At 35.2% G+C, this 72,089-nt stretch overlaps 3 long non-coding RNA genes across 3 annotated transcripts; all 3 read right to left on the bottom strand.

Annotated features, from left to right (window-relative positions):
• Window positions 1-54,704: 54,704 nt before the first annotated feature.
• LOC118487292 lies at window positions 54,705-55,348 on the bottom strand. The gene is made up of 3 exons (XR_004881231.1): window positions 55,288-55,348; window positions 54,867-54,912; window positions 54,705-54,786 (listed from the first exon to the last, which is right to left on the bottom strand). It is a non-coding gene; the product is annotated as an uncharacterized LOC118487292 (long non-coding RNA).
• Window positions 55,349-60,646: 5,298 nt separating this feature from the next.
• On the bottom strand, window positions 60,647-64,007 carry LOC118487291. Its single transcript, XR_004881230.1, has 3 exons — window positions 63,840-64,007; window positions 62,572-62,655; window positions 60,647-60,876 (listed from the first exon to the last, which is right to left on the bottom strand). It is a non-coding gene; the product is annotated as an uncharacterized LOC118487291 (long non-coding RNA).
• Window positions 64,008-66,813: 2,806 nt separating this feature from the next.
• On the bottom strand, window positions 66,814-70,193 carry LOC118487290. Its single transcript, XR_004881229.1, has 3 exons — window positions 69,871-70,193; window positions 68,603-68,686; window positions 66,814-66,987 (listed from the first exon to the last, which is right to left on the bottom strand). It is a non-coding gene; the product is annotated as an uncharacterized LOC118487290 (long non-coding RNA).
• Between the last annotated feature and the right edge of the window lie 1,896 nt (window positions 70,194-72,089).

Below are 72,089 nucleotides of genomic sequence, written 5' to 3'. Positions count from 1 at the left end.
AAACTGTTGGTATAAATCTGATTCAAGATGCTTTGTGCTCTAGAATGTAATCAGGTCTTAAAACAACTTAAGTTAGGCCGATGTTGGTACTAGCCGAACCAGTAGAAGGATATTTAAGGAACTTGCTTTAAAAGTATGTAGAAATCAGTAAATGATAAAAGGTATGAAATTTATTTGCTTAATCCGTGAATATAGACAATGCTCCTTGTATGAAATCATTGACACTTGATGCTCGATGTTACTCTGATCACATTGTTGATAACTGATGAAAATGATAGATCTCTATTAATTGTTGAAGTTGTGATGCTGGGTTTTTCATAAAGGTACAACTATAGAAGCATAGGGTACAACCTACCTGAAAGTTGTGTGTTTTGAAACTTGCACATTAAATAGTTTCCTTGTCTTTCTACGGTTTGATTTAAGGAATTCGATGATGATTATTTTCCAATTTGTAGTATTGATCGATAATGTTAGCTAATGGTTTAGGAAGTTGATAGAGTTTTTAAGCATGCATATAAAGAACCTGTGATGGTTAGAAAGATGATTGAGTAATATTAAAATAACTTTTTGTCTTATTCTATTTGATCTTCTTTTGGAATTGGTAAATTGAAAAGCAGGATATGAATGGATAGAGAATGTACAAGTTAGAGTTGCCTAGAGTACAATACTTATAGCATGTCTCACACTCATTTGTGCATGGGAAAAACTATAGAGTAGCATCATATGGGGACCACTCACCAACCAACTTAGGATAATTGTACACATGAAACATTGAATTGGTTGCACAAATTCATTATAGATAGGATTACACATTACTAAAAGGCCACACATTAGGTAGGCCAGGTGCATCGCACACTATTATGTCACACATTTTTGAATTTACATGCCATGCTTGTACTATATATATTCAGTTAGAGCGCATTGCACACCGGACTTTGGGTCGCACACCTTTAGTCATGTCGCCTACTCTTTTGGGTTGGATGGCATATTTGGGCCAATCACTTATAGTCAAACACACACACGTATAATGGGCCGAAGTTTGCTAGGCCACACGAATTAAGGTCGCACACTTGGTGTGTGGGTTGTTCTCCTGTGGGCCGCACATTTGTTAACGAACTTACATACCCTTGGATTGCACACACACTCACAACTGAATCACACATTCGTACATCGGGCCACACTGTTACGGGCCACACACTCCGATGAACAATGAATTAAATGCTACGCACTTTTGTGAAACATGAATCGGTGAGGTGGGTTTACTCATGACCCCAAATACACGCTATGTGATTGTTACAATGCATGTTATGGACTGTCGCATTACGTGATTCCTTGTTATGATTTTTGTGACGATATGTGACTTATGTGTACACTACTTACGTGCTGTGAATGTGGAATACGTGTTTTATGAGCATATGAAACTGATTGTCATTGGTAACCACGTAGGGTTTGGTTGACTAACCTTGAACAAGTAACATAACATACCGAGCAAACCAAGGTGAGTTCACTGCACTTTTCTAAGCATGCGTCCCGGTGGTTTGGGACATCTGGTAAACGTTTCTAAAGGGAATACTGGGTAACCTGTTTATTTGGGATGTTGGTTATTGATCACAGTATAAATCATGTAAGACCCCATACATCTACCGTGTTGCTGAAGAAGCAATGAGGTATTTAGTTGATAGCGCTATTAGGATTGGCACCCTCACACCGGGCCGAAAGGACGGGCGTGAACTAATTACCTGGACCTCATGACCAATGCCTAGTTAGAGGCATTGGGGTTGGGCATTCACATCGTGTACATATAAGACCCGTTACATCTATTCAAGGTGGTTTAATACCTTGACCTCATGACCAATGCCTAAATGGAGGCATTGGGGTTGGGCATTCACATCTAGTCGCCACATACGGTAATCGAGTTAATAACAACATCAAATCAAATTGTTGAACTGTTTTATACACGTAACTGATAATTAACTCGGTAATAAAACTTTGAACTCACCAGCGTTGTCTGACACACTTGTTTGCATGCTTGTAGGTCGTTAGCTGATTTGCATTGGAACTTGCTATCTGGAGTAGCTGGAGTCTCATGGGTCGATTGGAGGAATTTATGCTATTGATTTCTTGATACTTTATATTGGTTTTTAAACTATTTAACTTTGTTTAATTTTGCTTCCGCTGAATACTTGGGTTTTCTTTTGAACTTGGATGGTGTTTTATTAATAATCAATAACTTTATTTTAGAAACATGTGTGGGTTCCATGTAGTTAGTGGCTCATTGCTGGTACGTCACACGCCTATCAGGGATACTCCCTAAGTGGTATTTTGGGGGTGTGACATTCATCATCACTGTCATCTTGTTTTTTAACCTGCCTTTTTATCACTTGAACATTTTCATCATCACTGTCATCTTTCGCAGCTTGTATTTTTTTGTTCTCTTTCATTTTACCTGCATAATACGAATTATCATCATCACTATGATCTTTTTCTTTAACAGTTGCTGCTTTATGATTCTTCTTTTTCGCAGCTTGTTTTTCCTTGATCTTTTCAGTTTTTCCTGCAAAAAACAAATTATCATTATCAGATGAAAATTTTCTTGCATAAAATTCAAGTTTTCGAATCTCTTCACTGTCATCATCACTCTCTTCATCTGATGAGTGATCAAAGATTGGTGCTTTTCTTAAAGCCCTTTTTGTTGAAACTGATTCTTCTTCTTCCTTCTTAGGACTGTATTGTTGAGATTCGTAGTAAAAATATGCCGCCATTTCTTCTTCATAATCCATGTTTCGCTTTTAAAATTTCACAAAGTTCAAACGATCTGAGTATTTCGTATGAACTGATAACCTTCAAACGATCTGGGTTTGGTGCGGACTGAACACTTCCAAGCGAACTGGGGGATCTCAAACGAACTGGAATAATGTCAATCTGTACGAACTGGAATAATCTCAATCTGTGCAAAGTGAATGAACTTTCCACGAGACCTGGTTGACCTAAGCAACTTCGCACGACCTGGTTCACCTTTAAACAACCTGGAAATGATATTTCACTTTGTGCGGACTGGTTCAAGCTTCCACACGGACTGGTTCAAACCTCCAAACGTAATAGTTCACTTTGTGCGGACTGATGAACCTTCAAACAAAATGTACTATTCACACGACCTGAACCTCGTGCGAACTGAATTTATAACCCGTGCGAACTGATACAACAATTTCCAATCCGTGCGACCTGGACTGTTCTTTCACACGATCTGAAATATTATGGCTCTTGGGTCGATGAACTTTATTGGGTCAATCAAACACATGCAGCTGACAAAACTTCATTTATTATCACATGCAATCCTTGAGCCGATATTTGACTTTAATATTGATTAGGCCAAGACAATACGTGGACTGAAATATCACGTGAATAAGTCTGAGTATCATGGGCTGCACAATAAAGCTGCTCACATTAAGTATGATTGGGCCGATGTTTATAATGATCAGTTAAAGCACATGGACTTGTCATATATTCTCATGAATATGTTTCAATAATCTTGGGCGAAACACCAATGTAAAATGTTAATTGGACCTTTTGATTTAGTGGACAGAGAATTTACATGCACCGCTGTTTGTTGACAGACAGAATTAACAGTGTTGACTTAATGAAATGAAACAAGTATATCGATGAATCTTTTATAGTACGACATGGAGTCCACTTCGCACGATCTGAGAAACTTATAACCACTTCGTGCGAATTGAACTATGTTTCACACGACCTGGGGAACAATTCGTACGAATTGATGATGATGTCACATGATCGGATATGTTTTTTACAAAATTCATCAAGATTTAGGTCGATTTTAGGTCAGAATTTTTCAAGGATTGATTAAAAGAGAGTTTTGCGTGTTATATCACAAAATCAGTCCATTTTATCTGTAAAATCTTGGTTAATTTGATGAAAACTTGTAAAAGAAGGAGAAGAAATCAGAATTATCGGTGAAAACAAGCTGAAATGGTAAGAACTCTTCATCCTGAACTCTGATACCACTTGTAGGATCGTTGTTACGACCAAATGAGTCGATCAGAAGAGTTCTAGATCAATATGAAAGGCGGAATCAGACGTATCGATGTTGAATCGGCTTGATTTGCACAAAGAATCACTTTAACTATCTCTTGTATTGATTTGATAACGTTTTACAGGCTGGAGATACTTCGGCAGAGCTTCGCTACCGGAATCCGGAATGTTACAAATGAGAACACAATACACATATTTATAGGCCAGCCACTTCCCATGAACCAGACATCCCAGTTCACACGAACTGGCCTTGTCCAGTTCGCACGAACTGGTCAGTTCATGTGGACAGCCTTGTTTTGACCTTTTTCTCGTTTATCTCGTACTACGTGTCTTGTTCTATCTAACCTATTACAAGACTCGATACAAGACGGATTCGAGAGACATATGCACCAACACAAGCACTGATCATTACAACTGCTGACAGACCAAGCACTAATGAAGATTAAAGTACTGAAACTCAATCTACTGATATATCCCCAGCACTGTTAAAGACCAAAGCACTATTCCTCCAAAGAACTGATCATCCTTTGAAGAAAGCACTGATGCTCAACATCAGTGCTTAGGCTATAACAGTGGAATGAAGAATCAGTGTTTATTTATGAAGTGTCTATGTAATCAGTGGTTGTATGTAACAGTCCTTAGAGTTTGTTAGGTGGTTAGATGTAACTTTCATGGTGACGTCAGCCGAAGATGCTCAGTGGTTGGCTCGTATTATAAATAGAACAGTACTCTGTACTGTTCCATTAGCTCTTTCTTCTAAGTCATTTTGTACAAACAATTACTGAGCTCAGGCTGAGGGGGAGTCTTGTGCATGCATGCCTTTGATTTGATTATTGTAATTAAATACAATCATTCAACTCAATGTTAAACATGTTTGTTTAAACTTTTCTTCCATTGATTGTGTATTCAAAGTTTACTTTAATATTCCACTGCAATCTATACCTCTGTTTCATCTTAATTTTAATTCAAGAAGACAATCTAAGAAACTCAGATCCTAACAATTGGTATCAGAGCGAGGACAATCAAATTTGATCTAACAGTCATTTTGACGTAAAAGTTCAGCTCGATTTCATTGATACTTTTGATTGTTCGTGTTTATTTGAAAAACGATGTAAGGGATAATCACATACAAAAGTTGATTATTCAGTATCTGTAAAACATCCAGAATGGCGTCACAATCACAGGACACTAATAACACTGGCACACTCTTCAAACCACCTATGTTGGTCAGATCCGAATACAACATCTGGCAGCATAGGACGGGTCACATCTTAGCTCAACAAAATACATGATGTTGGAAGTCGGTTGCCTTTGGACCAAATGTTCCAATGGTGCCGAGTGCTAAGGATCCAAAAAGTTTTGAACCAAAGAAAATTGAAAACTATACCGATCAGGATTTTCAAAAAATTGAACTAGATGCTAAGTCCTTTAACATAGTAGCATCAGCACTCCCCAATGAAATTTATGTTGCGCTGTTACACTGTAACAGTGCCAAGGAATTGTGGGATGCACTTAAGGAATAGTTTGGTGGTACTGAAGAAGTAATTGAAAACAACAGGGAGGTTTTGAATCAACAGTATGAAACCTTTCATCACACTAAGGGTGAATCATTAACTCAATGTTGTTTGGACGTTTTAACTGTCTCATAAGTGAACTGAAACTTATGATACGTGATCGAATAACGGTGCTCGTTTATTTTTAAGTTTGGGTTTTTACTTAACTTTTAATCCCGAATAGCATACTTTTAATTAAATTTGTGTTTTGCAGGTTTAACTAATTTTAAAGAGCTTTTTGGGAGCTTTACGGGTCACCGGAGCGAAAGCGGACCACCAGGACATCAAACGGATCAACCGAGAGTACAAAATGGAAAAAAACAGAAAATGGGAGTTGGGGAGGTCGTCGGAGACGCCCTTAGGATCGTGTATTGACCCGATTGAGTCGTTCAGAGGCGTTCAACTACGTTTCAGGTGCGGAATAACAAGAAACGGAGGTAGAAACAGCTTGATCTTCACTAAATATGCTGATTTTATTGATCTGACAATGTTTACAGCTCGTTCTTCACACCGGCAACACTTCGGAGTGGAATACAAGGTAATTGATATAGTTTCGCTCAAATGAACCACTATATATAGATATGGTAGTTTCGCTCCAATGGACATATGTCCATATAAGCGAAACCTATCATGTACATATAAGCGAAACTATCAGGTGACAGATAAGTGAAACCTTAACCGAAAGACCCTATGAGCGAAACCAGCTCACTAAACACTATACACATCCTACTTTCTCGTAAAACGTTCCCTGAACTATACAATACGATGTAAGACTCGATACAAGACGAAGTCGACAGATGTAGTGCACCAACAGACTCCCCCTCAGATGTTGATGGAGTTGACTATCGAGTCACAACAATGCTGTGTCTTCACATCTTCAATCTTGAACAGTCTCTGGGCTTTTCTCTCTCTCTGTCTTCAACAACAGACTCCCCTTTGGCATTATCTACTTTAATATTTTCAGACTCCCCTTCTCGATTTGCTGGCATTCCTTTGCTTTTCAGCAATATCTGATACAGGATCGTTGTCTGGTTCTTCATGTTCCAAAATTTAAACCTGGCTATCATCTAGCTTGGGTCTCAGGATTGACCTGGCACAACTTGACCTGCATAGACTCTTCCTCACAGTAAGTTTCCTAAATTTAACAATTTGTAGTGCACCAATCACTCTAAAATAATCAGATGATTCCCTCTCTTAAACATATGCATCAACAATCACTCTCTCTCAAATCACACACATGATGAACCACTTGTTGATTTAAAAACATATTTTGACAATCAAAACACACTCCCCCTCACAACAATGTCATCATGTTTAGCACTTGGAACTTTGAAAATCAGCTTTCCAACATCAGTTGTCGAAAATCTTTTTGATTTTTTCAAAAGCTTATACTAAAACACATACAAAATCTTTTTGGATTTTCTGAAAGAAAGTAAATGACACTACTTATAAAGACAAAGACTGACACCAATTGTAAAACATCAAGATGCAGAAATGAAATATTTATAAACAATATTTTTGTGAGTTCGTGTAAGAGGATCATATCAGTTTCTGAGACATGTCACTAACACCGTTAAGCTGCATTACATTTTAAGCTCTAAACAATTCACCTAGATTGTCAGTATGTTTGTCCACTTAAATTTTCACACAAACTTCAACTGATCCGAGATACGATATTAATGTCTTAATAACTTGAACTTATTCGTGTGTCCTACTACTTGAATATACTCTCGTATCCAGATCCCAATATTCAGTCTTACAGGTGAGTATACCACAGATGATATCTGTCAGGGGTTAGATGCGAGGACCGTGAGAGCTCAGGTCGATACTTCCGTATACACAGAGAGATGCCGGCTTCGACTTTTGGGTGTGTCCCCTTTAGAGGATCTTTTGATTTCAACAGCAGCGACTATTAGTTTTATTGTTTCATCAGCTTGCTGAGGGCGAAGCTATGTTTCAAGCTTTTGCGGAAAGCATTATCCGGGGACTAGGTCAGTACTTCCATACAGCAGAAGTCCCGGGATAATACCCCAGATATCACTGAGCATAAAGACCTAGTATCTCAGAATAAGGGACATTTCAAACAAGATTTCAAGGGTTACCTGTATATCCAAGAAGTTGTTAACCCACAGAACACGCAAGTTTGAATTTTTAGTTTATATCTCGTCACAATCTACTAAATGTGCAAAAACCTACTGACACATCCACAGTAAGATTGTTTATCACATTTATCTTTACATTTCTTTAGCATGTTATGACAGCCTACTGATGTACTATCATTTCCTCTTTTCACAACAAAACTCATTTTTGATTTTATCTTGTTTTTGTATTTTTCAAATTTTCTAATGTTTTTGGATTTTCAGAAATTTTCTACTCCCCCTAAAATTCTAACACATTAAAGAAAAATTTGAAAACTCTCTGAATTCTTAACCCACTTGAACACAAAACTAAAACAAACTGTACAAAACTTGATAATCGATATCGAATCGCATCAAATCGCCATTCACTGTGCATAAACAATCAGATCTCCTCCTTTCAACAAACCATTTTCTCATTTAGATCTCAAAACACTTAAGTTTGTTTTAATCAAAATGATTTTTCCGGAAAATGAGTTTGTGTTTACCACTTGAAGGTTTACCACTTGTAAAATCGGGGTTATGGTTCATCATTTTTTCAGTTTCTATCATGTTAGTAAATCAAATACAACTTAATGTCCCTGATTTACCGTGTTACACTCAAGTAACTTCTGTATCACTTGTAAAAATAACCTCTTGTAAGTATAACAAACAATACCACTTGTAGATATGACCAACAAATACCACTTGTAGGAATGAGTCATCTACATAACCTCTTTACCACTTGTAAGGTTAGACCCAAAAATGCCGATTCCTGCTTCTCAAATACCAACTTGGAAGCTCCGGCATAGTCCTTTCACCTGTAAAATGATGCCGATTCCTGATCCATAATATAAACTTGGGATCTCCGGCGTAGTCCTTTGACTTTATGGGAAACAGACTTCCATCCAAGTCTTCTCAGACTTGATGGCTTTTAATTCTTGCGCTGTGGGGTTGTAAGTTGCCTTTTTAGTTGCATAAAAATCTTTAACCCCCTTTGCTTTCCCATTCAACATTTTCCCAAATATTTTCTTTACGCTTCCATTAAATGTTTTCTCGACATCAAATTCATTTTTCTCTTTGTAAAACTGATTCGAAATATCAACCTTACCCACTTTCTATTTAACTTCTTCAAATTTCAGTGATGGAAATTCATCATTATTTACTGAAATTTTCTCCTTAACTTGTGGCTCTTCTGCCTTTGTGGAACCAGATTCATTGCCGACATTCACATCAATTTTCTTAACAACCCACATTTGGTTGTCTTTTTCTTTCTTTTTGTAAAAATTCCTTTTAGAACACTCACCAACCTCATAAGTTGAATTTTCAAAAACTTTAAGTTTTCCGGTTGGTTGTTCAACATCAACAACCTTTTCTTTTAATTTCCTAGAAACTCCCTGTTTTGTTTTGGCATTTTTCTGACAATTCCATGCAATGTGACCAACTTCATTGCACTTGTAACAGGTTCGAGTTTCCTTTGGATACAACACTTCAGATCCATTCTTTCTCTTCTCAGCAAGAAACTCTTGATTTGATTGTCTCCAGAATGGTTTCTTCTGTTCATCTTCTGAGCTTCCACCTGACACAAATTCTGTTTTTGTTTTAGAACTTTTCTCATTTTTATGATTTTCTGGTGGGATAAATCCTAAACCTTTCTTTTTGTAGCTACAATTTTGGTTATGTTTCTTTTGAAAACTTGAACCAGAATTGTAACCCTTTTTCTTGTTTAAACGTTGTTGAATTCTTGAAGTGTATTTTTTAGGTTTTTCATTAAGATTTAAATCTTTTATTTCAGAAATATTAATTTCTGTCATTTTGAAAACCTTTTTAATCATGTCAAAACGAACACTTCGTATTGGAAATTCTTTGTCATAGTATAATTTGTCTGAATCATTTAAAGTATATGCAACTTCAAATGTTTCATCAGCCAAATTTGTTTTTGATAACAAAAATTCTTTACTATAAGACCGTTTGACCGACGAATTTTGACTGTTGACTGACGAATTTGACCCTCCAGACTCAGACTTTGATTCGGACTCCTCATCAGTATCCAACACCTGATCGACCACCTTTTTGATTAACTCAGACTCATGATCAGTATCGGACGAGGTAAATGTGACGTCAATGTTATCTGGTAAAACGTCAGTTGTGTCGGTTTTTAACTTTATATTGACTGCTTTTGCAAGTTCCCAAATTGGAGGCGGACACTTGTTATAGCTAACAGTCGGTTTCTTACCACTATCTTTCTTTTTCTTCGGCTTCTCATCTTGAAAAGCTTCCATACCTGCAACAGTTGGGTAAATACGATCAATGAGATAATCAGAACTAGAATAACTTTGCAATAAACGTCTAATTCTCTCATTCTCAATCTTTTCGGTCTCCAACTCTTGCTTCCATTTAGCACTCTCTTCGATGTAAAAGTTAATAGCTTTCTGCTTCGTCATTATCACAGCATTCATCATCGTTAGTGCTTGTTCTCTTTCTGAGTTTGTCTTTTGGAGACCAGTTACTGTTTTGTTCAAGGCATCATAAGATTTTTTCACATAATTGAGACTAAACAGCAACTGCTCCTTCTTCTTTTCATATTCAGCAATTATCTCATTCTTTGCTGCACATTCCTTGCAAGGTTCAAGACACTTTGTGCAAGGTTTGACAACTTCAACAATCTTTTCGATCTCGATTGTTTTTACCACTTCAATCACTTTTTCTTTTTCTTTCACCTGCTCAGCTTCAGTAGTCTTCTCAGCAACACTTTCAACATTCTCATTCTGAATAACTTCTTCTGATTTCTGTTGTTGTTGTTCTTTAGCAGCTCGTTTCTCCTTTAGCTTCTCCATGCGATCTGCAAAATAAAAATGAAAACTTTCAGGAGAAAGATGAGATTTTGCAATATTGATATGTTTCTCTTCCTCATCATCACTGCTACTATCAACTGGTAATTGATCAAACTGTACAGATTTTTCAGAATCAGCATCTGATAATCCAGAATCAGATGGTGTTTGATCAAATACAACTTCTTTTTCTGAAGTAACATCATTTTGCACACTTTCATCTGCACCCTTTAAGTTTTCATCAAAATTTTCTGAACTTTCCTCAGAAACAACAGACTCTTCATCCACACTCTTCACAGTCATACCAATAGACTTCATCCATGTGGCAAACATGTCTGGTTCTCTGACAATCTTCGCAATGAAAGCTTTGAAATCACCCTTTTCATCAACAAACATATCCCAGCTGAAGCCTTCAGGTAGTCTCTCATCATCTTGATCAACTAAACAGGCTTTGCTTTCAGGTGATATGTAGTTGCTCCAGTTGAAGTCTACTAAACACGCTCTCTTGCAATCCTTAATCTTTCTACCATGATCCGTCTGTGAGTCTTGTGATTGACCAACCTGCTGATAAATGGCTTTCCGGTAGTAGTCGTCTTTTCCGAACGGATTCTGAGCACCACTAGCTTCTCTGTTTTTGCATTCCCGTTTAAAATGGCCTTTCTCCCTGCATCAAAAACAAGTAACTTTAGATTTATCAAAACCTAAAGTAGATACATGAGCATCAAGAAAGTCATTTCTCCCAGTAATCGTTTTGAACTTTTCAGCACGTCTAAGAACACTAGCAAGACACCATTTGATATCCATCAATTCCATCTCTTCGGCGTCTATTTGATCGTAATCCTCTTTGGTGAGCATAGGATTTCCGATCCGACCTGCTACTAGACCCTCATAAGATAACAATACGGAACCCAGTAATGCCATGTGGTCTTTTGCAGTGTCTTCTGAAAAACTTTGACCTTCTGGTAGATTATGAGCAATATTACACTGAATCACATAACCATTTCCTGTCTTTGTGCTTTGAGACTGAAAACTCGTGTTTGACCCTTTAGGATTGACACTCGAAAATGATGAAAATCCACTGCTGCTTTTAGTTGAACTCTGATCAACCTTTTCTGTAAAATTCCCAGCACTAAATGCAGTTTGGATTTTAGGACTCCTCTCAGCTTCAGGAACTGGAATACTACCTTTATAGTACATTTTAACATCCTGTTGACCACTCGGACTATTCATCCTAGCAATCTTCGGTTGTTCCAGATCCTGACTCTCGATCTTTTCAATAAAATGAGAAATAGTTAATCCATCATAAACACCCGTGTTTTTCAGAATCATCAAATATGTTCCCCATTCTTTCTGTGGCAACGCATCAGCAAGGTTATCTACCCACTCTTCACGATCTTTAGTAATACTTAACATTGACATTGATCGTACTAAGTGGCAGTATCTCTCAATCAGCTTCTTTGTGTCTTCTCCCGGTAAGCTGCTAAACAAATCAAATTCTTTCTTAAGCAGCACCTTTTTGCTTTTAATCATATTCTCACTACCCTCAAATTTGACTTTAAGCGCATCCCAGATCGACTTTGCAGTTTTGTCATGCTGTAGCAGAATGAAGATGTCTTCCTTGATAGCTTGTTGCAACAGACTAATCATCATTTTCTCAGCTTTGTACATAACCCGTTCCTGATCTGTGAACTCAGATAACTCCTTTAAAACCTGTAAATCTGTTCTAGGCAACACATATTTTTTTAAAATACATTCCCATGATCTAAGATGGTTTGCCTGAACCCAGTTCTCGAATCTGTCTTTCCACCCGTAATATTCTTCGATATTCATCAATTTAGGGGGCTTTGGGTGGTTCCCGTCTCGTTTTCTATACTCATGGCTTGAACAATAGCAGATGGACCAGACGGTGTTGCAAACGTGTTATAGAACTCAGTATCCATGATGACTTAGCACGTTTTTCAAATTCAGTAACAAATGAGCGAAACTACTGATGTTCACAAGAGCGAAACTACTGATGTTCAAATAAGCGAAACTAGGGTTTGTCCGTATAAGCGAAACTTTGATGTTCAGAAAAGCGGAACTACTGATGTCCTTTGGAGCGAAACTTGATGTAACCTTATGAGCGAAACTATCAGAATGCACTTGGAGCGAAACCTCACTTAATGTGACATAAGAGCGAAACTACCAAGTAATTTTGGAGCGAAACCTCTCAATCTTTGTGACACAAAAGCGAAACTACTCAACGTCCAAAAGAACGAAACCTAATCGGAGGTTAATTTGATCCATTTTTAGTCCGTATTTCGGTCCGAAACTTTCCAGGGTTTGTTAAAGTTCAATAATACACATTCTGTGAAATTTTGAGCGAATTCCGACCGGTAAAACTTTCTGAAATGATGAAAGAAGGTGTAAAAGAAAGAAATCTTGATGAAATCCAGCTAATCTCTGCAGAACTCCTCCTCCTGAGCTCTGATACCACTTGTAGGATCGTGTATTGACCCGATTGAGTCGTTCAGAGGCCTTCAACTACGTTTCAGGTGCGGAATAACAAGAAACGGAGGTAGAAACAGCTTGATCTTCACTAAATATCCTGATTTTATTGATCTGACAATGTTTACAGCTCGTTCTTCACACCGGCAGCACTTCGGAGTGGAATACAAGGTAATCGATATAGTTTCGCTCAAATGAACCACTATATGTAGATATGGTAGTTTTGCTCCAATGGACATATGTCCATATATGCGAAACCTATCATGTACATATAAGCGAAACTATCAGGTGACAGATAAGCGAAACCTTAACCTAAAGACCCTATGAGCGAAACCAGCTCACTAAACACTATACACATCCTACTTTCTTGTAAAACTTCCCCTAAATTATACAATACAATGTAAGACTCGATACAAGACGAAGTCGACAGATATAGTGCACCAACACATCCTCTCATCACCATCACTCACCAAAACCCTAACCATCATCCTTCCATCATTCTTCAAGTTTCAAGATGGCCAATTTCAAGTTCTCAACATCCGGTGGTCAAGTCCTTCCAATTATGAGCGGCTAATTTCTTGGAGGTTTCACCCTGGTGTAGTTTTTTGTAAGTTTCTAGGGTTGAACATTGTTGAACTTTGATTGTGACACGTTGTATTTTGATTTTGAATTCTTAGATAATTGTCGTGCATTTGAATTGAGTTTGTGAATTGTCGTACAATGATAAAGTTATGACTTTGCGAAATGAATTTGTGCACTTATGCCTTATCTAAGTTAGGAATTACATGTTCTTGATAACAAAGTGCATTTCGGTTATCGGTTCGTTAAAGTGCTAAATTGCGTAGTTTTAGTAGGTATGAAGTACCTTTTGTGACAGTTTTAATTCCCGACACTCTACAAGTTATTATGGATACTAAAACATCAATTATGCGTAGTATTTCAGTGTTTAAACGACGTCTTATGGCTGAATTATGCTGAATTAGCATTTAAAGTGAGTTTCGGGTGCCTTTTAGTGCTTGTTTTAGCTTCCGAAAAGTGTATATGTTAACCCTTGTTCCCACACTAGGGTTTTAATGTATTTTTTCTACTGGATCTACTCCTTGGCCCTAAATCTACTGTCTGATTGTGTTCTGCAGAAATGCTGACACAACTTATCTTACTGGTGAATTTACTAGTCTTTCTGACGCAACGCTTAATGTAATGCCACTACAAAAAAGCCATTTAGTGGCACACATTTTTTAATTTCATATAGCATTTGTGCCACTAATTTAGGTTTTTAATGGCACTTTATGTATGTCACATTTGATTAGCATACCCGTCTAGTAGCACTTTGTCTTTATGCCATGAAGTTAGTTTTTAATGGCACTTTGAGTATGCCACTAAAATTTTCAATAGGTTTTAATGACAGTTTGCATATGCCACTAAAACTTTGGAGCATTTGTTTTAATTTTTTTTCTATTTCCTTCCTAAGCCCATTAATAACATTTCTATAACACTTAGTTCCCTCCCAATGTATTAGTTTTCCCTCCAAAGTCTTAAACCGAATTAAAAATCTCCACCAAAATCACTTTCACCAAAGTCAATTTCCTTGTATTGGTTTTCACGTCCAAACACTACTACAAAATGAAGCATCACTACTAGAAAATAAGCCTAATGTAACATTTTAGAAGTAGCCTTTTTCAGATGAGTTGCATTTGACTTTTAGTGCAACTTCATTGAACATAAATGTTGCATTAGAAGATTTTTTGCAACCTTTTCTTATAAAAATTGCAAAGCTATATTGAATATGCGCCCTTTTTTTCTAAAAAGGTTGCAAATTTGATTAAAATTTCCTCTTTCTTCTAAGTCATTTTGTACGAACAATTACTAAGCTTAGGTTGAGGGGGAGTCTTGAGCATGCATGCATTTGATTTGATTATTGTAATTAAATACAATCATTCGACTCAATGTTAAACATGTTTGCTTAAACTTTTCTTCCATTGATTGTGTATTCAAAGTTTACTTTCATATTCTGATGCAATGTATATCTCTGTTTCATCTTCATTTTAATTAAACAACACAATCTAAGAAACTCAGATCCTAACACATACTTCGTCTGATGAATATGTCACACCTTGACTTTTGCGGAAGCGTATGATGTGTGACTTGTTCAATATCATTGCATTCAATCATAATAAACAACTATATGATCAAAACGATGTTCATCCATTCATTAAGTTTAAAATATTAAAAACACTAGTCATTTAAGTTTCAAACAACACAACCTTGACTAAGTTACAAACCAATAAAAGTGGATGACACCTAAACTTGAAATTTACTTCTAGAAACAACACCCACGCCCAAGATCCAACTTGTTACCTGAAATACATGTAATTTTGGAAAACATCAACAAAAGTTGAGCGAGTTCATGTGTTTTGTATAAATACTGATAGACTTGTAAACGTTTAAGAGACTCCTTTGAAAACAGGTATGAAAAGCATCTATGAACAGATCAAATTATTGTTTTGCAAGGACATTAATGTATGTGAAGACATAGGGAGCACTCAAAATGAGTAGGCTTATACCCCCGTCGATTTCCCTCGACTGTGTCGAATTTCCCCTCGACTGTGTCAATTTACCTTGACTGTGTCAAAATTACCCTTGACCGTCATCTAATTACCTCGACTGGGACACCAAAGCACTCAAGTGGTCACATAAGGACCATGAGTGGGGCTCGGCCATACCCGTTAGATCTAACCTTCGTCCATATTTATTATGAGAGTTAATGGCATTTCAATTTCAATCTATGCTCACATGATCTATAATTCATTTCATAGCCAAACCATACCATTTAAACATATGCAACATGTATTGCACCCCCGAGAGTTATAAATCCGAAAATAGTTAAGAGAAAAAGGGGGACATGAACTCACAGTTTTGCGTTCTTCAATCCGACGTAACTCAAGCTGCTACTAGTGTGCACGACTACCTACAACGTACTACGGTCTATTAGACGAGCGGGTCGTGCCTTGACTTAGTATTAATTAGTGTCTTTGAATTACGTTTCTTTGTGTCCTTAATATTATTCCAAGTTATATAGTTATTTGTTAAAATACTAAATATTTTAACTTAAATTATATTTATGAATTTGGAATATTAGTTAAAATAATACATTTTAACTTGTCAAGTTTATGTATTTGTACTTGTATAACTCCCTAAGGATGGGTGTATTTGTATTCGTATTCTTAACCTTCTATATTTTTGCCAAGTATCGATGGCGTATTCCGGTGTGTAATTATACGTACGAGAATACGTATTTTTATTGTGTTTATTAAGTATCTCATACTTAATTTTTGTATTAACCTTTCCGGAATAATATTTCTAATAAAAATTACATCAATATATATTTCCAAAATATATATTTTAAGAACTATTACATAGAAAAATTATTTAGAATTTTTCCTTGGCAAAAATATTTATACTTTTCATATAAGTTTGAAGAATAATATATTTTCAAGTCTAACTTGGAAAATATATATATAAATCTATTTTTCACCCAAATATAATATGTCCAAAGTTTATTTAAGAAAATATATATTTTTCTCCCAAAAATAATATATCTTCTAATAATTCCAATAAAATATATATATTTTTACTTACAAAAAATAATATATTTTCTCGTTGTCAAAAATATGATTTATTTTATAATACTCACGAAAATCATATTTTTGTTCTCTTGGTTTCCAAAATACCGTTACCAAAATGTTTTGGGTATTATTTATATATTTATTTCTTGGAATTTTGGTTGTATTTTTGGATTGTAATTTCTTGTATTTTGTTGAGTTATATTATTTCAAGCACTAAAATAATATAACTAATACACAAAATATACAAATAATCACACACATGGTGACATCTAAATATATATTTTCCTAAATATATATTTAGTGACTTTTATTATCAAAAACCAACTTACAATATTTATAATCTTGTGACAAAAAATATTGCAAACTTTATATAAAATTTCATGGTTTAAAATATACTCGTAATTATTTATTTAAAAATAATTTTTTTCTAAGTGTTATATTTTTAGAAAAATTTTGCCATACTTTCCCCTTAAAATGGAGGTTTCCATGCTTTCAAAGCGTATCATTTTCTTTTATAAATCATCATCAATCATCAACAAATCATTAAAGACTTACCATATGCTTTAAATGTGCAATTTACACTTTGACATGAACTTGAAATTTTGTAAAAACTTGTAGTAACTTAGTATGTTATTTAGTAGGTTAAGTTACCTTCTAAAACATGGTTATTTGTTTAATAATCACATTCTTGCAAAATCTATTGCTTTACAACTTACAAGCTGATTTTTCCAAAAACAATTCTTTTGTATTTCTCTTGTTAATAACATTTTTCTATACTTGATTTATCACTAAAAATATGATTAGTTTCTTTAAAAACCATGATCTTGTAAATCTTGTAAATAACTTTTTTCTCTTGAAAATATTATCTTTGAAATCCTTTATTTTCAAGACTCATAACATGTATCACAAATCATCATACACTATAACAAGTTTATTTTCAAGTTCATGTTTAACATAAAGGATGATCATTATGATTTTCTTCAAGAATCATCCTCATACTTGCTAGTTCATGTGTTTAATCACAATCTAGCAAGCTTTTTATGATTATCAACATCATAAACACAAGAAATCAACAATCAAGTATATTACATACACTTAAACATCTTTGATTCTCATGATTTAGAGCTTTATGTTCACGTCTATGCTTATGTTTCTTCATGATCTTTATGTTTAACAGCTTATATCATCTTTTTAACCAACATAATATGAAGTAAAATGAGATCACAAGAGTCTTACTACTAGCACAAGGCTAGGGAAGATCAAGAAGCAAGGTGATGAAGAAAATAGGTGGTTAATAGCTTTTGAGAAAGGTCCTTCCAAATCCGATGCTTCCAAGCTTCCTAACTAAGCTCCTAGCACCTTAGAACCTCCTTAGAATGGTTGATAATGGTGGAAGTATGGTGGTGATGTGGTGGTCGTAGAAAAGAGGAAGAAGAAGAAGGAGAAGTGTGGTGAAGGTGATGAAGAATGATTATGCTTAAGTTTTGTGGGTTTTTATAAATTACTTCCAACATTAGGATAGAATATGGCATATATGTTAGCATATTCCTCAACAAGATCTTATAAAATATAACAAACAAATCCCATGTGGGGTCCATGTCTCCTAACCGGCCATCAAAAGGGGGGGGGGGTAAAGTGTAACATTTAATGGTAAGTTAGGTGTTATAGTTAGATTTCAAGTATACTAGTTAGGGTTATATGTGTTATATGTTTATAGGATGTGTTATGATGTTTGGTGACCATAACTAGCTTTGTGACACTAAAACAATGCTTTTAGTAAGAATTTGATGTTTTGGGTAGTGTCCGGTTGTTCGTTTCGTTACTGTTCGTTAAAGTGCTAAATTGCGTTGTTTAGTGTGCTTTATGTTGTCTTTCATGATAGTTTTGATTCCCGACACCTAGGAAGGTATTCAGGACCATTAAATCATAATTCTGCATTATATTTAGTTATTAAAAGCTAAATTTTTGCTGAATTTATTTATTTTCTGCAGAGTTTTGCAGTTTTAGTGTGTTTCTGGCACTTTCCGGTACCTATGTCATCACTAGGAATGCAGTTTTGTAATCCCTACTTTCCTACACACTACACTCGGGTAACACTTGGTCCTGGGGGTTATTTTGTGTCTTAACATCATGTCTGTCTAAGTACTGAACTCCCGTCAGTACTTCTGGTTTGTCTGATAACTGTGCTAACTCTACTTTGTGCATTAATAGAACTATATTGTGTTGCATGTAGTAATGATAAAAGTCTTGCAACATGAAATACCATTGTATGTATATAACAGAAATCAGAATTTCATTCGTCTTGTAACCTAAGTCATGCACAGTTATTAAAGCACAGATTACTGTTTAATTATTGTACGGAATGCATGGATAAGTGCTAGTTGTCACATTCTCCCCCCGTTAAAAGAATTTTGTCCCAAAATTCAGGCTATGCCATCAGTCATAGGGGAGTGGTGAATCAAATGTGGTCTCTTAGACTTAATTTGGTCTTCATGTTCCCAAGTAAACTCTGGGCCATGATATAAATTCCAACGAACTCTAACAAATCAATTACGACTTCTCCGTGTTTTGCGGACTTCCAGTCTGCAACCTTAACAGGTTCTTTAATAAATTGGATTTTGTCGTTGATGTGAATCCTGTTTGCGGGAATAACGACTGTTCCTAGAGTCAGGATCTTCTAATAACTAGACACGTGAAACGTGTCGTGATCACTGCTGAATTTCTCTGGAAGTTTCAGCTTGTGAGCAGTGGTCCAGAACCCTTCCATGATCCCGAAAGGTCTAATATACTGTGGGTCCAACCTCCCACGCTTTCCAAATCGTACCACGGCTTCCCAAGGCGAGACTCTCATTAAAACCATACCACCTATCTCAAATTCCAACAGTTTCTGCCGCTTATCGGCGCAGCCTTACTCTATACCATGTGTTGACTTGATACGCCCACGTATCTGAATAATCTTGCCTATAATTTCCTGAACCAACTCGGGCCAGTAAATCATTTATCTCTGTTCTCCGTTCAACACAACGGGGATCGATACTTACGTTCCTATAAAGCTTCACACGAAGCGGCCTAAACAGCAGTGTGATATCTAATATTGTAGGAAAACTCGAATAAAGGCAAGTGAGTATTCCAACTTTTTTTCAAAGTTCATCACACAAGCACGTAACATACCCACCATAGTCTGTATCGTTCGTTTACTCTGGTCGTTCGTCTGAGGGCAAAATGCAGTACTAAGGTTCAACCGAGACTCATACGCCTTCTGAAACGTCTGCCATACCCTTGGCACAGAACGACCATCTCGGTCGAACAAGATAGAAACAGACACTCCATGACGTGCCACAACTTTTCTAGGCTAAATCTCTACTAATTTCCTTGTGTTGTCCTCCTCATTGATCGGCAGAAGATGTGCAGTCTTGGTGTGTCGATCAATAATGACCCAATTCATATCGTGACCTTTTTGGGTTCTTGGTAGCTTGTAGTGAAATCCATTGAGATTCGTTCCTACTTCCATATTGCAGTAGCCCTGATGGTTTCTTGTATTCTGTCTTATCCTTGGCACAAGTAAGACAGTTACCCACATGAGTAGCTATATCAGCTTCCATCTTGGGCTACTCATACTAATTCTTCAAGTCTTGGTACATCTTGTCGGATCCAGGGTGGATCGAGTACCTTGACCTATGAGCCTTGTCCCAAAATAAGCATACGTAAATTGTCGTGAAACGGAAGCCAAAGTCGTTCCATGGAGTATAAGGTTCCGTCTTCCTTAGGTAATAACTGCACTTCCATTCTACGTAACGCTTCAGCTCGAAGACTTTCTGGTTTGAGCACCTCTTGCTCAGCTTCACGAATCCAAGTAATGAGATTTGTCTGTATGCTCATCTCTAAGTGTAGGACCGGTTTTTACGGCGTTCGATTGCGTAACGAACGTTTCACGTGCGGAATCCGTGAACGTACGTGACCGAACACACAATAACATACTAGTAACGTAAATCTATTGAAAGATGTGACAATTCCGGTACAAGATTCACGATTACAACCACTTTCTCTCTCTAGACATTCTCTCTCTAGAAGTCTTCCAAGTCTCTTCTCCTAACTCTTCTAAAAATCTAACTAAAATCATGACATAACCTCCTATTTATATGGTCAAGGCAACTTAATGAAAGTTCTCATTAATTACAAGTTTGCCACCTTGCCATTTCTAACTAAGTATGACATTATGCGCTTGATTTCTTCCGGCTTCTCACTACGACTCGGATTGACGAAGGCGATAGACAATCGTGTACTAACAATCTCCCCCTTGGATATTGCCGTAGTCAATCTCGTAGTGAAACTCGTATCTGCTTTGTCTTTCTCTCTCTCTTGAATCTTCTTGCTTGAACAGAATCCCGGTGGATCTGTCTTCAGCTTCCGTTGCTCTCTTTCTTCAGAATCTTTAGACTCCCTCTTTCGTCAAGCTTCTGTGCTTTTGGGATCGAGGCCTGGCTTTCCGTATCAACAGATTTAGAAACCTGCACATCTCAACCTCTCTATTACAAACCAATAAAGTTGTGATTCAACTTAATGAATCAACTAAACATTTGAGAATTTTTTACATTTAAAAATTGATCAACTTTGAAACATTCCAATTTCTGATTCAATTTACTGAATCATCTTAAACATTTCAAACCAATTAACCAACCTGTCTGTTCATCATGTTTAGCCTTTGAGATTTTGAATATCAGTTTTTCAACATCAGTTGTCGAAAATCTTTTTGGATTTTTCAAAATAAAAAAACATAAATGTAATAACAAAAATTAAATGCAGAAATGAAATATGTACAAACATATTTTTGTGAGTTTGTGCAAGAGGATCATATCAGTTTTTGAGACATATCACCAACACCGTTAAGCTTTAAACATTTTAAGTTTTAAACGATTCACGTTGATTGACGATATAGTTTTCCTCTTAAATTTTCATACAATTTTCAATCTATTCAGGATACTATTTAAGTGTTTTATGAACTTAGTTCGATTCATGTGTCCCACCTCTTGAATATACTCCCGCATCCAGAATCCCAATATTCAGTCTTACAGGCAAGAATACTACAATGATATATGTACATAAATTAGGGGTTAAATGCGAGAACTGAGGGATCTCAGGTCAGAACTTCCGTTCAGCAGAGAGATATCAGCTTCGACTTAGCAGTGTGTCCCCTTTAGAGGATCTTTTCAACTACAACAGATGATTATCAATTTTATTGTCTAATCAGCTGAGGGCTTTATGCTATGTTTCAAGCATTTTGCGAAAAGTATTAGCCAAGGACTAGGTCAGAACTACCGTTCAGCAGAAGTCCCGGAATAATACCCCAGACATCATAGAGTATAAACACCTAGTATATCAGAATACGAGACCTTTCAAACGAGATTTCAGGGGTTACCTATATATCCAAGTAGTGTTCCCCACGAATTTCACAAGTTTGAAATTTTAGGTTTATATCCCGAATAAATCTACTAAATGTACAAAAACCTATCGTCACATCATCAGTGAGACCGTTTATTACATTTGACATTACATTTCTTTAGCGTGCTGTGATAGTCCACTGATTTACTATCATTTCCTCTTTTTCACAACAAAACTCATTTTTAAATTTTTAATGTTTTTGACATTTTCAAATTTTCTAATTTTTTAAAATTTTCCTCCCCCTAAAATCAAAATATGTTTCAATTTTGATTTTCTGGGAAAATTTGAAACAAACTGTACAAATTTGACAACTTGATGAGAATCACTTCAATTCTCTATCCACCTGGCATAAACAATCAGAACTCCCCCTGACAACAAACTATTTTCCCATTTAGATTTCAAAACACTTAAGTTTGTTTTAATCAAAATGGTTTTTCCGGAAAATTAGTTTTGTGTGTCATTTCATAACTCGGGGTTTCATCACCTTGTTTTTCAAGTTACCACCTGTAGGAAAGATGAATCAAGTACAACTTAATGTCCCTGATTTATCTTTTGAAAGACGAAAAATCACCAGAGTGAAATTTCTCAAGAAATGTGCCGATTCATGTTCCACGCTTACCAACCTGGGAACTCCGGCAAGTCAGGATTTTAAGCAACGAATGTAGGCACCCAAGCCTGACCAGCCTTGGGTGTATTTGAGTTATTTTCACTCGGGGTTTGAACATTCCTTTTTGTTTCATAAAATTCTTTAACCCCTTTCACCTTTCCCTCAACCATCTTTCCAAAAATATTTTTCACTTTTCCATTAAAAGCCTTTTCGACATCAAATTCTTTCTTTTCAGAATAGAATTGATTCGAAATTTTCACTTTACCATCGTTTTGTTTAAAATTTTCAGTTCGCAATGGTGGAAAGTTTGTGTCATCCATTGGCGGAACTGAATTTTCACTTTTGAGCTCAACTTGTGGCTCCTCTGATTTTGACGAATTAGAATCATCGCCAGAACATGGCTCCTTTGTTTCCGAAGAAACAAATTCATCGCCAGGAACATTTCCTTTCTTCACACTCCATTCTGTCCTCAGATTTGCATCTGATGAATTCGTTTTGCTTGAATTGTCATCCTTTGGAAAGCAAGTCGATTTATCAGAACCTTTATCTGTTTTTCTAGTTTTATCCGAGGACAAAATCTTCTCCAGATATTCTCTGGCCTTATTCCTCTTCTTTCGCAGTTTGTCTTTTTGCCCTTGTGAAAGCTTCACTTTCTTTTCTTGAATTTTAGGTTCTTGGACCTTCTGTTCTTTGACATTCTGTTCTGAAACTTTCAGTTTCTTGGGCTTGACAGTGACTGGTTTCTTTGCTGATTTCTGAGAATTAACCCTCAATCTTTCATTTGATCTCCTTGGGCAATCTCTGGCAATGTGTCCTTGGATTTGACAGTTATAACATCTTCTTGTCTCATCACTCCAACTCTGGCAGTTAACAGCAATGTGTCCTTGATAAACACACCGGTAACACTCTCTGTTATCGTACCATTTACCATTTTCATACCAAACGCTCAGATCAAAGCACTGTTTGGCTTGGTGATATTCCTTTCTCCTCTTGATTGCTGGATTTGTCTCTTGAGCACTGTGGTCTGACCTGCACCACTTATTACCAACAATTTTTGAGTTTTCGTTTTTCAATTTTTGTACTTTTTGATTGCGATTGGATGATCGATCTGATGAGCTTTTATTTTCTTTTTGAACATTTTTTGATGTTTTAACAATTTGTTTTTGTTCAACAATCTTCTTAACAGGTTTTTGCTTTGAGCATTCACCTATTTCAGTAGATCGCAAAACAGTATTTTTGAATTTTTCTTCTAATTCTAAAAACAATTTTTGTTTTTCAATTTTTTCATTTTCATCATCAGATTTCTCATCACAATCTTCAACTTTGAAATTGCCAAAGTTTGTGACATCGTCACTTATTGGAATAGAATTGATCGGTTTTGGACATGAAATGTTCACATACTTTGAAGAAATCACAAAACCTTTCAATTTTGTTTCAAACTCACTGATTGTCTTTCGAGCTTGCTCACTTTCCTTTTCAAGTCGAATAATCTTTTCAAGATGAGAATTGATCATTTTTTGCTTTTCGATGTTGTTTTTACTAAACACATCTCTCCCATCTTCAAGAATTTTTATTTGACTTTGAAATTCCTTTTCCATTTTTAATTTCTCATTTTCAAAATTTTTCATTTGATTTTTCAAAACATTTTCTGAATTTTTAAGATTTTCGTTTTCTAATGACAAACTCTCTAAATCTCTCAGGAGTTTGGCATTTTCGGATTTCAGATTTTCACAGTTTGAGCACTTCTCGATCATATTTACAGTTTCAGCTTTCTTCTCCACCTTGATAGCTGAAATTTCTTTAACCTGCTCCTCTTCTTCTCGAATGATATCCTCATATTTGACTTTTACTTCATCAGCTGCTTCTGTATTACTAATCTTTTGTAATTCAAGTTCTCGAGCTTGAATCTTTTCGATAAACAAGCTCAAATTCACGTCTAAGTATATCTTCCTCAAATCTGACAAATACGTTTTCCACCCATTGCTCGGTAACACATTTGCTAACTTGTTAACCAATTCCTCATTGGTCTTGTTTATCTTCAATCTCACCATCTCCCAATACAACTCGACATATCTTTTGATCAATTCTTCAATCGATTCTCCATCGATACTTGAAAAATTATTGAACTTATTCAGTGCAATATACATTTCAGAATTCATCTCCGGTATCAAAAGATTCACAATAACGAGTTTTCCAAACGATAATGAAATTCGGACAAACAAATGACTATTCGAATGAATATCAAAGATTAGGCAATAACAAATCAAGTGAGGATTCTCTCGGGCGAGGATCCTATTCTTGACAAATCACCTTGGATTTCCTGCAAACAAGCAATCAAACACACTATCAATTTTAAACAAACTGAATGCGTAAAAGTGAATGTGTAAAATCAATCTAAGACTCGTTGTTGAAGATTCATTGATTCGCTTCAATGTTGATGAGTAAAAGTGAATGTGTGAATGTTGGCTCGCACCCTTAGAGGCTTTGCGTGTTCCTCGCGGCTCAAGGCGTCTGCTACAATGCTCGCCTTATTCAGGTGATACTTAATCTCATAGTCGTAATCGTTCAGTATCTCATTCTACCTAGTTATCTCATGATCAAGTCCTTCTGATCAACGGTGTGCTGCAAACCCTTGTGATCAGTAAAGATCGTGCAGCGTTTTCCCATACAAGTAATGACGCCAAATCTTCAACGCGCAATTACTACACCTAGTTCAAGGTTTCTTCTCAAGATCCTTTAATCAAAGTGACGTGTACGCGATGACTTGGTCTCGTTGCATCAACACGCAATTGAGACCTTGTCGAGAAATGTCACAAAAACCGCAATTCTATTGGTACTGTCAGGTGAAGACAAGATAGGTATCGTCTGGGTTAGGGTTGTTAGTGGTTGAGCAGTCCTTGAAAGATTTTCTAGGGGTCGTCTGATATAGCCTACAATCCCCAAAAGTTCTTAGTTGTGTCTTAGGGACTCCTTAGTTCTTGATTGCAGGGTCGACATGAATCTGATTCTTTTCCACCACGTATCCTAAGAATCTTACCTCGCGAATCCAAAGTTCGCACTTCGACATCCTGGCACAAAACTGTTCTTTCTTCAAAAGCTTCCAAGATATCTCGCAGATGTTGCTCATGACCTTCCTTGGTCCTTAAGCACATAAGAATGTAGTCAATAAATATAATCACAATCTTATCCAAGTACGGCTTACACACCCGATTCATGAGGTCCATGAATACTGCCGGTGCATTTGTTAAGCCAGACGACATGACAAGGAACTCGTAATGCTCAAAGCGAGTCCTAAGGGTCGATTTAGGGATACTTTCTTCTCGTATTTGCAGTTGAGGACATCCTAACCCCAAGTCGATCTTCGAGTAGTAACTAGAACCTTACAATTGGTTGAACAAGTCATCAATCCTTGGCAAAGGATATCGGTCCTTGATATCCAATTCTCTGAAGTTGATGTAAAACGGAAACTGCCAACTTTCTTCTTGTGTCCTCAACTAGTGATACCCTGCCCTTAAGTCCACCTTGGAATAGTAGCTGGGACCTTGCAGTTGGTCGTCAAGTCATCGATTCTCGGTAAGGGGTACCGATCCTTGATGGTTAGTTGTCTATCTCCCTGCAACCTATGCGTAATACTTTTTCCTCATTAGTTCATCTGAGTTCCTCTCAGATTAGGTTATGTACGCATGTAATAATTGTCGTCCTACTTCCTAACGAATGACACTGGGCTTCCCAGGGTGAGAAGCTCGGCGTGGTAGATTTCCTCTGTCTAGCAGCTCTTGCAGTTGCATCGGAGGCTCATGTATCTCGGACGAAGCTAGTTGGTGAGGCGTCATCTGTCACTGGTGCCGCTCCTCGTACTAGGTTTATCCTAAACTCCTCTTGTCGCTGTGGAGGTATTCCTGGCAAGTCTTCAGGAAAGGCTTCTGGAAATTCCTCCACCATGGGGATGTCTTTAGGCTTTGGCTTCTTGGTCTCCTTATCGACAACATGAGCAGGTGTTGGTGCACTACATCTGTTGACTTCGTCTTGGATCGAGTCTTAATCTTAGAGTGTGAGATCAGGGCACGTTTTACTAGAAAACAGGAGATTGTATAGGTGTTTGTAATAGGTTTCGCTTGTGTGGTCTTAGATGATAGTTCCGCTTGTATGTCATAGAAAGGTTCCGCTTGAATGTCAAGCTGAAGGTTCCGCTTGAATGGCATGTATGTTCAAGCGAATCCTTGGCTCCTATATATAGCCTTTCAAGCGAAACATATGTAACTGCCTTGTAACTCGTACCGAAGTACTGCCGGATCGAGATTTGAATGTACACTGTCAGAAATCAATACAATTAGAAGTTTAAAGTGATTTGCTAGTTGTTCCTAAGTCAAATACTTGTTTTCCGCACCTGTATTTGATAGAATTTCCTCTGAACGACTCGTTCGGGTCAAAACACGATCCTACAATTGGTATCAGAGCTTCAGGAGGAGGAGTTCTGCAGAGAATAGCTTGAATTTGTCAAGATTTCTTTCTTCTACATCTTCTTTCTTCAGTTCAGACATTTTTATCGGTCAAAATCAGTTCAGAATTTCAAGGATTTTGCATATCAGTATAAAGATAAACCCTGGAAAGTTTGGTGTTAAAATTCGCATTAAAAATGGGTCAATTGAATGTCCGAATTGGTTCCACTTAAACGGACATTTCATAGTTTCGCTTCAACGATCAAGGTAGTTTCGCTTATTGTGTCATCTTTTCAAAGGTTCCGCTTCAAAGTTCGTTAGTTTCGCTTCTAGATACATCAGTTCAGAAGGTTCCGCTTCATAGGTCGAAGGGTTCGCTTCAACGTTCAGTGGTTTTAGTTCAAAGTTTCGCTTCAAAGACATTTTCGCTTCATTGTTCTGCTTGAACAAGCAGTTTCGCTTGTCTGTACCTAATAGTTCCGCTTCAGTGAACATTTCAGAAAGTTCCGCTTATTTGAACTTACCTGTTCCGCTTGTGTGTACTAAATAGTTTCGCTTCTGTGGTTCCGCTTATAAGGACTGTTGTGAGAATTTTGTAAAAATTTGAAAATGGACGAGGAATTTTTCAACGCATTCGCTACTCCGGTTACACCGATCACTTTTGCACAAAATACAATGCTCGAGAACGAAACGGGTACAATGAAAAAACCACCCAAACTCATGAACATAGAAGAATTTAAAGGTTGGGAAGGTCGTTTTGAGAATTGGGTACAAGCTAATTACCTAGATGCTTGGGAATGTGTGGAGACAAAATATGTTCGACCACTGAATGATGATGAAGAGCCTGTTCCGATAAAAGATCTAAGTGCGGATGCTAGAAAGAAATACAAAGATGAGAAAATGATGTTAAGTCTTCTTCAACAAGCAGTGAAAGAGGATATTATGGTGCTTTTGCAACACAATGGAACTTCATATTCAATTTGGAAAGCTTTACGGTCAAAGTTTCGTGGAAGTGAAGAAATGGTCAAAAGCAAGAAATCGCTTCTAAAGAAAGAATTTGATCTGTTTCGCGGGTTAAAGAATGAAAGTACAAGAGAGATTATCGAAAGATACTGCAATTTGCTTGCTAACATGAAGAGATTGAGTATTGAGAAAGACAATGAAGAGTTGATCGAAAAACTTGCTGATGCTTTGCCATATGAAACTTGGGGCACATATCTTATGATGTTAAGAAACAAGAAAGGTTTTAGCAATTTGACACTCAGCAAGTTTATTGAAAAGATCGAAGCACAAGAAACGGAACAACGAAAAGTTATTCGAATGAAAGATTTTGATGGTGAACAGGATATCGGGTTATACTATAAAGAAGGGGTGAATGAGAAATCATCAAATCTATCTCCGAAAGTTCAGACTGCCTACAGTGTAAAAAATTCATCTGAAAGTTCATCTAAAGGATCAAGCAGCAAAACAAGTTTTACATTGTTTTCATCTTTTGATCCAAACATTTCAGCAACGAAAAATGGGAAGAAACTTCAGTGCAATATTGTATTAAATCTTGAAAATGATCAAGATTATTCTGAGGAAGTTGCTAAAAACCAAATGTCTTTATTAGGAATGGTTTTGGAATCTTATAGTTGTTTTGTTGCAGGTCGTATCGGGAATCCAATGCTAACAAAGGAAGACTACGACCAGATAGATGGTGAAGAGATGGAGCTGATGGACATAAAATGGTGTTTGGCTAGCGTGTTACGGAAAGCTGAGAAATTCAAGCAAATCACAGGGAGAGATGATCTTCGTGAGGCTAATGTTTCTACTTTAGGTTTCGACAAATCTAAAGTCACTTGTTTTCGGTGCAGGGAAAAAGGACACTTCAAAAGGGAGTGCACTAATCGCTAAGCAAGTGGAGCTCAGAATCCTTTTAATAACAACAATGATTATTACAGAAAAGCCATTTACCATCAGGTTGCTCAATCACCATCATAACAACATCAACATCAAGCACAAACTGCACATGGAAAACCAATAATTGAAGATTCTGGAAAGAAAGCATGTGTGGTTAATCCAGATGAAAAGAAGTCATTCAATTGGGATAATCATATTCCAGATAATGCAAAAGCTTGTTTGATTGATCAAGAAGATGAAAAGTTACCAGAGGATTTCAGCTGGGAAAATTTTACTTGGGATGATTATATTCCTGATCAAAATAGAGCTTACATTGCTTTCATGGCAAAGGTTGAAGATGATAGTGATGATGATAAAGCCAAGAAGAAAAAGAAAAAGATCAAGACACCAGTGAGCAGTGATGATGAGAATGTTCCAGTGATAAGAAGACAAAAGATGAAAGAAGTTCCTAAATTCAAGGTTGAGGAAGAAGTTGATGCGAAAAAGATTCCAGTGAAGTGTGAAAACTGTGAAGCTATAAAGAAGCTGAACAGCACACTGATTTACAACTTGAACAGTTTAAAGGAATCTTACGATGTGCTGAACAAAGCAATGAATCAATACAACCAAACGAGTGAAGAACAAGCAACAGCAATGAAGACACTTCAGGGAGCGTTCATGATCAAACAGAAAGTTGTGAATAATTACATCGAGAAGTGTGCTGTTTTGGAATAAAAGCTTGAGTTGCAAAGAACTGAAACTGAAAGAGTTAATCGGTTGTTAAAAAGTTACTCATGTACTTCATATGTGATTGACAGGATTTATCCGACAGTTGAAAGTATGAAGGTTTGGGAAGATGATGAGGTAACTGAAGAGAAGGAAGCTGAAAAAATTAATGATGAAAAGACTTCTGAAAAGAAGGAGAATGACACGAAGAAAAAGACTGACAAGAAAGATTCTGGTAAGAAGCAAGGTGTCAGTTATAACAAGTGTCCACCCCCGCTGGAAAATGGATATTTGCCAAGATACCCAAACGATGAAAGAGTCAAAAAGGCAACAAATTTACAGTGGGAGTCGGAGTCATCAGTAAATTTACCAGATAGTATATAGTATTGATGTCGTGTTTACATCGTCTGACACAGATCAACAGTCTCAATTGATGAAGAAAGTCGTGGATCATGTGTTAGAAAACGATGACATTGAGGAGTCGGAGTTTGCGTCAGAGTCAAAGTCTGGGTCAAGCACTCTGTGTCAAACTAGAAAAACAGGACAAATTAGTTTATGATAGAAAGTTTCTGTTGTCAAAATCTAATTTGGATGATGGATTGTTTAAAGTTGCTTACACTTTGAATGATTCTGACAAATTATATTCTGATGAGGAATTTCCAATAAGAGGTGTCAAAACTGAATTGATAAACAAGGTTTTCAAACTCACAGAAATTAATATTTCTGAAATAAAAGACTTATGTCTTAATGAAAAACCAAGACCTTACACCTCAAGAATACAACAAAGATTAAACAAGAAAAAGAATTACAGTTCTGGTTCAGGTTTCCAAAAGAAATCAAACCATGACGGTAATTTCAAAAAGAAAGGCTTAGGTTTTACTCCTACAGAAAAACAGAAAAATGAAAAATATGTTTGTGATTTTAAATCAAAAGTGACATTTGTTTCAGGGAGTTCATCTGAAGAAGAAGAAAAGAAAAATTTCCGGGGACAGTCAAATAATGAATTCATAGCAAAAAAGCAAGATGAATTGAAGAAGATGGCCGAGGAGAATACAGATACGAGAACCTGTTTCCGATGCAACATTACTGGACATATTGCCCGAGACTGTTTTAAGGCAATACAGTCAAAACAGGGAGTATCTGATAAACTCAAAAAGAAAGTGATTGTGTTCGAACCACCAATTGATAGAGAAAAATTGTTTAAAAATTCTAAATTTGAAATTGGTGAGTGTTCGAACAAGTTCTACAAGAAGAAAGCTAAATCTGACAACCAGAAATGGGTTGTTAAGAAAGCTGGTGAAAGCTCTAGCGATGATTCTGATAGGTCAAAATCAGAGGAGCTATCTTTGGGCGATGAAACTGATTCCACAAAATCAATTGAGCCACAAATTGTTTCAAAATGTGAAGCTATTTTAAAAGATGAAAAATCGGTTCTGATTGTTAATGATGAGGAGTTTCCATCACTTCGGGCTGAAAATTATAAAAAGAAAATTGGTAAAATTGAAATTTCTAACCAATTTTATAATGATAAACAAGAATTTGATGCTGAGAAGGTCTTTAACCCCAAGGTAAAACATATTTTTGGCAAGATGATTGATCAAAAAGTCAAAGGGGTTAAAGAATTTTATGAGAAGAAAACAAAGAAGGAAAAGGTTGAACCATCCCTGGTTTGTGACTGGGATGGTACATACTACGAACAGTAAGTCTCAGGACTTGCCGGAGCTCCCAGGTTGGTAAGCGTGGAGCATGAATCGGCATCTTTCTTAAGTTTTATTCGGTAACGTCAATCATACAAACGGTAAAGAGGTTTGTTTATGTTTGTTGGTTATAATTACAAGTGAGTAGATGATTTGATTGCATATGGTAAATCAAGGACATTAATGTGTACTTGTATTTTCCTACATCTGGTTGGAAGACAAGATGATGAACCACAACCCCGAACTTGTTATTGATAAATTTACAAGTGGTAAAATCAACCAAACTTAATTTCCGAAAAAACCATTTTGATTAAAACAAACTTAAGTGTTTTGAAATCTAAATGGGAAAATAGTTTGTTGATAGGGGGAGTTCTGATTGTTTATGCCAAGTGTATGGCGAATTGATGTGATTTAATATCGGTTGTCATGTTTCTGTACAGTTTGTTTTCAATTTTCGTTAATGTGTTTGTATTTTAGGGGGAGTAGAAAATTTCAGAAAATTCAAAAACATTAGAAAACTTGAAAAAGCCAAAAACATGATAAAACTGAAAAATGAGTTCTTGTTGCATAAAAGAGGAAATGATAGTACATCAGTGGACTATCACAACATGCTAAAGAAATGTAAAGACAAAATGTGATAAACAATCTTACTGCGGATGTGTCAGTAGGTTTTCGCACATTCAGTAAATTAAAACGAGATATAAACCTAATTCAAACTTGCTTGATTCGTGGGTAACTATTCTTGAATATATGGGTAACCCCCGAAATCTTGTTTGAAAGGTCCCGTATTCTGAGATACTAGGTCTTTATACTCAGTGATATCTGGGGTATTATCCTGGGACTTCTGTTGTATGGAAGTACTGACCTAGTCCTCGGATAATACTTTCTGCAAATGCTTGAAACACAGCATCGCCCTCAGTAAGTTGATAAAACAATAAAATTGATAGTCACTGCTGTTGTAACAAAAGATCCTCTAAAGGGGACCCACCGAAAGACGAAGCCGCCATCTCTCTGCGTATACGGAAGGATCGACCTGAGCTCTCACGGCCCTCACACATAACCCTTTACAGATATCATCTGTGGTATACTCACCTGTAAGACTGAATATTGGGATCTGGATACAGGAGTATATTCAAGTGGAGTGATACACAATTAAGTTTAAGTTTCTAAAACAATTAATATCGTATCTCGAATCGATTGAAATTTGTGTGAAAATTTAAAGTGGATCAATATACTGACAATCTAGGTAAATTGTTTAAAACTGAGAATGTTTAAAGCTTAACGGTGTTGGTGATTTGTCTTATAACTGATATGATCCTCTTGCATGAACTCACAAAAATATTGTCTGTAAATAGTTCATTTCTGCATTTACTTTATTTCAGAAAAACCAAAAAGATTTTAGTGTTTTTTAGCATAATTTTGAAAAAGTCAAAAAGATTTTCGACGACTGATATTGAAAAACATATTTTCAAAATTCTAAGTGCTAAACATGATGAACAGTTGGTTTGGGAGATTGTGTTTTTGTTTTGATAAGAAAATGTTACAATTCCAAGTGGTTCATCAGGATCTGATTGATTGATGTGTTTGTGACAGTTTATATGCTTAAATGTTTGTCATAAAACTTATGTTCGTGGTAGAGTTTTGTTCAGGAGAAGTCATATTTGAGGGGGAGTGCATGTTGGAGCTAAGGAACTTAAAAGATGTCAACATCAAAGTGAGGGAGCTTGTTGGTGATAAGAGAGAAAGAGATGAAGATAGTAAGAGAGAAGCCCAGAGACTGATCAAGACTGAAGATGTGAAAACACAGCATTGTCGTGACTCGATGGACGACTCCGTCAACATCTGAGGGGGAGTCTGTTGGTGCACTACATCTGTTGACTTCGTCTTGGATCGAGTCTTAATCTTAGAGTGTTAGATCAGGGCACGTTTTACTAGAAAACAGGAGATTGTATAGGTGTTTGTAATAGGTTTCGCTTGTATGGCCTTAGATGATAGTTCTGCTTGTATGTCATAGAAAGGTTCCGCTTGAATGTCAAGCTGAAGGTTCCGCTTGAATGGCTTGTATGTTCAAGCGAATCCTTGGCTCCTATATATAGCCTTTCAAACGAAACATATGTAACTGCCTTGTAACTCGTACCGAAGTACTGCCGGATCGAGATTTAAATGTACACTGTCAGAAATCAATACAATTTTAAGTTTAAAGTGATTTGCTAGCTGTTCCTAAGTCAAATACTTGTTTTCCGCACCTGTATTTGATATAATTTCCTCTGAATGACTCGTTCGGGTCGAAACACGATCCTACAGCAGGGAAGGCTATGCAGTCTATTTGGAGGCGCTTCTGTGTCTCTACGACCAATGTGAGATGTCGCAAATCCACTGCCTTATAGGGCCTAGTGCCCTCGCATCTATTGCAAGAAGGTTGTGTGCTATGAGTGTCTCATCATTCGCAAGAGGAATGCGAATGACTTTCCTTATGAGGAACAACTTCAGCTCTATCCTTGGATATCCAATCCATGCTGACTACAATATTGTGACTTCCCAAATCAAAGGTAACTGGGGGGGGGGTTTCCCGCTCTCTAAGTTCCTAAATACAATCCTTAATCATCCCCTTCGCTTAACTAACCTTCCATTCGCCAATTCTAAAGAATACGAGACATCTATTCTACTCGAAACTAGGCCAAGTAGTTTCTTAAGTTCTAAGCATACAAGGTTAAAGTCGGTGCCAGTATTAATAAAAAATAGATGCATAGAGTTGGTTAATAGGGAACGTACTTGTAACCGCATCTGGATCCTGGCGTGCTTCACGAGCTCCGATCGTGAAGACCCTTCCTTGCTTGGTTTTTACTAGGGCAATCCTTTCTAAAGTGCCCCACTTCACCACATTTGTAGCAACCTGGAACTTTACCATTATCTCTTCCATCTTGGTTGCCGTCATCGCTTCCTCCTTGTTTGGGATACTTCGCCCAACAGGCATCTTTACTGTGCCCTTCTTTTCCACACCTACCACACTTAGGCCTCAGACATCGACCTTCATGGTGAAATTTGCATTCCTCGCATCTCGGCTTAGTCCCTAAGTAAACCTTACCACCGGCCTTATTGGTGGCTCCATAAGCTTGCATGCCACGAGGCGGGTCCACTTCCCTTCTTTTGTTTGCTTTAGAGCTTTCATAACTGGCTTGGGTGCCTATCTTTAGGTTCAAAGACTCCCTTTTGTTATTGCCCGAAGACTCCACATGAGTCTCTTTCTTGTTTGCCTCAGATCCTGAAAACTTTCCCATACGCAGAGCTTCTTTAGTAAGTGTGACACTCAAATCGATAGCCTCTGTGATGGTTGGAGGCTTTGAGGCAGTAACCATGCTCAGGATTTGAGGTGCAAGTCCCCAAATGAATCGCTCAATCCTCTTGAATTCCGGCTCGACTAAGTAGGGAACAACCCTAGACAAGTCGTGAAAGCGTTGGACGTACTCAGAGATCTTCGACCCGTCCATTTTCAAATTCCAGAACTCAGTCTCAAGCTTCTGAATTTCGGCCCTAGAACAGTACTTCTTTCGCATCAATTCCTTGAGCTCGTCCCAGCTCAGTGCATAAGCAGTAGCTTCACCAAGGGTCTGAACCTGAAGGTTCCACCAGGAGAGTGCGCCATCCAAAACCAACCCTGAGACATAGGTAACTCTGTGCTCAGGCGAACATTTGCTCATTCTCAGAACGGAGTCAATCTTCTCTGCCCAACGAACAAAAGCAACAGCACCTCCTGTGCCATCAAAATTCAATGGCTTGCAGTCCAGGAACTGTTTATAAGTGCAGCCAGTTGGAGGGTTACTACCGGGAGTGCCACCACTGTATTCAGAGCCGAGGGCTTCATGCTGCGCTATAGCTTGGGAAATGCGCTCATTGTATTCGGCCTTAGTTAAGGTATGGGGTAGGTTAGACAACATTCCATAATTGTCTATGAGGTACATATTACCACAAGCAAACATGTAATCACCCAATATCACATACATATATAATCAACAATGTATAAGTAAGCAAACATGTAATCACCCAAAAATAATATATCTTCTAATAATTCCAAGAAAATATATATATTTTTACTTACCAAAAATAATATATTTTCTCCTTATCAAAAATATGATTTATTTTATAATACTCACGAAAATCATATTTTTGTTCTCTTGGTTTCCAAAATACCGTTACCAAAATATACTTATGACTTTAATTCCGGAATATTTGTGTAAGTTATATTCCTTATTCGGTTTCACCAATGTTTTGGGTATAATTTATGTATTTATTTCTTGGAATTTTGGTAGTATTTTTGGATTGTAATTTCTTGTAATTTGGTGAGTTATATTATTTCAAGCCCTAAAATAATATAACTAATACACATAATATACAAATAATCACACACATGGTGACATCTAAATATATATTTTCCTAAATATATATTTAGTCACTTTTATTATCAAAAACCAACCTCCAATATATATAATCTTGTGACAAAAATTATGGCAAACTTTATAAATTTCATGGTTTAAAATATACTTGTAATTATTTGTTTAAAAATAATTTTTTCTAAGTGTTATATTTTTAGAAAAAATTTGCCATAGTTTCCCCTTAAAATGGAGGTTTCCATGCTTTCAAAGCATATCATTTTCTTTTATAAATCATCATCAATCATCAACAAATCATTCAAGACTTACCATATGCTTTAAATATGCAATTTACACTTTGACATGAACTTGAAATTTTGTAAAAAGTTGTAGTAACTTAGTATGTTATTTAGTAGGTTAAGTTACCTTCTAAAACATGGTTATTTGTTTAATAATCACATTCTTGCAAAATCTATTCCTTTACAACTTACAAGATGATTTTTCCAAAAACAATTATTTTGTATTTCTCTTGTTAATAACATATTTCTATACTTGATTTATCACTAAAAATATGATTAGTTTCTTTAAAAACCATGATCTTGAAAATCTTGTAAATAACTTTGTTCTCTTGAAAATATTATCTTTGAAATCCTTTTTTTTCAAGACTCATAACATGTATCACAAATCATCATACACTAAAACAAGTTTATTTTCAAGTTCATGTTTAACATAAAGGATGATCATTATGATTTTCTTCAAGAATCATCCTCATACTTGCTAGATTATGTGTTTAATCACAATCTAGCAAGCTTCTTATGATGATCAACATCATAAACACAAGAAATCAACAATCAAGTATATTACATACACTTAAACATCTTTGATTTTCATGATTTAGAGCTTTATGTTCATGTTTATGCTTATGTTTCTTCATGATCTTTATGTTTAACAACTTATATCATCTTTTAACCAACATAATATGAAGTAAAATGAGATCACAAGAGTCTTACTACTAGCACAAGGCTAGGGAAGATCAAGAAGCAAGGTGATGAAGAAAATAGGTGGTTAATAGCTTTTGAGAAAGGTCCGTCCAAATCTGATGCTTCCAAGCTCCCTAACTAAGCTCCTAGCACCTTAGAACCTCCTTAGAATGGTTCAAAATGGTGGAAGTATGGTGGTGATGTAGTGGTCGTAGACAAGGGGAAGAAGAAGAAGGAGAAGTGTGGTGAAGGTGATGAAGAATGATCATGCTTAAGTCTTATGGGTTTTTATAAATTACTTCCAACATTAGGATAGAATATGGCATATATGTTGGCATATTCCTCAACAAGATCTTATAAAATATAACAAAGAAATCTCATGTTGGGTCCATGTCTCCTAACCAGTCATCAAAAGGGGGGGGGGGTAAAGTGTAACATTTAATGGTAAGTTAGGTGTTATAGTTAGATTTCAAGTATACTAGTTAGGGTTATATGTGTTATATGTTTATAGGATCTGTTATGATGTTTGGTGACCATAACTAGCTTTGTGACACTAAAACAATGCTTTTAGTAAGAATTTGATGTTTCGGGTAGTGTCCGGTTGTTCGTTTCGTGTTACTGTTCGTTAAAGTGCTAAATTGCGTAGTTTAGTGTGCTTTATGTTGTCTTTCATATCAGTTTTGATTCCCGACACCTAGGAAGGTATTCAGGACCATTAAATCATAATTATGCATTATATTTAGTTGTTAAAAGCTAAATTTTTGCTGAATTTATTTATTTTCTGCATAATTTTGCAGTTTTAGTGTGTTTACGGCACTTTCCGGTACCTATGTCATCACTAGGAAGGCAGGTTTTTAATCCCTACTTTCCTACACACTACACTCGTGTAACACTTGGTCCTGGGGCTTATTTTGTGTCTTAACATCATGTCTGTCTAAGTACTGAACTCCCATCGGTACTTCTAGTTTGTCTGATAACTGTGCTAACTCTACTCTGTGCATTAATAGAACTATATTGTGTTGCATGTAGTAATGATAAAAGTCTTGCAACATGAAATGCCATTGTATGTATTATAAAATTAGAAATTCATTCGTCTTGTAACCTAAGTCATGCACAGTTATTAAATCACAGATTACTATTTAATTATTGTACAGAATGCATGGATAAGTGCCAGTTGTCACAGAATAAAAATCCCATCCTTCTTTTGTTCAACTTGCAACCCCAAGAAGAATGATAACTCACCCATTGCACTCATCTTAAACTTACTCTTCATCACCACTTCAAATTCAAGATGGCCAATTTCAAGTTCTCAACATCCGGTGATCAAGTCCTTCCGATCATGAGCGGCTAATTTCTTGGAGGTTTCACCCCGGTGTAGGTTTTTGTAAGTTTCTAGGGTTGAACGTTGTTGAACTTTGATTGTGACACGTTGTATTTTGATTTTGAATTCTTACATAATTGTCGTGCATTGAATTGAATTTGTGAATTGTAGAACGATGATAAAGTTATGACTTTACGAAATGAATTTGTGCACTTATGCCTTATCTAAGTTAGGAATTACAGGTTCTTGATAACAAAGTGCATTGCGGTCCGTTGTTTACGACGTTGATCACGCGACACTAATTCCGTTAATCACTTTTGCAATTGAATCAAACCTAAAACGAGTTGAAATATTAGAACTTCAATTGCCGAACCGGATGTGAACTTTGTTTACTTCTCTTGCTTTAAACTACAAATTAAGTTTTCTTGAATTCATTAATCTTTAGTCGTTAATTAATTGAATCAACCTCATTAGTTACTTCACAAACTTTTTAATCAAACAAAACCACACAAAAAATATTCTAGCAAGCTTCATAAGTTGTGACATTTGTTTAAATTCAATCTAAGTCCATTCGCAGACCATGTACTCTTCGTGGTTCGACCCCTTACTACTACTAGCTATTTGTTAAGGGTAATTAAGGCATATAAATATTATCTTTGACCGGAGCGCGACACTCCGTTCAAATTTTGGCGCCGTTGCCGGGGAAGAGGTGACAAATGGAGGAGCAGCAGATGTTCCAAGCTCTACAAAGATCACAAATGGAGCATTTGGTACAACAGCAGCAGGAAGAGGTGACCCGGAGACGGGCATGGGAGGAAAATGAGGAGAGGCAATGAAACGAGCAAAATACATTGGAAGGCCGTCGATGGAGTGCTTTGTACGTCTCCACTGAATTGGCTATTAATAACGCCAAAGTCCTCCATGATCAGGAGCGACACCAGAGAGATTGGGAAGCCGGCCTCCCCTATGCAGAACACGCGGGGTGGACCGACTGCTCCAACCTCCCTGTTCCCCGAGGCCCCTCTGATCCATCACCTCATTGGCCCAAGGCAGTAGGGTCTAGTTTCATTCCGCCACAGTTCCAGCCGCCAGCACAAGGAGAGCCGGGTCCCCTTGACAACTACCGGGAGATGTTCGAGGCTTTCACTGGTTACTCATACCACCCGAACCCACCAGTCGACCCGAACGAGCGATACCAGCGGTGACGGTGAGGTATGAATTTTGTTGTTGTTATATAGTTTTGTTTTGTTTATTTTTATTTCGTTAGTATTTCTTTTATTTCCTAGTTAAATGAACGTTGTGGGTGTGTTCCCTATATAACCCTCACGAGACCTACTCGTCCTCCCAAGCTATTGGGGGTTTAAAAGGGCTTGTTGCATAAGCTAAATGCAACCGTGATTCCTACGAAAGTGAGTTAGGATTGTTGTTGTTGTTGTAAATTAATTTTCCACATAAATGAAGGTAAATTAACGTATGACTTGGTAAAACTTTCATAAAAATGGTAGAACTAAGTAGCTAACAAATTTTAATGGTTGTAAGAAACATGCTTCTATACTAGGGTTAAGATTTGAAGGTACATTGTGTTCGAGGGACGACTGTTTTTGTGAAGAGAAGAAGAAGACATGAGCATCTAGCGAGAAAAATCAGGTAGATGCGTTTCCTTACCTTGATTCTTAGTTAGTAATAATTGGATTGTAATTGTATTTTAGTTTTCGGGGTGGAATTTTTGGGAGGTTAACCGTGTCACATCCCTTGTGCGATTTAAAAACTCTAGTTCTTACACATTGAGGACAATGTTTACCTCAAGTGTGGGGATGGGGGAGTAGTAAAAGTTTTTTGATTTTGACCCGTTCATTTAAACACTACACATTGAGGACAATGTTGACCTCAAGTGTGGGGATGGGGGGGGGGGAATTTCAAAAATTTTTCAAAAATGTCTTGTTTCGAAAGCGATCTTAAAGCACAAGTAACTAAGTCAACGAGGGATGGCACAACCCATTTGGTCTTTGTCATGGTCAAGTTCAAATTAATAGCATGACGGGTATTTAGCGGGTGGTTATTTGGGAATAATCCGCCTAAGAAACTAGCACATAATGCATGTCACATACCATACCCTTTATATATGTGAGGTTTTGAGCCATTCTTACATCATAGAATTACATATTTATGTTTCTTGAGTGGACCATTAATCATGTATTGTAGAACTTGCGACTTTTGATACGTTTGAGACCATAGGCCGAATACAAGCACAAGAATGATTAAGGCATTAGGTAAACCTTTTCCTTTTACACCATTTATCTATCCTTACCCAAAAATTTATCCCTTAGTAGCTAACTTTGAGCCTAATCCTTTCATTTGACAACCCATTTAGCCCATAACCTTAAACCTTTTCTTTTAAACCCGTGTGATTGAAGTTCAATTATAGGAGTTAAGTTTGTATAGTTGTGAATTGTTTGTTTACGAAAAAAAATCAGAAAATGTTGCGAAAATGAATAGAAAATCATTGAGAAAAAAACAAAAATATGTGTTCCTAGTTGTGGAATAAAAGGCAAAAAATTGTTGCCTTCTAGTTTGATGTTGGTAGTTAGTCGTATTTAGAATAGTTGTTTTGTAATAAAAATCGAATTTTCATTACCTTAGCCACTTTAAATATCCTATTTCCTACCCTTAGCCTATCCCCATTACAACCCTTGCAAAGACCTTATGACTTGTGCTTAGTATTCGTGTTCGGTGGTGGAGAATGATTGAGTTGCAAGCCTATGCGGGTACGTGTTCTAATCGGTTTTGAGGATTACTTTTTGAAAGTGCTAATACATCATAAAAATTTGGCCAATTTATAAACCGAGTGGAGAGACATTGTGAGGGATGTGCATGATTTATTGGTTTCAAGGGCGGGTTAGTCTTGGATAACCATCTTATATGTGATTATTCACTATACCGTTAAATATTTTGTAAATTGTAAAAAGTTTGAACTTGGCCATGACAATTGACCTTAACCTTCATCTCGGGAATGGGGAGTGTATTCTTTGTTCGACCCACGTGAAAGTGAAAAACAGATTTGCTTGAGGGCAAGCAAAAGACAAGTGTAGGGATGTGATACGTGGTCGAATAATGGTGCTCGTTTATGTTTAAGTTTGGGTTTTTACTTAACTTTTAATCCCGAATAGTCTACTTTTAATTAAATTTGGGTTTTGCAGGTTTAACGAAGTTTAAGGAGCTTTTCGGGAGCTTTACGGGTCAGCGGAGCGAAAAACGGACCACCGGGACATCAAATGGATCAACCGGGAGTACAAAATGGAAAAACTGAAAGTAGGAGCTGGGGAGGTCGTCGGCGACGCCCCTTAAAAACCCCGTCGGCCAGATTGCTCGTATCCAGGAAGATAGCGCGTCAGGGAGAAGTCAGCAAATGAGAGGCCGTCGCCGACAGGTCCCCAGGCCGTCGGCGATGGGCCTTAATTTCTTCAAACGCTGAAGTTGTTTTTTTTTTTGGAGTGGGCAACGATTTCTATTGGATCTTAGACCATTATTGTGGAGAGTTACACACTAATTGAGTTTTGAATCTGATCTAGGAGCCACAACATACCACCATTATCATCTCCAATCCATCTCTATCACCATCCATCATCCGAATCAATCGAATTATCATCCAATTCATAATCATCATCATCCGCTAAACCCTAGATCATCCATTCCTCCATCCTTTCATCACCATCACTCACCAAAACCCTAACCATCATCCTTCCATCATTCTCCAAGTTTCAGGATGGCCAATTTCAAGTTCTCAACATCCGGTGATCAAGTCCTTCCGATCATGAGCGGCTAATTTCTTGGAGGTTTCACCCCGCTGTAGGTTTTTGTAAGTTTCTAGGGTTGAACATTGTTGAACTTTGATTGTGACACGTTGTATTTTGATTTTGAATTCTTAGATAATTGTCGTGCATTTGAATTGAATTTGTGAATTGTCGAATGATGATAAAGTTATGACTCTACGAAAAGAATTTGTGCACTTATGCCATATCTAAGTTAGGAATTACATGTTCTTGGTAACAAAGTGCACTTCAGTTATCGGTTCGTTAAAGTGCTAAATTGCGCAGTTTTAGTAGGTATGAAGTACCTTTCGTGATAGTTTTAATTCCTGACACTTTACAAGTTATTGTGGACACTAAAACATCAATTCTGCGTGGTATTTCAGTGTTTAAATGTTTAAATGATGTCTTATGGCTGAATTATGCTGAATTAGCATTTAAAGTGAGTTTCGGGTGCCTTTTAGTGCTTATTTTAGCTTCCGGAAAGTGTATATGTTAACCCTTGTTCCCACACTTAGGTTTTAATGTATTTTTGATATTGGATCTACTCCTAGGCCCTAAATCCACTGTCTGATTGTGTTCTACAGAAATGCTGACACAACTTGTCTTACCGGTGAGTTTTCTAGTCTTTCTAACGCAACGCTTAATGTAATGCCACTACAAAAAAAAACCATTTAGTGGCACACATTTTTAATGTCATTTAGCATTTGTGCCACTAATTTAGGTTTTTAATGACACTTTATGTCTGTCACATTTTATTAGCATACCCTTCTAGTGGCACTTAGTCTTTATGCCACTAAGTTAGTTTTTAATGGCACTTTGAGTATGCCACTAAAATTTTCAATAGGTTTTAATGACAGTTTGCATATGCCACTAAAACTTTGGAGCATTTTTTTTAATTTTTTTTCTATTTCCCTCCTAAACCCATTAATAACATTTCTATAACACTTAGTTCCCTCCTAATGTATTAGTTTTCCCTCCAAAGTCTTAAACCCAATTAAAAATCTCCACCAAAATCACTTTCACCAAAGTCAATTTCCTTGTATTGGTTTTCAAGTCCAAACACTACTACAAAATGAAGCATCACTACTAGAAAATAAGCCTAATGTAACATTTTAGAAGTAGCCTTTTTCAGATGAGTTGCATTTGACTTTTAATGCAACTTAATTTAACATAAATGTTGCATTAGAAGATTTTTTGCAACATTTTCTTATAAAAGTTGCAAAGCTATATTGAATATGCAACCTTTTTTTTTCTAAAAAGGTTGCAAATTTGATTAAAATTTGCTCTTTCTTCTAAGTCATTCTGTACGAACAATTATTGAGCTCAGGCTGCGGGGGAGTCTTGTGCATGCATGCATTTAATTTGATTATTGTAATTAAATACAATCATTCTACTCAATGTTAAACATGTTTGCTTAAACTTTTCTTCCATTGATTGTGTATTCAAAGTTTACTTTCATATTCCGTTGCAATCTATATCTCTGTTTCATCTTCATTTTAATTAAACAACACAATCTAAGAAACTCGGATCCTAACACATACACATACTTCGTCTGATGAATAAAAATCCCATCCTTCTTTAGTTCAACTTGCAACCCCAAGAAGAATGATAACTCACCCATTGCACTCATCTTAAACTTACTCTTCATCACCACTTCAAACTCATGACACATGCTTTCATCAGATGAACCAAAAATGATATCATCCACGTATACCTGTACCAACAGAAAATCTTCCTTCTTCCTCTTAATGAAAAGTGTACTATCGATCTTACCCCTTTCAAAGCCATTTGCTAAAAGATGAGTCGACAGTGTCTCGTACCACGCCCTGGGTGCTTCATGTAAACCATACAGTGCCTTATCTAATCTGTACACCCAATCTGGATAGTCTGGATTAGTAAACCTATCTGGTTATGAGACATACACCAGTTCTTTTACTTTCCCGTAAAGAAATGCACTCTTCACGTTAAGCTGATAAACTTTGAAGCCCTTAAAAGATGCAAACGCTAGAAACAGCCGAATTGCTTCCAACCTTGCAACTGGTGCAAACACTTCATTATAGTCAATCCCTTCTTACTGATTGAACCCTTTTACTACTAACCGATCTTTATTCCTTGTCACGATCCCTCGGTCGTCTTTCTTACACTTGAACACCCACTTGGTGCCAATTTCTTTCTCTCCTTCTAGTAAATCAACTAACTCCCAAACTTTCAACTTCTTAAACTGAGCTACTTTCTCCTGCATAGCTTCTACCCACGAATTATCCTTCAGAGCGATATGAATGTTTTTAGGCTCCTTTTGAGAAATAAAACAGATATACAAGCACTCGTTGATAATACCAGTCTTCTCAATCGTAGTAAACAAGCATGAACCTTATGATATACTTCTCCTTATCTGAACACCTGCATTCGGATCACCTATAATCTTGTCAACTGGTTGATCTCTGTTTGCTCGTGTAGTAGCAATGGCGTCAACATCCAATTTAATCCCTAGATATGATCCAATCTCCCCCTGACCATTTTGATTAGCAAACGGAATTTTAAAGTACTCCCCCTCAAGAGGTTCAGACTCGCTATCACTCGAATTCGCTACTTCTTCATTCACATTTGAGGAAGTTCCTAGCACATCAACAATTGGAACACTTGATCTCGGACAGAAAGAACTCTCATCTCCATCCCTAATCAAGCTATGAATTATCTCCACGTCACCAGCATCAGCAAACTCAAGAAATTTAACAGATTCAAAGAATAAATCATAATCATATAACTTTGCTGGACCTGGGCTGGACTGTTTGGGCTAATATGTTATAATTTCAACATCAAAAACCGTCTCAATTTTACCATTTGTTTGATTAAAAATCTCTTGTTTCGTGCGCCATCTACATAACCTAGGAAAATCCTTCGTCAGTGACTTCACCCAATTTCAGTTGGTTTTTATGTTTAATTATTGTGCATGGTAGCCCAAATGGTTCAAACCCTTCTAAATTTGGTTTACGGTTCCTCAAAAGTTCATAACACGTTTTGTTATGTCGTTTAACCGTCAAAACCCTACTCAGAACATAGCAACCTGTATTCACTGCCTCTGCCCAAAATAGGACATGAAGCTTAGAATCAGAAAGCATGGTCCTAACAGCATCAATTATAGTCCTGTTTTTTCGTTCTGCCACTCCATTTTGTTGTGGTGTGTATGGAGCATTGAATTGATGTACTATCCCCTTGCGAAGGCAGTACATAGCCAGCAACCGATTCTTGAATTTCGTGCAATTGTCGCTTCTTATGCGCTTGATCCTTGTCTCTAGTAGATTCTCTGACTTTGTAAAAAGATTGATCAATATTTCTGATGTTTCATCCTTTATCACTAGAAAGTAGGGCTGTCCAAACTACTTGACGATAGAGGATCGCTCGACGATCGCTCGAAAAATACTCGTTCGATTCCCGCTCAATTTGGTTGTGGGGAAATTGTTGGGTGTGGTGGTGAGTGATGGGCATTTCCACTAAAAAAAGGTTGTGACTGATGGAATAATGGTTGATGACATGGCGGAACTTGATTGGATGTTGTGAATGATGGAATTTGTACAAGTGATAACCACCTCTACCCCCTAAGTGCTTGTAAATTGAAATATTATGAATCATTGTAGATTATTATCAGATAACCATGACCTCATATAACTATGAAGAGACTCCATAATATTGTAATATGGCCTATGTATTAATTTTTCTTCTAATATACCTGATCTACATAAAAGGTTTACCAATTATGTCTACGTAATTTGGCGAACATTCAACTAAGATTAGTTATAGTACAATTTGGATTTTGATCTAATTCAGATATGTAAAACTCCCGATTTTTGAATGACAATTAGATGTCTAAACTAATTTTAATGTTATATATATATATATATATATATATATATATATGTATGTATATGTGTGTGTGTATATATATATATATATATACAGAGAGAAAGAGAGCTGCTAAAATAGAAACCACCCCCAGTTGTAAGAACCGCGAGAACCACTCTCAACCAATCAGAATATGCCAACCTAAAGGGTATTTTGGTCATTTACCACAAATGTCAAATCCCCCTCTCTCTCCATTTAATGCCACCAGAGATTTTAAAATCTCTCACCTTTCTCTCTCTTTATAATCTCTCACCTTTCTCTCTCTTCAACCTAAAGGAAAAAAAACCCAAATTGAGTGTTCCGATGACGAAGGAGCTGTACGGCGGCGTGGTTTAAGTGGCGGCATGGTTATATTATCCCGACAAAACACCAGTGACTATGATGACACGTTGATGACGAAGGTGGAGGTGTTTGGATGATGACGGTAAAGGTGGGGGTACGTCCGAGCTCCAATTCGGTCAGCGACGACAACAAGTTTCAGTCCGGTAAGCACCCTCACTTATTTCGATTTGCAGATCGGTAGATCTGCTAGTTCTGTTTTTTTTTTAAATTCTTGTTTCTTTCTTTTCACTTCTGGTAATACTCGATAAGGATGATGATAACCGGCATGATGATGTTGAAGATGATCGATAATGATGACGGTGGTGGTCTGACGGCGACGTGACCGTCGGAGCCACACTGTCTACGGCAGTGGCAGTGGTGGTGGAGGTTATGTTTCGGGTCAGTTTGGGGATGTTTTCAAGCAAAATCAGTTTTTGGTTCAAAAGTCTCGAGTTCTTGGTTCGAGCCTCGGTTATAATGTTACAGATTCTCATTTTGGTTCAGGTTTTAGTTTCGGGTCAACCGAGTCAACACAGCGAGTGACTGCTCAAACCGGGTCGACTCAATTTGGGTGTCGCATTGGTTTGAATTGTTGTTAGTTGGAAGAAAAGGTTTTATATAACTTGAAGAGATCGATTTGGTTGTGATTCTGTCTTCCGTTATTTTCTGTGTGGTTTGAACAGTGAACTATGTGGGTTTTGATCCGTTCGATTTGGTTGTGATTCTGTCTTCCGTTGTTTTCTGTGTGGTTTGTGTAAAAAAGTTTTTGAAAAAAAAAACCTAAAACCGTAAACTTTTTAACGTAAAACGTAAAATTTTTAACGTAAAAGCTAAAACCGTAAACTTTTTAACGTAAAACATAAAAAGTTTAACGTAAAACGTAAAACTTAAAATGTACACCTTTTAACGTAAAACGAAAACTTTTTAATGTAAAACGTAAAACGTAAACTTTTTAACATAAAAACGTAAACTTTTTAACGTAAAATGTAAACTTTTTAACGTAAAACGTAAACTTTTTAACGGAAAATGGAAAACGTAAAACGTAAACTTTTTAACGGAAAACGTAAAACGTAAACTTTTTTTAAACTTTTAACCTAAAACGTTAAAATTAAATCGTAAAACGTAAACTTTTTAACTCAGAAATGTAAAACGTACACTTTTATGTAAAAACTTTTTAACGCAAAACGTAAAAAATGGCGCGTAAAAAACCGGTCGAAAAAACGGAGCGTAAAAACAGGGCGTAAAAAACGGCTCTTAAAAATGTTTCAATCTCATCCATCCATTTTGAAAATCTTGAAAAAAAAAATTATCAAAGAATCTTATTTTAAAATTTTTTTTAATAAAAAAATCTGATTTATAATAAAAAATAGTTAATGCAATAGGACAAAAATGTAATAAAAATAATATATATAATAAGACAAAAAAATCAAATTTACTTAAATACCCTTTAACAACAAAATATTAAAAACATAATAAGACAAAAATAATTTTATAATAGTTTTTATTACTTTTAATCTCATCCATCCATGTTGAAGATCTAATGGTTAGGAACTGGTTCTCACGGTTCTTATAATTGGGAGTGGTTTTCATTTTAGCGGTCTCATATATATATATATATATGGAAAAGTATATCGTAGTAATGTTACGGCTTAACGTACATCACGTACAAAGGGTAATTACGCATGTTCATTTTAAAATAACGCACGTTATAACTTAAAAATCCAAAATCACGCATGTTGAAACACAATAATCACGCATATAGAAAACATTAATCACCCATGTTATAGAACAAATCACGCACGTTGTAGTACGTGAAGTACGTTAAGCCGTAATGTACGATATTGGTTCTCGCGGTTCTCGCAAATCACCCAAGCTAAAATGCTAAAAACTAAACCCCAAAAAACCTAAAAAAATCTAAAAAATTCAAAAAAAAATCTTAAAAATTTTTTTTTTTAATATTTTTTATGTTAAAATTTTTTTTTCGGCTACTAAAAGTAGCAATTTTTATATAAAAAATATTAAAAAAAAATTTTTTTGTGTGTTTTTTACCTATTTTTAGGTATTTTTGGTTGTGTTCACATTGGTTCTCGCGGTTCTCGCAATAAAGGGTGGTTCCTAACGGATATTTGTCCTATATATATATATATATATATATATATAGAGAGAGTAGGAGTTGGGTGGAAAGTCTATTTTTCCTAGAAAGTCTAGGAAGGAATAAGAATTGGACATGTGTCATTGAAGGATTTTAAGTAGAAGGGCTATCATATAATTTCACATTTTAATTTTATTTTTGGAATGTATCTTCATTAACTAAAATTCCATGATTTTCAGAATTTTTATTATTTTCGAATTCAAATCTGGAAGTCAGTGTGTTCATTAACTAAAATTCCATGTCACATTACATCGCATATTCCATTGTTCAGAAGATTACTGGAATTTATCAGCATGTTCTTGGTGCTATGTTTTAACAGTTTACAGGGCTAAAGTCAATTTTTTTATAGATCCCACAATATAAAGATGGTAAAACACAGGGTATGAATCTGATTGCTGTTAAAACACAACTGTATGAATCTGAATGCTAAAACACAACTGTATGAATCTGATTGCTGTTAAAACACAACTGTATGAATCTGAATGCTAAAACACAAGTGTATGAATCTGCTTGCTGTTAAAACACAACTTTATGAATCTGTTTGCTGTTAAAACACAACTGTATGAATCTGAATGCTAAAACACAACTGTATGAATCTGCTTGCTGTTAAAACACATCTGTATGAATCTGGATGCTAAGCACAACTGTATGAATCTGAATGCTAAAACACAATAGTATGAATCTGCTTGCTGTTAAAACACATCTGTATGAATCTGCTTGCTGTTAAAACACAACTGTATGAATCTGTTTGCTGTTAAAACACATCTGTATGAATCTGAATGCTAAAACACAACAGTATGAATCTGCTTGCTGTTAAAACACATCTGTATGAATCTACTTGCTGTTAAAACACAACTGTATGAATCTGTTTGCTGTTAAAACACATCTGTATGAATCTGAATGCTAAAACACAACTGTATGAATCTGCTTGCTGTTAAAACACATCTGTATGAATCTGGATGCTAAACCACAACTGTATGAATCTGCTTGCTGCTAAAACACAACTGTATTAATTTGCTTGCTGTTAAAACACATCGTCAAGAAAACGGAGATGATAAGAACAATATTTGAATGGTGATGATGAACTCGGAGATGGTGGAGATTGGAGAAGTGTTTTAATTTGATCCGGTGCTCTCCATCGTTTCTAAAGTTATCTTCTTCCATGATTGTAGTTATTTTTGGTAGGGATTGGGGTTTCCAAGATGGGTTTGGAGAGAGAGAGAGGGAAAATCGCTTGAATTTATGAACTGGGCGGTTATCTAATTGATTTAAAACACGGCCATTGACAAAATTGTCCCTACTCATTTAAAACAATCAATTAATTAACCTCAAATATTACAAGATTACCATTGATTTAATCTCAACCCTTAAACACACCAATCGGATGGACCAGATCGCTTCCTAGACTTTCTAGGAAAAACACACTTTCCGTGCGAACCCTACTATATATATATATATATATATATATATATATATATATATATATATATATATATATATATATATATGGCGGGGTTCCTCTACAAAGTGTGTTTTTCCTAGAAAGTGTAGGGAGCGTTTTGGGCCATTCGATGAGTGGTTTTAATGATCGAGATTAGATGAGTGGCATTTTTGTAATATATGGATTTTATTTAATTATTGATTTAATTGATTGAGGGCATTTTGGTAATTGAGCATGTTGAAAAAAAAGGAAATAACCATCATTCCTTTTTTTCTTGCAGAACTGTCTCCACATTCTCTCTCCTCATTAAACAAAATCTCCTAAAATCATGGATGAAATTGAATATAAAAGATTTGATTGTGTTTAAAATCTGAAATTTACTAAATTGGAGTTTGATTGTTTTTATCTATGGACGAGATTCGGAGTTTAATTTTGTTTTTTTATCAAGTACTAGTGCTAATACCCGTGAATTTCGCGGTGTTGAGAAATGATATGTTTTCTTATTTCTTATTTTTATACTGATCATAAAGAAACTGTACGCATGGGCTTATTATGGAAATCTGAAGTTGAAGATTAAAATACAACGAAGAATCGTACTATCTATCTAACAAATCCGAAAAGATAAGTAAATGAAGGAAATACGTTTTTTTGTTTTGAAATATAAATTGAAAGCCTGTTACTCTAATACTTCTAATTGCTGGAGCTTATGTAACTCTTAGGTTCAAAAAGTAAAAAAAAACAACCAACGTACAGTTGATATAAATAAAACAAAAAGTTTATTCATAATGATAACGATCTGATCCTAATTTAGTCCTTTGGTTGCAATCTTTTTAAAAACTAATTGTACGACATACTAAAAAAAGTATCATGGGTTAATTAATTCGTTCATTGATATTGATATTTATGTAAGTTTGAGTCTTAACTATTTGTTTATGCATGTTTGATGTAAATGAATTGCATAGTATCATGGGTTAATTAATTCGTTCATTGATATTATATTGATATTTATGTAAGTTTGAGTCTTAACTATTCGTTTAGGCATTTTTGATATAAATGAATTGCATCATTCAGCGAAGAAATCAACGACAGAGTAACAGTCAAGAGTCGCCATTATCGATGTTTCAAATCAAAATTAAGAGGATCATGTGGTTGTGCCAATAATCAGAAGGGTCAGATATCATCCATTAAGTAGTTGAATCAATTTGTATGCAAGAGGTGGATGGAATATAAAAATATTTTGGACCTTTATTACATAAAATTCATGAACAATATAAAAAGGGACAAAAAAAAAAAACTTCCAACATATTATTCCAAAACTAAGTAATAGCTTGTTGAATCACACTTCTTACCTAGTAACCTGTTTGGTATCATCTCCAATGGAAGCCTGGTTGCACGTTCTTTCAAAGTAACACAACACTTTAATCCCCTTTCTTGAAGCTCAAATCTTTAGCCTTTCTATCCCAAGAACCTAAACAACATAACAATAAATATAGTAAATACAACATCCCTTTCTACAACTCATATTATCTGGTGAATTCTAAGACGAATCTAGAAAAACAACCAACCCGTTTTTTTTTAAAAAAAAAAAGGTAGACTTTGACCCATGTTGAGCTGTATGAAAAAAATACATGTTTTTTTACCAATTACCTAAGATAAACGACCCATTTTGACATCTATTAAAAATTTCATGTTTTGGTGTATAAAATGCATGCAAAAGGACAAATAAACTACCTTACATGAAATATCTCTGACTTTTATTTTTATCTTTTTTGGGTAAAGCGAACACAATTTTTTTTGGGTAAAGCTGACTTTTATTTTTATCAAATATCACTAACATGCGTTTTTATCAAATTGGTGCGTTTTTATCAAATTGTTGATGGTGTATAAAGGTGAATGCTTTATGAAACTTGACAATTTTGCTGGTGTGAGAAGCTTGACTCAACTTAGAGCAGAATGATTTGACATATGATGTTGCAAATAGCTAATCAATTAAACCCACTTTAAATGTCACAGACCATATATCAACATACTATCATTTTGGGGGTTATGATGATGACTTTTAGTCCATCTATATGAATTCAAGGTTGAAATTAGTCATGGAGCTTATTAACTTGGAAATTTTAAATGCTTTCGCTCAAACTACATCCAATCCCGTAAAAATAGATGCATAAAGCTTCAATCATATCATATAAATACCTTTTATAATCACATTTACAAATTCTAGATTGACATCAAAATAAAAAAGATAATTAAACTCAATGAACAATTTAGTGTGCAAATGGAATAAACTAAAACATGTTTTGTTCTTTTTCAAATACGAACATCATGGCATTAATGACAGTCAGGGGCGGAACCAGAGGGGGGTCAAGAGGGTCCGTTGACCCTCCGGTCACCAGAACTTTTTGAATTTTTATTTATAAATTTTGAGTTTTTGAAGAACAAACTTAGAGATGGACCCCTTAATTTGAACCAGTATAGAATATAAGCTTATGATGACCCCCTAACTAAATCGTTCTGGTTCCGCCACTGATGACAGTGCACTATAATAGTTGCTAGATTTTTAGTAATTATAGAAAAAGGTGGTTTAGTAAAGAAATTCTAACCTTATGATGGTTTCCTCTGGGAAGGATCAACCAAAATAACATATAATTAGGGGATTTCATTTTTTCCGGATTTTAGTCGAAAAATCACCTAAATTTGCGACTAAAAGTTGGGCTTTCAAGTCTTGTGCGCTGGGTTGGGCTGTGCGTCAACTCACTATTCTATAATCAAACAAATTTAAGACTGAATTTAGTATGAATGAAAGATAAGGCTAGTGAAATGTAAAATGTATTGTACTTAGATCATTTGAATCCATACGTCACTCAAACTTATTAACAACAATTGCTTTGAAGGTAAGTGGTCATGGTCATGGGCATGGTCATGCCTTGTTGGAACTTGTCAAGTCTTGACTCATTTGAACGAAAAAAAAATATTCTTATTTTTTAATGAAAGATTTATATAACACATGGGCCATGGTAATTTTAAAGATATTAGAACATATTACCAGAGGTAACTTGGATCGAAGTTTCGGCTTGCTAACTATCATGCATTAAGAAAATTGTGTACATTAAATATTTTTTTAAGTGTGCACACAACAGATTAGCAATTGACTTAATAATCCAAAACTATCGTTAAGAGTGATTTAACAATAAAAATTAACCTCCCATTGTAACCCATTAGACTGAAATTTCCACATCTAAACTAGGTTTTCAACATTGCATTAAAATAATTTAACATACCTTCAACCAAATATGTTCACATGTCAACATTAGAATCACTACATAGCCAAATATACCAGAGTTAACCTGCCATCATTTTAGAGAAAGTAAATAAATAAATTTAAAAACAATAAACTTATTTTTTACTAATATAAATATATGTTCAAATTAATAGATATATAAAAAGTTGTCAATATAAAGCAAATATAATGTCCCTAATCACCAAACATCACAGCAAACAGATATGGGAATGTTACCACAGAAATACTCCTAGACTTATAGATCTTCATAAACCATTGTAATCCACCCAACCCGAAGTAAATCGGTGGGTTTAAGATTTATAGAGTTCGGTTCACATTCTACGGTTTAAAAACAACTTTAATGGAACTTAAAACCGACTGTTAGTTTACCTTTGTCATTGATTATTTTTCAAAATACGGAATTTCGGACAAAAAGGGTTTTGGGTAAACCCAACCTGTTTAGACCGAAACGGAAAAATTACATGTGGTAACCCATTACCCACCCCGCTCGAGTTCGTGTGCACCTATTTTGCCACCAGCTTCTTAGAAAGTGCACTCTAAGTTGTTTTTATCTCAATCCTGGAAATGGGTCTATAATACATGGAGGCAGATTCAAATGAGTAGAGATCCTATACTCTTTGAAGAAAACTTTGATACCATGTCAATGTTGAACACCACACTATAATACAGATGTACAACTCCCATATGAAATTTTAGTAGTTATTCTAATCTAGTTAAAACATATAATACATATGTACAACTCCCATATAATACAAATCTAAACCTTTTGTTTTATTGCTATAATTTTAAGCCTATGAAATTTTAGTAGTTATTCAAATCAAATTAAAACATATCGCAAACATGTAAAATAATAGAAGTGATACGTCATACTTATAAAACATTTCATGATGTAAATCTCAAGAATTAACATTTATCGCCTCTAAGCAGCTTGTGTCCAGGCCGCCGGAGACCACTTTCGTAACCAACATCAACATAACCGTTGACTATCATCACTTCAGTTACCATTCGCTTATTAAAGACCCATTTAGACCCAATCTGATGTTGACCCGAATCCATTACCCGACTTTGACCCAACCCATCAAGATCAACACAACATTGCTCATTTCTCCCATATAAGTAATTATGTTTAGATCTTACTTCAGGTTCAATGATCTCCCTCTCCTCTTCTGTATTTAATCTTACTTTGCTTTTTCAAAACCTGTTCTAGAGTTTCACTACTCTCTAGCTGAGAAATTAAAAAAAAAACGAAAAAAAAGAGAGAAATATGTTTAGTAACCATTGACCTATTAGAAATAAAATAAAAACAAATTGAACAATTCATATGTAAGTAAGTAACTAACTCATAATTGCTCGTTTTGCTTAATGGTATATGACAATATATATATATATATATATATATATATATATATATAGACGAAGGTTAACGTACATTACGGCTTAACGTACATCACGTACGACAGGTAATTACGCATGTTCATTTTAAAATCACGCACGTTATAACTCAAAAATCCAAAATCACACATGTTGAAATACAATAATCACGCATATTGAAAACATTAATCACGCATGTTATAGAACAAATCACGCACGTTGTCGTACGTGAAGTACGTTAAGCCGTAATGTACAATATACTTTTTCTATATACATATATATATGAATACCAAATTCAATGCAGCCCTGGTGAAATGTTATCTTTCCCTATGTTGTAAATGATAAAAGATGCCATAAGAGCTGCCCTTTTGGCCTGGCGACAACAATTAGATCGGAAATTACATGATATTTTTGTCAAATACTTACAAAACTACAAAATTGATTTTTGCATACCAATTAGAATTGAATTGCTTATAGTTTCTTCCATGGTATGGTTTGTCTAAAGAAAATCATGTGCAGAAGTTCTTGCAAATTTTCTTCACCAAAACTTACTAACAATTTTACGTAAGATCAATTAGGTACCGGTATCGAAAATACCGGTACCGAAATTCGCTCCAAAATGTTCAGTAAGGTACGCTACGGTACCGGTATTTGAAGGCAAAATCCGGTAAACTACCCGTATCGTATCGAACCGGTACGGGTACCGAAAACGACAAAAAATGGGTACCAATTCGGTACGGGAAATTCGGTACCGGTACCAAATGCACATCACTAAAGATTAATATGATGAAATAAAGCAACAGTGTTGGTGAGATATTTATCTAAATGGTGGAAAAATCAAGAATATCAATGTGTAGCTATGAATAAAACAGACCTGTTGGACCCCGTTTGAGCCGTTTAATAAAAATCTAGAACCATGCAACACACAAACACACAACTTTTAGCGTAAGATTAAAATGATGAAAAAAATCCATGGTGATCTTAAAAAACACAAATATCCGCAACAGCGAAGAAACCTGGACTTTATCGTCTTTGAGGAAAGGATGACCAAAAGCTGGTTGTTTAGATATGTGTAAACAATCAATAATATCCTCATCTTGGCTCTATTCAAATAATGAATACGATGATTAAATTTCATCTTTTGTTAGCTCTAATTGCACATTATAGCTCCAAAATATGTAGAAAAAATCAGTACGAAGGCCATTATCCTTTAGTTTCAACAAAAACAAAAAATGGAACAATTATAAAACACACATAAGATACAAAGGACCTTGTTGTTTGGCACTTACATCACAAATTGTTTAGCCCGCCTTGCTGACTAGGTAGCCTCCAGCCTCCCCTCGTGGAAACAATGCCAGAGCCTCCATACGCATCCTGAGTCACAAAAGTCAAGAATATACCTCTAAAATACAACAAAACAAAGACCGATTTTCACTAACCTGATCAGAATCTTCGAATTTTCCCTTATAAACTTTGCCAAATCTACGTTCACCCAGAAATAAGCAGCTTTAAAATGTTTAGTTGCCTTCACTAACTGTGCATATGTAAACGTTCATGCTTTGTTCACCCCTGATAAAAAATAGTTTCATTACAAATAAAATAAAAAGTTTATAAGCAATTTTCCAAAATAATCATATAATCATAAACATGGGCGGTTCTACGTGGGGCTAGGGGATGCCCAGAATACCTCTCAACTTTCTTGACAAAGTGCACATTTTTTTCTCCGTTTTTTGTATCGGATACCTCCGATCAAATATTAGGATACCCCTGAATGTATAGTAAAAAAAACTTCGTTTTATAAATGTACAGTAAAAAAACTTGTTCAAATAATCACATAACCGCCCCTAATAAAACACGGTTTCGTTACATATAAAACAGAGGTATATAAGCAATTTTCATCTATCCTTTGATGACCAATTTTGCTAGGGCTGCTATTAAAGTAAGTATTTGACCGTTAAATAATCATATCATCACACATCCAAACATCCCTTATTATCATATCCAATGATCTTAGTTGGGTTGAAACACAATTGAATTTCAAGAATTTATATTGTAAGCAATTTTCAACTGATGAAAAAACATCTGATGATGTCACTGATGACAACAAACATAAGCTACAAAATCTCAATAAATATAACAAAAAATTAACCTAAGTTAAAATCCAATAAACAAAACAAATTATTATCAGATCATGCACAAATAGTTATCATTTCAATCTCACTATCAACAACAACGAAGCCACCAACTAACAAAATCATCAAAATCAACAATTACCCATCAAAGATCAATATTCAATAATTCAAGATTCACAACTCATGCTACAAAAAAAAATGATCAAGAAACATTATAAATGAAATAAAAACCTGATCAAGAAACAAATGATCTTTCATAAAGATGAATAATTTATGAATAATAATAATACCTACATACATACCAGAGATCAACATGATTAAAAGAAAGAAATCATAATATAACCTTAATTTCAAACGATTCACAAATCAAAAGATGAAAAAAAATCAAGATAACAATCAACAATAAATATTGAAAAAATCTATGTTGGATCTACAAAGAACACATAAGAACACCTTATCATAATAATATCTTAATATCGCAATCATACATTGATGTAGTTGTAAACAGATCGATTGTTATGAAACCCTAAAAAAAACGAATGAATATGAAAATCAGATCTTGCAGGAAAACATAGATCTACAGATTGAAATTATAAAATCACGATGTTTATCATTATAGAGGTTACAATAGTGAATCAGATGAAGTACGTACCCATGGAGAACAGTTGAAGCTCCGATTTGATGATCGATTTGTTGAAAGAGGAAACAAAGTGCGATCTGGGTCAAGAATGTTCAGCTTCTTGATCTGATTGATACAAAAAGAAGATGAATACCTTGATTCCATGTACTGCGGCTAGGTTTTCTCCAAACAGAATGCGAATGAGGGATTATCCGATGAAGAGGAACAATGGAAACAAAAAAAAACCCTAATCCACAAAGAGTATGAGAGAAGACATCTTGCTTTATATATGGAAGGAACAACAATGACCCGAATCACCCATTCGGATCCCGCGTCGGGTTGCAAATGAGGGAAATGAAGGGATTAGAAAAAATGGCGGGAAAATTAGCTTTAGAGGCCCTAGGAGGAGGACATGTGTCCCCTAATTAAGGCTTTTATTAGGTTAATTGTATAGATTGTGTTTTATATTAGTGATAAAACCCATTGTGAAGAAACAGCGAAAAAAAAATCTAATAGGACTAGAAACCGATAAAACACACTGAGAAGAAACTTGTGAAGAAAAACAAGAAACATGTGAAAAAAAACACACTGCGAAGAAAGTATGAAGAAAAACACACTGATAAAACACCCTGCGACGAATCTGTGAAGAAAAACACATTGATAAAAACACATTGTGAAGAAAAACACACTAAAGAAACAGTCAATAAAAAAAATACTGATAAAACACATTGTGTAGAAACCAATAACCTGTAAAACACAAGGTCAGTAAATACAAAGATGCGTTCTTCATGAAACATAAACTGCTATAACACATAATGAGTAAAACAAATAAAATACAACGTCAAGAATACATGCACAAGCAAACAAAAAAAAACAAGTTAATAATACTGGCATGTCGAACAACTAAATCAGGATGCATTTACCATTATCACAATCAATCATTGCATTAGACACCAACATTTTTGATCCGCAATATGCAAAAAAAAAAAAATCATCTGAAGGATAAGAGAATGATGCATGTTTGATTCCGCGTAGTAACTGATACAATTCCTTAAATAAGATATAGAGTTTCCTTAAAAGTCTCATTTTGTTGTTTTAGATTTATCTTTTTTCAAAAATAACTTATTTAGTGATTAACCATTGTACCCTTTTATTAAAATTTTATAGGTGACACATGTCATAACCATATCACTTCCTACATTTTCTAGAAAAATATGACTTTGTAGCCAACTCACATCCAATATATATATATATATATATATATATATATATAGGTAAGGCTCATTTGAGAACCACCTTTATTGTGAGAACCGCGAGAACCAATGTAAACACAAAATAAAATCTAAAAAAATAAAAAAGCACTAAAAAAATTTTTTTTTAATACATTTTTAAAAAAATCGCTATTTTTCGTTACAAAAAAAAAAATAAAATGAAAACTTTTTTTTCGAGTAATAATTATCCGTGCACATGTGCATATGTATCATTACTTTGACAAATTTCGTAATACATTATCAGTAATCGACAATTGCACTTTAATTTACAATATCATCCGTAATACACTACTTTTTACATTACCAATATTCAAAATGCACATGTGTATCATTATGTATAACCATGATATAACGTGTTTTGTTACAAAAAGTTTGTAATTTTGAATGGAGAAGTAGACCCATATACAATGTTTTTGGTTAGTTATATCTAGTGGTTGATGGTTTGGTTATAGTTGTCACTTTATGATGTAATATGTTGTTTGGATGGTACAAATGTTGTTGATATACATGTAATAAAGTGAAAATATTGGTAATAGTATTGTATTATGGATGGTAGGAGGTAACAGTATTATATTATGGATGGTGAGGTAATGGTAGTGTATTATGGATGATATAGTAGATGAAAGGGAAAGTGTATTCAAAGTAGTGTACCAAAACACCTTATTTCATATTGATACATATAGATGCACATGTGCATTTTTAATATTGGTAATGTAAAAAAGTAGTGTATTACATATGGTAGTGTAAATGAAAGTGCAATTGTCTAATATTTGTAATGAATTACGGGTTTTGTCAAAGAAATGGTGCATATGCATATGTGGAAGGATAATTGTTACTCGAAAAAAATTGAAATTCTTTTTTATTATTGACGAAATATACGATTTTTCCAAAAAAATAGTTAAAAAAAATATTTTTTTGGGGTTTTTTGGATTTTTTTAGGTATTTTTTGTTGTATTAACATTGGTACTCGCGGTTCCAGCAATAAACGATGGTTCCTAATCCTTCTCCTATATATATATATATATATATATATATATATATATATAGGGTTAGGATCATGAGTGAACAACATCCTTGTTTGTGAACAGAGTGAACTAATCTCAGCCATCCATTTGTTTTTTAATTAAATGGATAGGATTGTAAATTTACCTTTACTTTTCATAAATTAGATTTAAATCATTTTGTTTTAATTCTTGATTTCAGTTACACGTTTCCTATTTAAATCATTTTGTTTGAATTCTTGATTTCAGTTACATGTTTCCTATTTTGTAGAGATTATACCTTTTCTCATGACATATTTACATATATGTACTTTTTAATTTACATGTGTATGTATGTGTATAAAAAAGATATACATATGTGTATAAAACAGTTTGGTTGAATAGAAACTGTGTATAAAATATACATAAACAGAACTAATAAATGGTTTATACACATATGTAATTGTATTGGATACTCAAAGTACACATATGTATTATTCAAATTACATATGTATGCATGTGTATAAAATGGATATACATATGTGTATAAAATAGGTTGGCTGAATAGTAATTGTGTTTATTTTTAAATTAATAAATTAGTTAATTGGTGAGAGAAATGAAGAGAGAGAATATAATTAAATATTTAATTGGAAAGAGAACTAGTTAATATTTTACACTTATACACTTTTCATTTATTTTCTACAAATAAATAATTAGGAAATTGTCATTATTATAAATCTCAAGATCTCCTAAATCAATGGACAAGATTTGTTCATTTTGTTCACAAAAACAATATGGTTCACTCTTGAACCCTACCCTATATATATATATATATATATATATATATATATATATATATATATATATATATATATATATAGTATATATATATATACTAGTAGGGAACCCGCGCGATGCGGCGGTGACGACAATTTACAACCCGACACTCGCTTTCTTTTAGTTTATGAATCCTTTCGTAACTTTGCTGTTGTTTATCTGTGCCATGAGCCTTACATGTCTTAGTTATATAATAACAAACACACGAATAAGAAAATATCAACCATAATTCTGGTATCAATATCCGAACACACGTATATGAAAATATCACTTATGAATAAACATAGCAATTTAAATGTTACAACGCAACGAGCGGGTTGATAGAGAAGTATAAAATAGATTTATTGCGCCGTAATTTGTAAGACCTGTAAGACCCTAATGCGTATTTGACTAAAAGTCGCAGCGGAAGTTCAAGCCATAAACTTTCTTTCCTTATAATTACCTTGACTTACTTAAAACTTCATTTTAATACAACCATTTTCACATGAAGTCATCAATTGACTCATTTACAATTAAATGCATGACATGGGTTTTCTAAATTTCAACACCAACGTTTCCGTACAATCTGTCTTGTGACTCGATCCTCGATCTCTAATCCTTGAAGATCCTCGTGACTCGTACAACCTGCACTCACCACATTCATTCATACATTAGCACACATTATATAAACAAGATTCATTCACAAACACTTCACTGTTCGTCATTTTTCAAACTTTAAGCATTACATCTGCGTATCCATTCCCTGGTGAGGCTTCAGTAATGTACCTGCATTACCTTTCATTCTCAAGGTACACCATTAAAACGTTAACACTCAACGTGTCTAAATCATGCTTATATACATACTTACTTATAAACATACATTCACATCTACATACATACATATCTTTCCTCCAACTTTACATACATGCATACACTCATACATGTCTTTACACATACATACATACACAATTACATACATACATACATACCTTTCCTACATCTCTACATTCATGCATACACTCATACATATCTTTATACATACGTACGTTCACATCTACATACGTACATACCTTTCTTACATCTTTACATACATGCATACACTCATACATACCTTTATACATACATACATACACATCTATATACGTAAAGGAAATTCTTAACTTAGAATCCCACAATTTAGGTACCATATTACTACATATTCTTTAGGATCCCACCTTTGGGTACCATATTACTACTTATTCTTTAGGATCCCACCTTTGGGTACCATATTACTACATATTCTTTAGGATCCCACCTTTGGGTACCATATTACTACATATTCTTTAGGATCCCACCTTTGGGTACCATATTACTACTTATTCTTTAGGATCCCACCTTTGGGTACCATATTACTACATATTCTTTAGGATCCCACCTTTGGGTACCATATTACTACTTATTCTTTAGGATCCCACCTTTGGGTACCATATTACTACATATTCTTTAGGATCCCACCTTTGGGTACCATATTACTACTTATTCTTTAGGATCCCACCTTTGGGTACCATATTACTACATATTCTTTAGGATCCCACCTTTGGGTACCATATTACTACTTATTCTTTAGGATCCCACCTTTGGGTACCATATTACTACATATTCTTTAGGATCCCACCTTTGGGTACCATATTACTACTTATTCTTTAGGATCCCACCTTTGGGTACCATATTACTACATATTCTTTAGGATCCCACCTTTGGGTACCATATTACTACTTATTCTTTAGGATCCCACCTTTGGGTACCATATTACTACATATTCTTTAGGATCCCACCTTTGGGTACCCCTACCCGTCGGCGACGCCCTCTAGTTTTTTTTTGCAGTTTTCTGCAGGTTCGTTTCGTCGTCCGTACGCACTAAAACGCACGTAACTTTTGAACCGTTTACCCGTTTGACCTCCCGTTTCTTCCTACATGCTTGTAAATTCACATTCTATCATATGAACATAAAATCTTACCTCCGGATTACGGAAATCCTTAACTTACATACATTCGACTTAACTATTTTCTAACTATTTGACCCGTTAAGGGTATTCGCGCATTAATTGGTCTATGACTGACCAAACCATCATCCCCACTTCCATACCTGCCCAAAACATTACTCTAATCGAATAACTTGCTTCTAAACCACTTTTAAGTTCGTTTACCCCAAAATACCCATCATGGGCATTTTGGTCAACCTTAAACCCATCATTTACGACGAAAGACTTTAACACATATTTGACCTCAAACATCATATTTAATTCATTACAACACTTTATTACTTACTTGTACTACGAAGTGATTACGGAAATCACTTACCTTTAGTGTTCGTATTCGCATCCGTTTCCTCGCCTCTTTTTGACCCGTTAACCTTCCATGCTTCCATCCATCTTGACATGATCCCTATACTTTCATGTCATCGCATTCACATTCTTGTTAGCATACATGATTGTACATATTAACAATCATATCAAATTCATGTTTCACATTTGACTTTCATTAGTCAATTCTAACAAGCATAAGGCATATTTCCACAAGTTAATCTTTCAAACTCATACAATTCATCGTGTCATCACATATAACACGTATGGATATAACACGCATCATATGACTTTCTATAATATCACAATTGTGACAAAAGTCCAACATTGCTACTTATGCACAGTTGACTTGCAAAAAGTCAACAATTTATCATATGAACTTTCGACTTAACCTCATACATCCATGTCATTATAGTAGACTATACTAATGACACTATATACATTTCATACTCACGATGCAATAAGCATACAACCACATGATCATCTAGTTATATGCACATACCAAACATATTTAATTCCGTTCATTCTAGTAACATAATTCTACAACTAACACCATGACCTATGCTTAACAACCCAACATCATTCTAACTTCATCCTATTCTAATGATCTCATATGCTTCACATTTAGTGTACTTTTACTTATCAATTTTGATTAAGCAATTATTCAAACATGTAGTAAACATCATACCACTCCAACATAGAGTACAATATTCTAATGCATACTTTTACTAAATAACATGGCCAACCAAATCCTACATGAATTCCATATAAAAATAGATTTCTCATGTTTATTTATCATCAAATACATCATATCCCCATATTATACGATTTCATCCATTACTTGCATACCATTTCATCTATTAATCCCACCTAGGCATTTCATCAAACACTTGGTGTGCATGCCACAATTTATGCATAATGTACAAGTGTTTCATGCTTTACTTCCTACTTCATGCTTTCATTCATCAATTAACACAAAAACATCAACAAATTCATATCACATTCAATCTACCTAACAAGAACGCATTACATACACCATAACACAACAAGATGTGAACAAGGATTGGACTTGGGTGATCATTCAAGTCATCATCCTTACCAAAACAAATGGGTTTCACCTCTAAACATCAAATTAACCTAAATCATGCATAACCCATGTTCAATATGATGATTCTAACACACACCCATTCACAATTTCATACAAATTCGCAATTTACATCATAACCCACTTCGTGAAAGATCACCAATCTAACTTTTAAGACATACCTTACAATCCCCTTGTGAAGGTGATCATTAATCCGTGTTCATTCATGAATTTAGACCTTGATTTGCCCTTCGATTTGATGATTCTTCACGTTTAGGGTTTCTTGAGCTCTCATGAGAGCTCCTGCTCCTTTCTAGAACACACGAATGTGTGTGTTTGTGTGTGTTGATTTTCATAAATAAAACCCATCTTTCCATCCTAACCGTTTTGGTCCCTTAAGTTTTCTCACTAATTAGAATTGACACAACTTTCATTCCTTATTTGTTTCTACCATACTTTTAACTAGGACGAATAACCTAGTTATTTATTTCTTGATGTACCCGATCATAACACTTAACGAATATAAACATTCGGGTTTTGGGGTGTTACAAGTCTACCCCCCTTAAATAAGGTATCGTCCCCGAAACCTTTCTCATTTCCTCTTACACACACACATCTATGTTTGACTTCATAGTCATATCATAATTATATGTAATCATCCTATCTCAGTTCATATTTATTCATACTATTGACTTTTTTTTATAATAAGTCCATATTTTTCACACCATACCTTCACATAACATTTTCATTTCCCTTGACCCGTTTTTAATAGGTCAATATACATACTTCTTCAAGCTTGTGGTAATACGTTCATTCGTAGGATTTGTTTATAACGGATCTAATACTTTCATCTTGTCTTTTAAGATTACATTTCATACACACATTCTATAACATTCAACTCTTGTTTTGTTATCACAACAAAACTACTACTTCATAGTTACACCTACATGCTTAACTCCATAGTTAGCATCATTCTACTTTTCTATAGTCATTCGTACCTTACATATCCTTACGTTACCTTCAACTTGCCTCATTCGTTCTACATTACCATACCTCTCATTTCGTGCCTTACTTATTTTGCATAAGCATACGTGTCGTGCAATTCATTCCATGAGATTTTAACCAATACTCGAACTTTTCACTCAAAACCTTTGAGATTCGCTTCTTGATGACATAGTTTTCTTCTTATGTCAACTGAAAAAAAAATCAAACTTCCCATACTATACCATACCCATTCCATCATTCATTTTGTAGGTCGTACCCAATTAACCAATTCATACTTATCTAACATAAGTTAAACTTTTTACTGACCTCATCTCATATCATCAATCGACGATCCGTAACCCAGATCGATCCGCATTCTTCACGAGTACTAGCCATACCAGGCTAGATTTCATTCATCCGCGTAATGCGCTTTCGCCCGTGCACATCCTTCCACCAATTCGGTTAGTTTCATCACATCAAGAGTTTCTAACATTATCATCTACAATTTTAGCGGTTAGCACATTTCATTCAAGCATTCATTAAACTAGGTGATTACTCACCTATAATTCTTTACAATTTCCTACGCACATGCTATAACATTTTCCACACTTCATTCCTTACATGCAATTCTTTATTTTGGTTACTTATTTTGTCGACCTTTGCAGTTTGACGTTTCAAGGTCAAACTGACATTTCTTACTTACCGTAGATGTAAAGAGGTACACATTCGTACGTCTTTCCCTTCATGTTTACCTACAAGGACATCCATTACATCATTTTGGTATTCTTAACAAAACTCACCCTTCTCATTCATACTTAAATTATTGTCCGGGTCGTAGCCCGTCATTCATTATGACTCCTAAGAGTCCATTACTAACATATTTAACACATAACTTGTTCGAACTTCTTTCTTTCGCTTTAAAATTTAGGTTTGCATGCCCATTACGATCATTCTTTTGTTTATTACTTTACATTTATCCGTATGACTCGTTTGACACAACCATGGTCAAACTGTCGACACATTGTGATGTGGATTAATTTCATCCCTTTTTATATTTTAAATCCGTCCTTCGGACGCAATCATAGCATCCATACCTTTCATTATTTCTATGTTTTGAATCCGTCTAGCGGTTTCGAACATTCTCTTCATGCATTTCATACCTTGAATCCGTCTCACGGATTCAAACATATCATTCATGCCTTTCATCCTTGAATCCGTCTCACGGATTCAAACATTGCATTCATAACTTTCATTCCCTGAATCCATCTCCCGGATTCAGACATATTATTCATATCTTTCTTTCCTTGAATCCGTCTCATGGATTCAAATCATTTCATTCATACATTGCATTCCTTGAATCCATCTCGTGGATTCAAACATTTCATTCATACATATCATTCATGTCTTGTTGATCCGTACCTTCTTACGGATTCAACATTCTTCATTTTTTTTTTATCACTCATACTTTTCATTCCTACATAGTACTCTCAACTTCCCGAGAGTCTTAATTCCCATTTCCCCCCACACGCCCGCCTGCTACTCAACTCTACCGGACATACCTGTAACAATTATCATAATCTCACGAACGTCATACGTTTCTCGTGTACTGGCCAGGTACACAATCCACATAGTAGTTTCGTGCCTTCATGTAATTGTCACCTTATGTCCGTAGACTTAGGTTTCGGCGCGTGTATCACTTTCAGTACCTCATTACATACAATCCTTGTCTTTCATTTAAAACTTTTCCTTCCTTTAATGGACTTTACCATTGCTTACATCCTTACATTAAATTCACATACCTGGGCTCATTTGCCTACTTGTCTCAATACCTCTTTGCCTACCTTAGTATTCATTCTAGGCTGCATTCACGGATCATCCTCTTCCAACACTTATGTTTACCTTGCACATACAAAACCGTCAGTTTTGTTATACGTATACATAAATGCATACTTTCATCAACCCTTTACCTTTGGATCTTGATCGAGTCTTGGATTGTACGGATTTCTTATCTCAAGAGCACACAAGTTTGAGTTCAAGTACTTACCTTCTCGTACTTGATTCCCTCAAACCAGGGCTCTGATACCAACTTGTAAGACCCTAATGCGTATTTGACTAAAAGTCGCAGCGGAAGTTCAAGCCATAAACTTTCTTTCCTTATAATTACCTTGACTTACTTAAAACTTCATTTTAATACAACCATTTTCACATGAAGTCATCAATTGACTCATTTACAATTAAATGCATGACATGGGTTTTCTAAATTTCAACACCAACGTTTCCGTACAATCTGTCTTGTGACTCGATCCTCGATCTCTAATCCTTGAAGATCCTCGTGACTCGTACAACCTGCACTCACCACATTCATTCATACATTAGCACACATTATATAAACAAGATTCATTCACAAACACTTCACTGTTCGTCATTTTTCAAACTTTAAGCATTACATCTGCGTATCCATTCCCTGGTGAGGCTTCAGTAATGTACCTGCATTACCTTTCATTCTCAAGGTACACCATTAAAACGTTAACACTCAACGTGTCTAAATCATGCTTATATACATACTTACTTATAAACATACATTCACATCTACATACATACATATCTTTCCTCCAACTTTACATACATGCATACACTCATACATGTCTTTACACATACATACATACACAATTACATACATACATACATACCTTTCCTACATCTCTACATTCATGCATACACTCATACATATCTTTATACATACGTACGTTCACATCTACATACGTACATACCTTTCTTACATCTTTACATACATGCATACACTCATACATACCTTTATACATACATACATACACATCTATATACGTAAAGGAAATTCTTAACTTAGAATCCCACAATTTAGGTACCATATTACTACATATTCTTTAGGATCCCACCTTTGGGTACCATATTACTACTTATTCTTTAGGATCCCACCTTTGGGTACCATATTACTACATATTCTTTAGGATCCCACCTTTGGGTATCATATTACTACATATTCTTTAGGATCCCACCTTTGGGTACCATATTACTACTTATTCTTTAGGATCCCACCTTTGGGTACCATATTACTACATATTCTTTAGGATCCCACCTTTGGGTACCATATTACTACTTATTCTTTAGGATCCCACCTTTGGGTACCATATTACTACATATTCTTTAGGATCCCACCTTTGGGTACCATATTACTACTTATTCTTTAGGATCCCACCTTTGGGTACCATATTACTACATATTCTTTAGGATCCCACCTTTGGGTACCATATTACTACATATTCTTTAGGATCCCACCTTTGGGTACCATATTACTACATATTCTTTAGGATCCCACCTTTGGGTACCATATTACTACTTATTCTTTAGGATCCCACCTTTGGGTACCATATTACTACATATTCTTTAGGATCCCACCTTTGGGTACCCCTACCCGTCGGCGACGCCCTCTAGTTTTTTTTTGCAGTTTTCTGCAGGTTCGTTTCGTCGTCCGTACGCACTAAAACGCACGTAACTTTTGAACCGTTTACCCGTTTGACCTCCCGTTTCTTCCTACATGCTTGTAAATTCACATTCTATCATATGAACATAAAATCTTACCTCCGGATTACGGAAATCCTTAACTTACATACATTCGACTTAACTATTTTCTAACTATTTGACCCGTTAAGGGTATTCGCGCATTAATTGGTCTATGACTGACCAAACCATCATCCCCACTTCCATACCTGCCCAAAACATTACTCTAATCGAATAACTTGCTTCTAAACCACTTTTAAGTTCGTTTACCCCAAAATACCCATCATGGGCATTTTGGTCAACCTTAAACCCATCATTTACGACGAAAGACTTTAACACATATTTGACCTCAAACATCATATTTAATTCATTACAACACTTTATTACTTACTTGTACTACGAAGTGATTACGGAAATCACTTACCTTTAGTGTTCGTATTCGCATCCGTTTCCTCGCCTCTTTTTGACCCGTTAACCTTCCATGCTTCCATCCATCTTGACATGATCCCTATACTTTCATGTCATCGCATTCACATTCTTGTTAGCATACATGATTGTACATATTAACAATCATATCAAATTCATGTTTCACATTTGACTTTCATTAGTCAATTCTAACAAGCATAAGGCATATTTCCACAAGTTAATCTTTCAAACTCATACAATTCATCGTGTCATCACATATAACACGTATGGATATAACACGCATCATATGACTTTCTATAATATCACAATTGTGACAAAAGTCCAACATTGCTACTTATGCACAGTTGACTTTCAAAAAGTCAACAATTTATCATATGAACTTTCGACTTAACCTCATACATCCATGTCATTATAGTAGACTATACTAATGACACTATATACATTTCATACTCACGATGCAATAAGCATACAACCACATGATCATCTAGTTATATGCACATACCAAACATATTTAATTCCGTTCATTCTAGTAACATAATTCTACAACTAACACCATGACCTATGCTTAACAACCCAACATCATTCTAACTTCATCCTATTCTAATGATCTCATATGCTTCACATTTAGTGTACTTTTACTTATCAATTTTGATTAAGCAATTATTCAAACATGTAGTAAACATCATACCACTCCAACATAGAGTACAATATTCTAATGCATACTTTTACTAAATAACATGGCCAACCAAATCCTACATGAATTCCATATAAAAATAGATTTCTCATGTTTATTTATCATCAAATACATCATATCCCCATATTATACGATTTCATCCATTACTTGCATACCATTTCATCTATTAATCCCACCTAGGCATTTCATCAAACACTTGGTGTGCATGCCACAATTTATGCATAATGTACAAGTGTTTCATGCTTTACTTCCTACTTCATGCTTTCATTCATCAATTAACACAAAAACATCAACAAATTCATATCACATTCAATCTACCTAACAAGAACGCATTACATACACCATAACACAACAAGATGTGAACAAGGATTGGACTTGGGTGATCATTCAAGTCATCATCCTTACCAAAACAAATGGGTTTCACCTCTAAACATCAAATTAACCTAAATCATGCATAACCCATGTTCAATATGATGATTCTAACACACACCCATTCACAATTTCATACAAATTCGCAATTTACATCATAACCCACTTCGTGAAAGATCACCAATCTAACTTTTAAGACATACCTTACAATCCCCTTGTGAAGGTGATCATTAATCCGTGTTCATTCATGAATTTAGACCTTGATTTGCCCTTCGATTTGATGATTCTTCACGTTTAGGGTTTCTTGAGCTCTCATGAGAGCTCCTGCTCCTTTCTAGAACACACGAATGTGTGTGTTTGTGTGTGTTGATTTTCATAAATAAAACCCATCTTTCCATCCTAACCGTTTTGGTCCCTCAAGTTTTCTCACTAATTAGAATTGACACAACTTTCATTCCTTATTTGTTTCTACCATACTTTTAACTAGGACGAATAACCTAGTTATTTATTTCTTGATGTACCCGATCATAACACTTAACGAATATAAACATTCGGGTTTTGGGGTGTTACAAGACCCTAGCCGCAACGCATCAAATCTTACATCTAGTTTACTTTAAATATAATACACATCAACTCATCGGCCTATAATTTAAAGTACACGTAAATAAAAGTATTGTGATTTCAAGGTGTTTATTATGATACACACTAAAAATATACTTCTCAAATATCTAAGAAGTATAATGTTATGCGTGTATTGTGGGTACCACAAAACAATTAACATATTATACATAATCTTAAATGTAAATGTCGGTCAATTTTTTATAAGTAGCCCCTCCTTTTTCTCTTAATTCAAATAAGGTCAATTTTTTATAAGTAGCCCGTCCTTTTTCTCTTAATTCAAATAATTTTGTTCACCGTTAACAACTTTAGTCATCTCATGGATTAAGAAATGAGCATTTTGGATTTTACTTTGTATATTTTTTCCTACCCCCCTCCACTTTGTAAATTGTCATTTTGTAGCCCCTATTTCATTTTACAAATTTTACAAATTAATCCATTCAGTTTTAATGTTCCAACTTTAGCATTGTACCATATGTAATATACGATTTGAGCCTATCAAGTTTTTTACTAACTTAAATTTTCTTCAATAATTTCCGTTCGATAATTTCTTTTTCAAAAACTAATTTGTTACGGTGTTTAAAAATTTTGTAAAATATCATTTTGACACCCTCAAGTTTCTAATGTTTCGAGTTTACCCATTTCGCTCATCTACTTTAAAAATACCATTTTACGTGCGTATTTTCACGTGCGTATTTTCACATATGCATACTTTTTGTTGTTGTTGTGCCAACATCTAGTTTATATAAAAAGACAATGTAAAAAGATGCAGCCTAGAGTTGAACGATAGTCTTTGGTCCTGATTAACCCGAAAACAATACCGAACTTTGGAATTTTACGCAAGAATTGAATTAGTTAAACTTCACCTTTTATGATCCGGTTAGATAATTCAAAGAATAAGATTTGTTTTTATCTTTTTGGCTTTTTCAACTATTTGACGAAAATAAAAAATAGAACACTTGTTTGAAAGCATTGGAGACTGTGTATTGCAGTGTCAACTGTTGAAAGTTTGACTTTGACATAGATCTTCTCTATAAAAAATAAATCAGAAAAGGTAATCTTCCCTATAAAAGAAATCAGAAAAAGTAGCCTTATAGGCTAGGTTAACTGGGTCTTGGGTTCCGGGTCGTCTTCTTCATTTGCAAAGTTGATCAAATGGTTTGAGCCGACCCATAAAAAACATGTATTTTAGAAGGTTTACATTTGGTCTACTGGTTCGGCCGGTCCTAATCAAGTTTTTCACACTTCTAACCAACTAATTACTTCTCCTATGTCATACTACAAAGTAATATTTTAAAATGTTCAACTGAATTGATGTTAATGCTAGTTTCCGTGCCCACATAAACAATTGAAAATAACATGTTGAAAAAAATTATATTGTGGCTAATTTTTTTTTCCCAACAATTAAGCTTTTATTTATCTAGATAAAGCATAGATAAATGATTAAAGAAACAGACTATGGAATTCCAAGAATAAAGCTTTATTTATGCAGGAATCACTTTGAAGTTAGCAATGATATGTACATCCAAAGTGCAACTGGTTAAGAAATAGGTACAATAGAACAATGAATAGAGCCATTTGAATGTCATCACATGTTTTTGTCTCTTAACCATTGAAGTGAAAGACCTATATAGAAAAACCCAACATGCATTACCCGATTATACACAACAAACAAAAAATTACAAAACATTTCACTGTCTAAAATAAAAATCCATCACCCATATAAATTTGATTTCATCACATCCACCAACAGATCTAAAACAAAGAAAACCACAAACACCTACTCGAACCTTTCTAAGAGCTC

This window comes from Helianthus annuus, chromosome 15 (assembly GCF_002127325.2).
Source record: "Helianthus annuus cultivar XRQ/B chromosome 15, HanXRQr2.0-SUNRISE, whole genome shotgun sequence".
Taxonomy (NCBI): Eukaryota; Viridiplantae; Streptophyta; class Magnoliopsida; order Asterales; family Asteraceae; genus Helianthus; species Helianthus annuus.
Note: the sequence above shows the minus strand (reverse complement) of the source record. Positions and strands in the feature narration are given on the sequence as shown.